The sequence below is a fragment of the Lolium rigidum genome, chromosome 5 (assembly GCF_022539505.1).
Source record: "Lolium rigidum isolate FL_2022 chromosome 5, APGP_CSIRO_Lrig_0.1, whole genome shotgun sequence".
NCBI lineage: Eukaryota > Viridiplantae > Streptophyta > Magnoliopsida > Poales > Poaceae > Lolium > Lolium rigidum.
This window is the reverse complement of record NC_061512.1, coordinates 216469994-216542082: the sequence shown is the minus strand read 5'-3', so window position 1 is coordinate 216542082 and position 72089 is coordinate 216469994. Positions and strand designations below refer to the sequence as shown.

Genomic DNA, 72089 nt, shown 5'->3' with positions numbered 1-72089 from the left:
AAAGCAGAAATAGGAAATAAGAAAAAGAGGAAAAAGGAGAGATACCCAGTGGCGCTGACTGGACGCACGTGTGGTGACGCGTGGCGGTGACGTGGCCGATGACGAGGTGGTTGGCCGGCGCGGTCTGGTGGCGGCGACGGCGGCGGGTTCCCGGCGTCTCCTGGCCTGGCAGAAGCGTTGACGGCGTGCGGCTTGAGGTGGCGCGTCGGGTGGTGGCAGCGGCTTGGCCGAGGTGGCCGTGGCGGGCAGATGGAGGCGGCGCGGTTGGTGGCGCTCTGGCGAGCAATCCTGGCAGCCTGGGGGCGGGGCTGGGAGGGAGGAGATGGGAATGGAGAGTGGAGGTTGGGTCCTTTGTAGGGGCGGCCACGGACGGGAGGGGGAGAGGTTGCTGGGAGTGGGGGAAGTGGTCGGGGTGGTAGCCAGGGGCGGTTCGCGTGTGTGCGGCTGCGCGTTGTGGGGGAGGAGAAGCGGAGGTTGGGGACGAGCGTCCCGCGGGTGGGGCCCGCCAGGGTCGTGCGTTGTACCTTTTCTTTGTACCAATTACAGGACATCCAACTTGTCTATGTCCTAACTCATTGCATCTCTTACATCTGTTCTTGCCTCCTGTTTGAACCTTTTTCTTTCCTTGATAGCCACTTTCTGTACATGCCTTGATCCTCAGTTTTCTAGGTCTCCCTCTCCCTCTTTTGGATATTGGTGGTTTCAACACAAATCCAGGATCAACGGTAGGCCACTGAGACTTGCTTGTTAGTGGTTCCATTTCCCCTTGATACGCTGCTCTGAATCTCGCCACTGAATAGTAGTTATGCACAAAGTCTTCCAATTTGATATTTTGTGAAGCTAGTACAACCAATGCATGTCGACATGGCTTGCCTGTGTGTTGCCATTCTAGACACGTTAACTCATGTGTAAGACACTTCACAACATGTCGAAGGTCATTTTTAGTAGTATCTTTGACCTCTGCACTCCACTCGCTAGATGCACGCGTCTTAAGATGGCTTAATCCTCTAGAACGAACATTTCAACTCTTGTATGATAGCCGGTAGTATTTTACCTTGCAACCTTGCTCCCATTGCTCTCCTCTTCATAAAAAGCACCATAATTTTCTCCCTCAACTTGTCAGCTAGTTGTGCAATAGGTAAATTTTTTATATCCCTAATCCAAGAGTTAAATATCTCAGCAAGATTGTTAGTTATGGAGTCACATTTGATATCTAGATTGAATCCACACCTGAAAAAGCAAGATGAATTAAATGTGTGCTATAAGAGTAAATTAATGAACATTTTATTTACATGAGCTAAAAATTTCACCTCATCCATAGCAAATTATGGTACTCCAGTAGGTATGGTGCTACCTTAACGCTTGCTGCAAATATCTTGCTCATGTGGTGGTCAAATATCTCTCTTTCATATGCTCTAGCTGCTGGCCACATGCGGCTATATACTTTACCACGGAATTTCTTAACCAAATTTTGCATAAGATGCTTAATACATTCTCTTTTCTCGGCATTGGGGAAAACGACCTTCACTGCATTCTCCAAACCCTTGCAAGCATCTGTGCACACAGCTAGTAAAGGGGGGTCACCTATTGCCCTCTTTAGTTGACTCATAAACCATGTCCAATTTTCCGTAGTTTCTGCATCAAAAAATCCGAACGCTATTGGAAACATCCAATTGTGTTCATCCAAAGCTGTAGCCATGGCTAGTTGACCATTCCACTTGCCATTTAAATGTGTTGAATCTATACTTATGTATGGTCTGCAACCACTCAAAAATCCATCAATGCAAGGCTTGAGTGCAACAAAGAATCTATTGAAGTGTACTTCTCCATTGATACTTTTAGTGTCAATCTCAACAACACTTCCTGGAGACGTTATCTCAATCTCAGCCTTGAAGCTATAAAGCGATTGAAAGCTTTCTTCCCAAGTACCATATAGGTTAATCATTGCTCTTTCTCTAGCCTTCCATATTGTCCAATATTTAAGTGTGATACCGAAATCCTCTTCCAACTTCTCATGCAGTTCCGCGGCACTCGTTTCAGGCTTCTTCCTCAATATAGATAGTGCCCCATCAGCGATCCAACTCTGAGATGCCATACTAGATGGTTTCCTGCTGCTAGTAAGACAATAGTGATCAGGCCCTACATTTGTCACCTGCAAATAGAAGTACATGTAAATAATAATAGACAACAAGTACAAGAAATAACAGATGATAAATAAAGAGATCAATTAAAAATGACATTAGTCGGAAACTATATTAGTACCATGATAGCACTCTCATGTTGCACTCTTTTAGCCTTAATCTTCCACTTGCATCCTTCAGCTTTACAAATGCCCTCAAACCTACCCGGTTCAGATCTTAGAGTACCTATGTCAAACTCCCCCGTAATTGCATATTGTTTTAGTGCCACTCTAAATACCTCCATGGAAGGGAAGGTGCTGCCTTCCTCCATAGTTGGGTTATCCAGGTCATAATCGATGTTCTCCTCATCGGATACATGATCCTCAACTGGAATGGCCGCACCTTCAGTGTCAACATCTCCGTAATCCGTGTTGCCTGTAACATCAATATTTGTGCCATGAGCACTTGTGCCATCAGCAGTTTTATCCATTGGTCGCTCATCCTCGTCCCTCATACCAAGAAAGGCGAACAGATGATCCTCAGCCACGGGAACATTAAATCCAGCATCATCATTTTCTTCAATGACAAGACTTGACCAGTCCACGGTCCCAAAGCCTGTTGTCGATCCATTAGCATCATTGTCTCCAATATTGTCATTCGCATCCGACATGTCCTAAGAAACACAAAATATTTCAAAAGAAAGAAAGACTAACTGTTGTTTTATGTGCGGATAGTACATATGATCCATTTAAACGCAGCCCTAAATTAGATCTTCATGTATGTGGAAATATGCATGCACGTGTGAGATGGCATTTATATGAATGCATGCAACTTTCCACGGTTTTGCTGCATCTGATCACAAGCAAGTATATGGCTTCCATGATGCTTCAAACAATACGAATCAGTTCCTCAACTACCACGGATCGAAGAACACTAATCAAGTGCCAGCTTACGTACCCTGTGTACTGACTGACCAACGAATTTTTGGAGGCGCTGTCTGGCCGTACAACAACATTAGAAGGATCCAACATTAGAAATAGCAGAAGTAAGATGCAATCTGGGACATACATGCGTACGGCAGCGATCCGTATGATTGAAGGTCGGACGGCGCGTCGGACAGCGTCGGACAGCTGCAAGGCGTCTCTCTCAATGGTGGACTCCCAGGTGATTCATCAGCCGCCGGAAACGGCCTTGACTGGAGACGCACGTATGTTGATCGAGGAGGGTTTCAATCTTATCGATCAGAGCTTACCCGTGACCTGTCCGTGACAACTGTAATTCGGGTCCTGCTATAATTATATTTTTACTTTCAAGTCCTTGCTGGGTAATTAACCAAGATGCAATCAACTTTAGGTAGATGATCCAAGGCTGATGAACTTTTGGGTAAATAACCAATTCTCCCTAGAGCAACTGGCAGTGAGTGGGCTGCCCGATTTAGAAGTACTGCGTCTACGTTATGTGTTCTTTCTTAAGTCTTCAGTTACTAACCACACTACTAGGGAGTAGTTTCAGCAAAATAAACGAACTGACAATGTGCTTAAAAATATGACAGTACCCAGCGACACTCCGGCCGGTCCCTTCGACAGAGGGGACGTGTCCGTGACTCTCCCGGCGATCCCCGTGACGGAGGGGAGGGGGGCTGCAACGGAGAGGGTGGCGGCGGCTGGCGGCTGCAACGGAGGGACGGGCGACGGTGGCTAGCGGCTGCGACAGAGGGAGGGGAGGCGGCGGCGTCTAGCGGCTGCGATGATGAGAGGGGGTGGCCACGGCGGATGGCGGCTGCGACGGAGGAGAGGAGGCGTCCGCGGCGGCAGGCGGCTGCAATTGAGGAGAGGGGGCTAAGACGGGGGAGGGCGGCGGCGTCAGCGTTGATGGCGTGGCGGTGGGCACTCCTGGGAAGAAAAGGCAAGGCCGAGTGTTATGTGACTTGATGAGATCTTTTTTTAATTATGATTTGATGATTTGACTTTCGGAACGTCCGTTCTAAATTGTTATAGTAGTAGCATAATACCCGTGCTTGCTACGGAGACAACATCATCGACAGCACAGTAATGAGAAACAGGAAGGGACACTTGAATGGTGCGGTCATCCACAATCTCATACACATCATCTATAGCTATGGCACTGCCTTAGAGCAAGTCGGACAAAAGCGAAACTTCTAACTCTCAGTGTAGTAGAGCATCTCCGGCCGCGTCCCCCAAACTGTCTTTCAAACGACGCCAAATCAAACGTTTGGGGGACATGTTTCGTTCGTGCCGCGTTTGGGGGACATCGCTCCCCAGCCGCATCTCCCAAACGCGCCCCCAAAACTTAAAAATTAATTTTAATAGATAGAAGAAAACTCTGTACTAATATTCAAATCGGTGCAACATAAACAAATTACATATAAAAATTTCGAAAAAACATAATCAAATTACATATAATTTTTTTAAAACTACTTCTTCTTCTTTGATGGCCCCGCCTCGTCGTCCTCATCACGGTGGCGCTTCCTGCTCGTCACTTCTTCCAAAGAGGCGGTGTCGGTCGACGCGTCGGAGGAACTTGTGTCCTCCTCGTCGTTGACGGTGGTCACCGGCTGCGCCTTGGCCTTCGTTTCGCGTCCGCCTCCACCTTCGCCCGGGCCACCGCCGCCGTCGCCTCCTCAAACCCTTCCTCCTCCGCCTCCTCAAAGACATCTGAGTTTACATAATAACAATTCACGTTGGTGTTTCCGTTATTCATCAACTCCATGAGGCAATTAGTCCATCCTAGCAATAAGATTATCAACAGCAGCTACCAATCAATAATGTTTCCCCCCAAAAATTTTATAGAGGTAAGCAATCGGGCCAAAAGAAAAATTATAGCAGCAGGCCAAAGGCTAAGGCAATCGAGTAACAACAACAAAGCACGCATGACCGTACCAATCTCCTCTCTCGAGCTCTCACACAGCAGCAGAGGCGCTCAACCTATCTTTCTCATTCTCTCACTGACAGCTTCATAGCAGGATCACAGCCAGCAGCAACAACAACAATTAGTCCTGCTTGCTCCACCTCTCGTGTAGCCACAGCCACCATCCACAACTCCTGAGTGATTTCCGTCCCTTCCATCAAGCTCCCGTCCGACCTGGTGAAGGGCGGCCAGCACGCCGGGTCGGAGAATCATGGTCGGGCACTCAGTCTAGGTGCAGCCACCAGGCACCAGCGAGCCCGATCCAGGCCGCCGCCACGGCCAGAGAGAGGAGACGAGGAAGGTAAAGGGGCAAAAAGCAAAAAACGTTTCGCAGAGTTTTGTTGGGCCTCGGCCCAGCTGTTCGCGGGATGAAGCGCACGGAGCCACGAACAACGACACGCGTACACGTACCAACAACCGATCCGAATTTAATAGTTAAGATTAAGATTATAGAAGTTACACATCGATTTAATCAACAGTTACGAAAAATTATATTAGACGGAACCTAGATTCAATTAGACGGAACCTCGGTTCCGTGCCAATCAACGTAAAAGAGCTCTTTTTACATTAGAAATAGTTTAATGATTTCTATAACAATAACTTTTTAAAATTAGTTTCAGACATAGAGTTATATGCTCCCCCGGTTCAAAATAATCTCCCAAGGATGCGCCATTTAGCGAAGAACTAGAAAATAAAGCTATGACTGCTCATTTCAGATTATATGTACATTGTCTAGATTCAAATCCTTTGTGTAATATAATTGTTTATGTTAATTTGAATGGAGCTAGCTACCTAAATTCAACTACTTAATAGTATCATCCAGTCAGTTTTCTTCCAGTGAACAAGAGCTTCCCTTTCTGCCTCCGGAATCTTTTCACCATTGCTTAGGGCATCTCTAGCGGCGCGACGCAAACGGTCGATGAGCGACCGTTTTCGTCCGCTGTGAACGGAAATGCGTCCGGCACCACCTCTAGCGGGGCGACGCAAAGTGATCGGGCCGTCCGAGGAGACGCAAACCTGGCCCAAATATGCGCCCGGGATGCGTCTCCGCGGACGCTCCGTGGACGCGGAAAGTGTCCGCTCGCGTCTGACGGACGTTTTGTCTGGCCCACCAGGCAGTGACGCAGCGTCGATGCGTCTTCTCCGCCAGTACTGGCGCCGAGGCGTCACTTCGGCAGTCTGCAGCCGCGTAAACGGTGATGCCTCGCGTGGCGCGCGGCAGTCGCCTACCTCTGCGCACGTAGTAATAACGATGCCACGCGTGGCGCGGCCGTCGCCCTGCCTCCGACTTATATAAACAGGGGCGCGAGCATCTCATCTCATCTCCTCCCCACTAAACCCTAGCCGCCGCTTCCGCTCAGCCTCCACCAGATCCACCATGAGCAGCGCCGGACGCGGCCAGGCTGCTTCCGCTCAGCCTCCACCTTCACCTCCCACTCCACCTCCCCCTGCCTCCTCGAGCTCCGAGAAGTTCGACACCGACGACAGCATGGGCGACCTCCTCGACACGGTCAGGGACGCCAAGGCCTTGGCACTCGCGGCGCATGAAGCAGAGGAGGAGCTGGCGGGCCACGCGGCGTTGGACGCCGAGCTGGAGCAGCACAGGCTGGCGGCCGCCGCGGCCGCAGAGGACTCCGACTCCGAGATATCTTGGTCTTCCGATGACCCTGATGCGCCTACGCCGGAGGAGAGGGCGGCGGAGCAGAGGGTTATCGTCGAGTCTTTCGAGACGCTCAAGGACGACGCCGTGAGCGCGAGGCTGGAGCAGTGCCTGCAAGAGGACGCGGCGGCGCACCGAGCCATAGCAGCCGCACGGGAGGCGGCGGAGAAGCAGGCGATGGAGCGACGCAACGACAGTGCCGGCCCGTCCGGAAGCAAGTAGTCTAGTCTTCTAGATCTGCATTGTATAGTTTTTGTGCATTAAAATGTGTTACGATCTCACTACACCATACTAGCATCACACCAGTTCAGTGTTTGATTACATCAAGTGAGAGAGGAATTGGGAAGGGAACAGTTCAAAGGGAGGAGGAGGAAGGAGACGAGGAAGATAGTTCAGTTCATACATTGGTCAATCGACAAATCTCCCGATACACGACTTGGAAACAAATACTCCCAGCGCTCGCCCGGTTGGCGAGGCCTGCGTCGATGGGCCGACGTGGCGTCCTTGGATAGGCTGCTCACGGTGTCCACTCGGGCCCACTCACCCTCGCTGGCTTCCTACCAGCACGTCTCAGCCTCCTTTTCTGCTTGCCTGTCGACGTCAACGCCACATCAGAGTTCAGGTCCATGACATTACCCCCATCTTGTGAACCAGCTTGTCCCCAAGCTGGATGTTCAGGAAATCTTAGCAAGTTTTTGTAAGAACTTTATAACTTCAGAGATGTGGAAATCATCAAAATCTAAATCATTACAATCTAAAGCAATGGGATTATCATCCCCAAGGTTGGAAAAAATTTCAGCAGTTTTATCACAAGCAGTTTCAGCAGTTTTAGCAGTTCCAGGTAATTTTGCGCGCTTTGCACTAGGAGTAGAAGCATTGCCAACACCAATTATTTTACCATTGATAGTAGGAGGTGCAGCAACATGTGAAGAATTAGCATTGCTAGTGGTGGTAATAGTCCAAACTTTAGCTACATTACTCTTTCTAGCTAGTTTTTCATTTTCTTCTCTATCCCACCTAGCACGCAGTTCAGCCATTAATCTTATATTCTCATTAATTCTAACTTGGATGGCATTTGCTGTAGTAACAATTTTATTTTCAATATCCCTATTAGGCATAACTTTCGATTTCAAAAGATCAACATCAGAGGCAAGACTATCAACTCTAGAAACAAGAATATCAATTTTATTGAGCTTTTCCTCAACAGATTTGTTAAAGGCAGTTTGTGTACTAATAAATTCTTTAAGCATGGCTTCAAGTCCAGGGGGTGTATTCCTATTATTGTTGTAAGAATTCCCATAAGAATTAGCATAACCGTTACCATTATTATAAGGATATGGCCTATAGTTATTACTAGAATTGTTCAGATAAGCATTGTTGTTGAAATTATTATTTTTAATGAAGTTTACATCAACATGTTCTTCTTGGGCAACCAATGAAGCTAATGGAACATTATTAGGATCAACATTAGTCCTATCATTCACAAGCATAGACATACTAGCATCAACCTTATCATTCAAGGAGGAGGATTCTTCAACAGAATTTACCTTCTTACCTTGTGGAGCTCTTTCCGTGTGCCATTCAGAGTAATTAACCATCATATTATCAAGAAGCTTTGTTGCTTCACCAAGAGTGATGGACATAAAGGTACCTCCAGCAGCTGAATCCAATAAATTCCGCGAAGAAAAATTTAGTCCTGCATAGAAGGTTTGGATGATCATCCAAGTAGTCGATCCATGGGTTGGGCAATTTTTAACCAAAGATTTCATTCTTTCCCAAGCTTGAGCAACATGTTCATTATCCAATTGTTTAAAATTCATTATGCTACTCCTCAAAGATATAATTTTAGCAGGGGGATAATATCTACCAATAAAAGCATCCTTGCATTTAGTCCATGAATCAATACTATTCTTAGGCAGAGATAGCAACCAATCTTTAGCTCTTCCTCTTAATGAGAAAGGGAACAATTTTAATTTTATAATGTCACCATCTACATCTTTGTATTTTTTCATTTCACATAGTTCAACAAAACTATTGAGATGGGCAGCAGCATCATCAGAACTAACACCAGAAAATTGCTCTCTCATGACAAGATTAAGTAAAATAGGTTTAATTTCAAAGAATTCTGCTGTAGTAGCAGGTGGAGCAATAGGTGTGCATAAGAAATCATTATTATTTGTGCTAGTGAAGTCACACAACTTAGTATTTTCAGGGTTGGCCATTTTAGCAATAGTAAATAAAGCAAACTAGATAAAGTAAATGCAAGTATACTATTTTTTTTTGTGTTTTTGATATAGAGTGCAAGACAGTAAATAAAGTAAAACTAGCAACTAATTTTTTTGTGTTTTGATATAAGTGCAGCAAACAAAGTAGTAAATAAAATAAAGCAAGACAAAAACAAAGTAAAGAGATTGAGAAGTGGAGACTCCCCTTGCAGCGTGTCTTGATCTCCCCGGCAACGGCGCCAGAAAAAGAGCTTGATGGCGTGTATTTCACACGTTCGTTGGGCAACCCCAAGAGGAAGGTATGATGCGCACAGCAGCAAGTTTTCCCTCAGAAAGAAACCAAGGTTTATCGAACCAGGAGGATCCAAGAAGCACGTTGAAGGTTGATGGCGGCGGGATGTAGTGCGGCGCAACACCGGGGATTCCGGCGCCAACGTGGAACCTGCACAACACAACCAAAGTACTTTGCCCCAACGAAACAGGTGAGGTTGTCAATCTCACCGGCTTGCTGTAACAAAGGATTAACCGTATTGTGTGGAAGATGATTGTTTGCAGAGAAAATAGTAAAAACAAGTATTGCAGCAGATTTGTATTTCAGTATTAAAGAATGGACCGGGGTCCACAGTTCACTAGAGGTGTCTCTCCCATAAGATAAAAGCATGTTGGGTGAACAAATTACAGTCGGGCAATTGACAAATAGAGAGGGCATAACAATGCACATACATGACATGATAAGTATAGTGAGATTTAATTGGGCATTACGACAAAGTACATAGACCGCCATCCAACCGCATCTATGCCTAAAAAGTCCACCTTCAGAGTTATCGTCCGAACCCCCTCCGAGTATTAAGTTGCAAAGCAACGGACAATTGCATTAAGTATGGTGCGTAATGTAATCAACAACTACATCCTCGGACATAGCGCCAATGTTTTATCCCTAGTGGCAACATCACAACACAACCTTAGAACTTTACGTCACATGTCCCGGTATCAATGCAGGCATGAACCCACTATCGAGCATAAATACTCCCTCTTGGAGTTAAAAGCAAAAACTTGGCCGGAGCCTCTACTAGTAACGGAGAGCATGCAAGATCATAAACAACACATATGTAATAACTCGATAATTAACATGACATGGTATTCTCTATCCATCGGATCTCGACAAACACAACATAGAGTATTACAGATAGATGATCTTGATCATGTTAGGCAGCTCACAAGATCCAACAATGAAGCACAATGAGGAGAAGACAACCATCTAGCTACTGCTATGGACCCATAGTCCAGGGGTGAACTACTCACTCATCACTCCGGAGGCGACCATGGCGGTGTAGATTCCTCCGGGAGATGAATCCCCTCTCCGGCAGGGTGCCGGAGGAGATCTCCAGAATCCCCCGAGATGGGATCGGCGGCGGCGGCGTCTCAGTGAGGTTTTCCGTATCGTGGTTTTTCGCATCAGGGGTTTCGCGACGGAGGCTTTAAGTAGGCGGAAGGGCGAGTCGGGGCCCGACGAGGGCCCACACCACGGGCGGCGCGGGCCCCCCTTGGCCGCGCCGCCATGTGGTTTGGCCACCTCGTGGCCCCACTTCGTATGCTCTTCGGTCTTCCGGAAGGTTCGTGGCGAAATAGGCCCCCGGGTCTTTGTTTCGTCCAATTCCGAGAATATTTCGTTACTAGGATTTCGAAACCAAAAACAGCAGAAAACGAGAGCGGCACTTCGGCATCTTGTTAATAGGTTAGTTCCAGAAAATGCACGAATATGACATAAAGTGTGCATAAAACATGTAGGTATCATCAATAATATGGCATAGAACATAAGAAATTATCGATACGTCGGAGACGTATCAGTATCCAGATCGTCGGGACGTTGTATCATAACTACTGCTTTAATCTCCCTAATCAAGCCTTCAATAAAGCGAGTAACAAAGAAAGTGGGATCAATGTCGCTTTATAAGCTAGCATATGATGCTTGAGTGTGTTAAATTTTTCGATGTACTCCACAACAATATCAGTTTGCCTCAATTTAAACATCTGTCTATACAACATTTGGTATTGTCCTCTATCAAATTGTTTGCTTAGTTTCTCATTCAATTGATCCCAAGTCATGTTTTCTAATTGGTGCTCAATACTATTCAACCACATCGCTGCTTCACTAGTAAAATGCATAGTGGCATACTCAACCCGATGACTGTCATCCACCGAAAACAGACGAAAGTATTTCTCAGCTGCGCGTTGCCACAGTCTAGGGTTCTCCCCTTCAAACTTAGGAAATTCAGTTGGAGGAGGTGATGGTTTTGGTTGAGACACTATCTCAGGAGATTGATTCTTCGAAACAGGAATAAGAGCTAAGGATTTGTCGGTGTTTTCGGTACCTGTGACCGGGGTGGACAGTGAAACAAGCGATTGCTCCACTGTCTCGCCCCCGGTGAGGAGTTCTTCGCCGTGGCCGGTTTGCCCGGAGCCCTGCTCCCGTGATGTTGCGCGCGCGTTGTGCGGCGCAAGAGGAACCGGCAACGCTGCGGCTCCCGGCGGTGTGCCGAGGGCGCTGAGGCCGACCCCCACCACCACCCGATCCACTTGCTTGCGAATCGCGTCGAGGGACGCCGTCAGATCCACGACCTGCGCGTCCACTCCTTCTCACCATGAATTGGTTTGCTGGAGGGAACTCGAGTTGGCGTCGAACTTGCCGTCTACCGCCGCCAACCCTGCCTTGACCTCTCCAAGCTCCCCCTTGAATTCCGCTCGCATGGCGGCGAGCTGCCGCAGAACTTCATCCATCCGGTCGTCGAGGGCGTTGATCCGGCCCGAAGTAGCCCACCGAGTTTGGTGTGGGCGATCCAGAGCTTGATCCCGTCAGGCAACCCAAATCGAGCCACCCAAGCAGAGGCGTTCCTTACGGAAACTTTGTGCCGATCCCCAATAGGAATCAGCGCCTTCCGATCGGGATTTACAACTCAGATCGAGGATATTTTACACGCGGAACAGGAGCGCCGGCGAATCTGATACCATATGTTACGATCTCACTACACCATACTAGCATCACACCAGTTCAGTGTTTGATTACATCAAGTGAGAGAGGAATTGGGAAGGGAACAGTTCAAAGGGAGGAGGAGGAAGGAGACGAGGAAGATAGTTCAGTTCATACATTGGTCAATCGACAAATCTCCTGATACACGACTTGGAAACAAATACTCCCAGCGCTCTGCCCAGTTGGCGAGGCCTGCGTCGATGGGCCGACGTGGCGTCCTTGGATAGGCTGCTCACGGTGTCCACTCGGGCCCACTCACCCTCGCTGGCTTCCTACCAGCACGTCTCAGCCTCCTTTTCTGCTTGCCTGTCGACGTCAACGCCACATCAGAGTTCAGGTCCATGACAAAATGTATTACTTTTTATTTTTTTAAATGCGTTGCAAATCTAAAAATGGGTCGCCCCGGTGGACGCACACCCATATTCAAACGGACACTCGGACAAAATATATCCGCGGGGCGATGCAAATGGACGCTCGCGACCACTTTTGGGCGTCCGAAATGCGTCACCCCGTTGGAGATGCCCTTACCCAAGGAGTCACGGTGTACATATATTTGTAGATAGAACCATCTGTCTACACGCCTATTGATTTATATTTGATGATACTGTTTGTTCCCGTGCTATTAAGGTATCTTAGGTACGATACTTTGCAGCCATCGTACTCTGTCTAGATCAAAATTTACAATATATTTTGACATTTCTATATTCCGAATTTAACATTTTCTTGAACAAAATCAGGGCAGCAACGCGTGCCTTCATGATCTAGTGTATATCTAAACCAGCTCTATGAAATCTACGGCATCTAATTTGGAACAGAGTGAGTACGTAGGATAATTCAATGGTCTCCAGTCTGTTACCCATTCAGTGCAATAAGTAGCGACCAAACTATCCGATGCAATAGGCTACCAGTGCCTACCTACCTACAACAAGTTTTGGCGATTACTCCGTAAAATCATATCACAATAACTGGCAACCAAGCCTGTACCAACAAGTCAACAAATTTGTCAATTCATATCGGCAGCCAGCCGTCCGTCCGGCGTCACTCGCCCTCGTCTCCAAGAATTGCAGTCTTGAACATCGCTAGCTTCCCAAAAAATGCAGTCTTAAACATCACCAGCCAGCCAGCCTCGACCGCGCGCATAGAGAAACAGCACTCGGACACGCACGTACGTACTGCAGTACTGGTAACGTAGGCATGGACGTGGAAGCGCCACTCACACCGCCGCTGGCGCCGCGCGGCAAGGGGATGCACTGGCTCCTCGTGGCGATCAACTGCGGGATGCTCGCGCTGGGGAACACCGCCGGGCCGCTCCTCACCCGCCTCTACTACAGCAAGGGCGGTCACCGGCAGTGGCTCTCCGCGTGGCTCGAGACCGCCGGCTGGCCGCTGCTGCTGATTCCCGTGCTGGCGTCCTACGTCGCCCGACGGGCGCGCGACCCCAGCGCGCCGCTGCTCCTCACCCGCCCGCGGATACTGCTCGCCGCCGCGGGGCTCGGGCTCGCCACCGGCGCCGACAACTTCCTCTACGCCTACGGCCTCTCCTTCCTGCCGGTCTCCACCTCCGCCATCCTCAGCTCCACGCAGCTCGCCTTCACCGTCTTCTTCGCGTTCCTCATCGTGCGGCAGCGGCTGACGGCCTTCTCCGTCAACGCCGTGGCGCTGGCCACGATCGGTTCCCTGGTGCTGGCCCTGCACGCATCCTCGGATCGCCCAGCCGGGGTGAGCAGGGAGCAGTACTGGCTGGGCTTCTTCCTCAGTCTCGGCGCCGCGGCGCTCTACGGGCTCGTGCTGCCGCTCGTCGAGCTCACCTACAAGCGCGCCGCGGGCGGCGGCCGCGTGGTCACGTACGCGCTGGTGGTCGAGATGCAGCTGGTCATGGCCCTCTTCGCCACCGCGTTCTGCACCGTCGGCATGGTCGTCAACAACGATTTCCAGGTGCCCCACGCTTGTCCCTCTCCCTGCACTTGTCCTACCCTCTCTCTTGTCAATTTCCAGGTTCTACCGTTCTACGTCTCAATCGTGTCCATTTAGAGCATGTCTAACAGACCCTTATAACCCGCCCACCCCGTAAAATTCCGGCGGAATACGGGACAGGAGCGATTTGGGCCGTCTAGCAGGCCCCGTATTTGGGCCGGCCCGTTTCGGCGGAATACGGGGCCCAGGAAATCAGCCCTGCCGCCCCCTACTTATACCGGGCGCAGGTGCGAGTGAGGGGTTAACCCCTCACTCGCAACCCTAGCTCCGCCGTGCGCCGCCGCCTCCGTAGTTAGCTCCGGCGAGCAATCCCGCCCACCCCAGCTCCGCATTTCGACCGCTGTTCGGCTTGTACGCTCGCGGCCGCAGTACCGCCTCGCCGGCGAGCGGATCGAAGCGATCCCGCTCGCCGGACACCGTGGAGGAGGCGTGGCGGCGCCAATGCAAGCGCTCCGCCCAGGGGAGTCGCCGTGCGGCGTGCGCGGTACGCCGACGCGCTTTACGTGCCGGATTCGCTCCGGGAGTTCACCGCGGGTGGGCGGTGGTGCCGACAAGACCCGCCGCTCAAGCCGATGAGCGGCGTCGCCTTCGAGAAGTGGCGCGCCGGCCGGGAGCGTGACCGCGCGTCGAAGGCGGCATGGGCGGCGCGCATCGGCAGCACCGGCGGCGGAGGAAGCGGAGGAGATCCGCGAGCCGGCGAGGAGGAAGCGGAGACGGCGAGAGGAGGAGGCGGCCTTCCTGCAGGCGGTGGCCGCATCCGAGAAGGATGCCGCCGAGAAGGCTCGGGCGGAGGCAGAGGAGGAGGCGGCGGCCATCGCCGCCGTCCGGGAATTCCAGGCGCGGGAGGCGCAGGAGGAGGCGGCCTCCATCGCGTTCATCCCATTCGTCATCCTTGACGAATAGATGTAGGATAGATATAGGTATGATCGCAATGTATGTATGATCCGTAGTATGATCAATGAAGATGAACTTCCCGGGGTTTTAATTTTTGAAAATACGGGGCGAAATACAGGGTCTACTAGACGGAATGGCTCTTCCGTTAGTAATTTTTCGATACAGACCGAAATACAAGCATTATACGAGGCATAGAAATACGGGACCTGTTAGACATGCTCTTACAGGTTCCAACAAAGGATTGCACTAATCCTACTCTCTCTGCTAGGCCGGTCGAGTGGTAGATGACTTGTACGTCTCGTGTTTAGTTCCAAGTTCCGACAAAGGATTGCACTGACCTATAGATATGGGTAGCAGCATAGCGTTGAGCTTCTCCGGACGATCAAATCCCCGATCCCCGATCCGCTACCGTACGATGCGAACGGTTGGACCGCGTGATCTAGCTCAGCTATTAACTCACTCGTCCTTCCCTAAATACACTACGCCGCTACTTTTTTTTCGATAAAGGATGCTTTATTATTTTTGGGAAGCAATTACATCCAGTCTCTGCATAATCAGGATGCACACATCCATTTAAGTATCTGGATTCAAAGTAAATACAAACTAGGCGAAATACATATCGAAGCGATGAATCATATAACACCTAAGATGAGAGTGGCGCTACAATCCGTAGACTATGCTGCCACCCATGTAGGGAAAAAATATCATACTACACCACTACTGCCGTGCAGCTAATCTTTACCGTGAGCCATCGCACGCAAAGAAATCTTTGCCGCGTACGGCAAAGAACAAAGGCACGGCAAAAATAGGCATGAGTGCACGGCAAATAATTAAGGCAGCACGGTAAAGAGGTCTTTGCCTAGTGTTTTTAACAAACGCACGGTAAAGCAAGCTTTTGCCTAGTGTTTTTAACAAACGCACAGCAAAGCAAGCCTTTACCTAGTGTAAGCGCATGACAAAAATGTAAAAACTGGATTTTTTCTCAGCTCAAAACGCGTGGCGTGGTATAGTTATCAACAAATGAACACTTAGCCTAGTGGTAAGGTTGCATGTTTTCCCTACTCTACGTCCTAGGTTCAAATCCCAGATCGGACTATTTGGGGCTTTTTTTAGATAAAACATGTTTGGCACACGGTAAAGAAGCGACCTTTGTTGTGTGGCGTCGCAACCGAAGTCTTATTTTCCCATAGTGCGCACCCTCATCTTCGGCAGTGTGTGATAAAACATGTTTGGCACACGGTAAAGAAGCGACCTTTGTTGTGTGGCGTCGCAATCGAAGTCTTATTTTCCCATAGTGCGCACCCTCATCTTCGGCAGTGTGTGCGCTCTGCCTGATCTCCATCTCCATATCCGGCGACCTGCCACCTCCAGCAGCCGCCGCGTCGAATCCTGGCCATCTCTGGCAGCCGGGGCGGTCCGGTGGAAGTGCCGCCCATGGTAGCTCCGGCGTCGCCCGCTCGCAGCATCGACGGCAGTGGTGCCTCGAAGCAACCACGACAGAAGCAAGCATCAATAGCGGCTACGACAAGCAACTCATAGCAACCACGTCAGCGGCGGCTCGCAGCAAACGGTGCTGGTGGCAAAGTAGCAGCCGCGGTGGTGGCAAGCAGCAACATCGGTGGCGGCTCGCAGCAAACGGCGCCGGCGGCAACGCAGTAGCCGCGGTAGCAGAAAGAAACAACGTCGACGGTGGGTCGCAGCAACGGCCTCGGCGGCTCGCAGCAACCGCGACAACGGCAAGCAGCAACGTCAACGGCGGCTCGCAGCAACCGGGGCGGCAAGTAGCAACGGCGTCGGCGGCAAGCAGCAACCGCGACAGCGGCAAGCAGCAACGACGCGGGCAGCTCGTAGCCACCGGGGCGGCGGCTAGCAGCAAACATCGACGGCTGCAAAGCAGCAGTCGCGGTGGCAGCAAGTAACAGTGGTGCCGACGGCAAAGCAGCCGCCGCGGTGGTGGCAAACAGAAAGGGGAATCGGACGCAGTGGGCTCGAACGCGGGTCGCGGGCAGCTCAACCCCACACCGCCAGCCATCCGATCGACGCCCAGATCCCGGTTTTCCTATAGATATATACGAGTACTAGAGATATCTCTTATAGTTATTTCATCCAGTAGTTAACACGCTTATAACAAAACAAAACTTCAAAATTTCAGGGCCAGGCGTGTTTGGCCTTTGGAGACGGTAGCAATATCGGAGCTCCCGGGGCAAAGCTTCGTTGGCCGGAAAATATTGGCCTCATTGTAACATAGCACACACGAGTCACTGAAATAATTAGATATTTAGCAAGTAGCATGCACAACCACAGTGGTACACACCACATGGTAAACGCAAATTATCCTGGTGATACAACCATAGTGCAAACTTCTAATCATCGTTCGTTCCTCGTCGATGTGCCTTGCGCTCAAGATGCCACCTTGTTCTTCCTCTTCGCGGCAGAGCAATTGATGCGTCGTGTGGCAAACTGGCAATACAATCACCAACATGATGTGCCATGAGGGACGATCAAAATGAGAAGGGGAGAGTGAGCAGTTAGAGAATTTATGACATGTGTTTCCAAAGGGACGCATCACCTCTATTTCTTTCCACACGCGTGCAACCAAGATGACGCTTTGAGCTTCGTTAGTCCTAGCTTCACGGAAACTTGTGATTCGACAGTTCCCTCAGGGACTGGCTCGGAGGTGTTTTAGAATCCGTGCTGGCCACAATGTCAAGGGATCTTAGGTAATTTAACGAGCCGATTTAGTCTCCCCGAGCATGGCTAGAGGTTAGACTAGTCACAATGGAAAATATCATATACTAGTATCATGCACATGATACTATCCCACAATGCAGAGTATCATAAGATAGTATTATGGTATCATCATATTTAATGTTTTGTAGAATTTTAATGTAAATTGATGTACATAATGTGTTTGCCACTAAGTTTTCTAGTTTTACGTGCCATGATACGGTATCATATTATGATACCACTCTCATCTCTCACCTCATTAATTGATGCGCCACATCAGATTTTTGCCAACATGGCATACATGATAGTACTTATGATACTCCCATTGTGGCTAGTCTTATGTGGGCTACCAAACATGTCCTAGGAGCGCGTAGGAGTAGATTTTTATGCGGGTTATGAGTGACAATATTTTTGCTAGATCACTTATGGAATGATTGAAACGTTAAGAATGAGGCACTGACTAGTTTACGCCTATACTTGTTCAATATCGGCAATGACCCATAGAACAAAGACTTGCTCCCTAAGAGAAAATCTATAAGATCTTGGGTAAGTGCCCAAACCAGTTTAACTCTGGCGTTTATACGGTTTGGGCTGAATTCACACCTCGAAAAGATCCCGCTAAATGGTCAGTCAGGAAAAAGTTATCCAGGGTACTCGATACCGGCCAATAACGTGCTACATACCCGGGGTGGATGGATGAATCCATGTGTCATCATCCCAATTTCCCCACCTTGAACCACCTCCTCCGTTGCCCATTTAGACCGCCCTTCCTAGCCTCTGCCAAACGATTCCCGCTCACCCCTCCCCCAGGATCTCCACAATGTGGCCGATCAATAACTCAGGATCAGCTTGTGGAGGGTCTTCGACATCGCCAATAGGTCACAGACCCCTCTCCATCGTCGAGTTCCGTGAGCGGAAAGAGCACCTTCGTGCATGCCAAAGGACGCACAAGCCTAGTTGATGAGGCTCAGCACGTGGATCTTTGGTCACCGCACTCCCAGAGAGGAGGAGCGCTCCCGGGCGGCGATATAGACAGAGTACATGGTGGAGCTGTTGTCGTCCTCTTCCGACGAATAGGAGGAGGTGGAGGCCGACGACAACTCCAAGGAGGAGGAGGTCATTCCCACGCCCAAGTCTACGCCCGAGATAGAAGAAACTCCACCAAGTCCTTCGTCAGTTCGGTTCGCACGGCCGTCCGCGAGGAGCGGCACCGTCGGCAGGTCAAGGCGTACGATGTGTACCAGCTCGAGGTGGGTCTCTTCGCCTCCTAGCAACATGAAGCGAATCGTGCAGCATGGTGCGCCGATGTTGTGTTGCACGGACTCTTCCTCCAACAAGGACGAGTGAGGTGTCGATGCCTCCACGTCCTGATGCATAGTGAAGTACCATCTGCCACTGACGCATGTGCGTCCTCTTAGGGTTAGGTTTAGATTTAGGTAACATAATCTATGTTTAGATCATAGATAATTAGTGAATCGTTTTTAAATTATGTTTATGATGAATTAACGTTGTGAAAAATTTCGTGTAAAGAAATTTTAGCAAACTCTTACTAGGCGCACGCATGCCGTATCACAGAGGCTAGCTATAGCCTATAGGTAGCGTCGCTGCGTTTCAGGATCCAGTGCAGTGCATTGAGCTAGCTAGGTGGCGTACACCATATACAACTACTTAATTATTTGGCAAATCAAATACAATATCATTTAATTATGCAAGTTATTTGTTAAAAAATAACGTATTTCATAGTATCAAATAAATTTAAAGATATCCGCAAAAAAATTTAAACATAGTTTACATATTTAAATAAAATGAGACAAGAGGGCTATTGTCCTACGTGGTTCCAAGTGTGCTGAACCAAAATGTTTTGAAGTTGTAAGTGAGTTGCCCTTTTTAATTGATTTCATGATGCACATGGAGTAACTCTTGGACGTTGCTTATGGATGTTTGCTGTTGCGTTCGTGTCTGCAGGCGATTGTGACAGAAGCGCGGGCATTCGAGCTAGGGGAGGCGCGGTACTACACGGTGTTGGTGTGGAGCGCCATCCTGTGGCAATTCTTCTTCCTCGGCAACGTGGGTGTCATCTTCTGCGTCCACACGCTCTTCACCGGGATCCTCATGGCGGCATGCATCCCAGTGACGGAGGTGTTGGGCGTCCTCTTCCTCCATGAGAAGTTCAGCAGCGAGAAGGGTGTGGCACTCGTGTTGTCCCTCTGGGGCCTCGCCTCCTACTCCTACGGTGAGTACACTGAGGCCCACGCCAACAAGAAGAAAGTGGCCTTGTCCGAAGCCCAAATTTCCTAGCCTCCGGGGCATCTTCCTGTGGGGCATATTCGGTGATCGGAAGATAACGGTGGCTTTGGACATATGTCAGGCCACTATGTTGTTCTTTTCCCGACATTTGACCTGAACCTTACATATGTGAATTAAAGTCCATTAGCTTATGATATTGTCTATTTTCTACTAGTGTTTGAACTCCACAACCCTGGTATTTAGTAGATGTTGTGTAACTGTGCGTGTATGGTGATGGTGTGGTGTGTATGTGTATCTCCTTTTAACTGTTATTTCCTTAAAAGTACTTATAGAAAAGGAAATATTATTCATTGCTCCTCACTATTAGCTCAAATGTCATCTCAATAGAGGAAAAGTTCCCCCAAACCCCCAAAGATGTTAGTGTTTTAAGATGCAATGTGTGAATTTTAATTATTCATTGCTCAAGGAAATATACCAGATTCAAAAAACTAGAACACAAACAACAAAAAATATTAAGCATGACAACGGGTAGGCTATACGTAGGGTAGATCAATACCATATTCATACCTGTATAGTCAGCGGTACAAACCTCTACCCATACATGTACCCACTGGTATAAAATTTTACCCATACCTAACCTGATGGAGTGGGTACCCGACGGGTAGCTCAAATATCACACAAGTTATTCACAATTGTACATTTATCGATATAAAGTTGGTGAAAACAAGAATTATCTCAACTCAATAACCAGGTAGTTGAGTACACAACAATTATGTAAATATAGAAATCACAATTTCATATTCTAACTCATAAAACATCAAAAAATAGATGTGTCACATAAAAATTGAAAAAAAAGGCAAGGTATGAGTATATGCACATGTATAAGGGTATACTTGTGCCCTACCCATGACCAAAGATATGGGTAATACCTATGGTATAAAGGTGTGCCCATATTCTATCCATGCAGGTTCGCACCTTAAGTAGGATTACCATCATTAGAATGATGATAGAATTTACCCATAGTAGAATTTTACCTAAAACCTTTGAAGTCGTTGTTGCAACTCCACTGGAAGACCAAACCTCTCAAAGTTAAAACTAACCATATTGCATGGTTCTGAACAACCGCGTGAGCTAGGAACTCTGTGTGGGAGAATATATGATCGTTGGACCCTAGCGAGGGAAGGCTCTTGCAACTCTTCGTTGCCATACGACCAATGAAGAAAATCAAAACCAGAAAAAAAAAATTTGAACTCACGCCGCTTTATATTAATTTGAACACACAAGTTTTGATTACAATCACTCTTTAACATGTCTACCACACACAGAGGAACATTCCCCAACACTACACACTCACTTGACACATTATGCCCTTCTTTTGCCAGACCATCTGCAACAGAGTTCGCCTTCCTATTTATTTTGGACACATGACAATTTTGGAACGAAGTCATGATGATTTTGATGTCTTGTACAGTACCTGCAATCAAAGATTTGCTGCTCTCATTTCTCTTCACTTCATTTACTAGAAACGAGTTATCACTCTCCACTTGAATCGGTCCAGCATAAAGCGACAAAGCAACTCTTAGACCATAGAGCAGTCCCAGCGCCTCGGCGGTTACTACATTTGGACAGTGAGGAATTGGTCCCCAAGCAGACATGATCACTCCTCCTGAATCATCTCGAAGGATTGCTCCCCAAGCTCCTAACCCATCTGCCTCCAGGAAGGAAGCATCTGTGTTCAGTTTTGTCCACCCATGGTTTGGTTTCTTCCAGATATCAACACGAATACTCATCGCATTTTCATTCGACTGTAAGCACTCATCTACAACCTGTTTGCCTTTTCCATTTTCATTTTCACCCAAGTTTTTTATTCCCTGAAAAAGCTTCAAAATAAGACATTAAGTAGAGTGCCGATTGTTCTATTCCGCATTTACCATCCCAAAAAATAATGTTGTTTCTCATATGCCAAGCCCTCCACCAAATAAAAAAACATCTTGTCTCTTTGTGTTTTGTCAAGTTGGTTCAGTAAAATAAGAGCCCAATCTTTACCTGTATTCCTGAGTTTTCCATCTTCAGGAAGCACCCAATTCTCACTTAATCTATGTCTTAAAGCCTTTGCCTTTGAACATTCTACCATCGCTTGATGGCTTGTTTCATCACCCATCCCACATATAGAGCATGTGGGTATCATATCCATATTTTTGTTACATCTTGTAGCTTGAACACCAAGGGAGTTGGTGGCAAGTTTCCAGCCAAACACTCAGATTTTTGGTGGAATATTTGTCTTCCAAATCACATCCCACATCTCTCTTTCCTGCAGGTCTGCTACTCCCACCTGCTTTTATTCCTCTCTCTTTGAGATCAAGGCCAAGTCTATATGCACTCTTTATCGAGAACATACCTGATTGGTCATAAGACCAAGCGAGCCAATCTTCACCTGCACAAGCAGATATCTTTATTTGTAGCACTGTTTCTGCATCTGGGGGGTAGAACACTTTCCTCACCATGTCCTCCTTCCACATCTTAGTCGATGGCTCTATCAAATCAGATACCCATTTTATCCTCAACTTACTTGCATTGCCCATAGGTTTCATGTTTCCTCTCGGCAGCCAATTGTCTCCCCATACTCGGATTCTTGATCGAGAGTTAACTCTCCAGATCATGCCTTGTTTGAGGAGCTCTAGGCCAAAGGTAATGCCTTGCCAACACGGGGAAGCATTTTTTGGAAAGACTGTATCTAGTAGCTCTCCTGCGGGGTAATACTTTGCTTTTAAGAGCCTCGCATAGAGGCTCTTCGGGTGCTCTAGAAGTCTCCAAGCTTGCTTAGCTAAAAGCGCTTGATTGAAAATTCTTAGGTCCCTAAAACCAATTCGCCCTTGAATTTTCGGTTTTATCATTTTCTCCCATCCTAACCAATGAACTTTCCTCCTTTTAAACTCATCTCCCCAACCAGAAATCTCTAATGATTTGTGATAAATCATCACAAAAGCTAGCAGAGAATTTAAAAACACTCATAGCATACGTAGATATAGCTTGAGCAACAGACTTTATCAATGCTTCTTTTGCTGCTCCTGACATGTATTTTTTAGACCAATCTGAGCATTTCTTTTGAAGACGCTCCTTCGTTGGTTGGAATTTATCATCTTTCATCCGTCCCTCTGGAATCGGCAGTCCAATGTACTTTTCATCAAAGGACGTGCTCTCCACTTTCAGAATTTGTGTGCCACTGCTTCACCATCATCCATAGTACAATTTTGTTCTAACATTAAAGAACATTTGGCCGGGCCAAGTAATTGCCCAGTACTTGTCTCGTAGTATCTCAGAACATCATTTATTTTGTTGGCTTGATCAATATTTGCCTTAAAAAATAGTAGGCTGTCGTCCGCAAAAAGTAAGTGAGATATTCCTGGGCTTTTTCTGCATATCTGCAATTCCTGCACATTGCCAACGCTGATTTGGTTATGTAGAAGTGTGGACATCCTTCAGCCACAAAAAGAAAAAGATACGGTGACAATGGGTCACCCTGTCTGAGGCCACGTGTTGGAATGAATCTATCAAGAAGCTTCCCATTGAACCTCACTGAGAATCTTACTGTACTCACACAAACCATGATCCATTTTACCCATTGATCTGCAAAGCCGATTTTCCTCATAGCTGCCTCAAGATAATTCCAGTCGATGCGGTCATAAGCCTTCATTAGATCCAATTTATAGGCACAAAATTTGCCTGCATTTTTCGAGCCACTCTGAAGGGCCTGAATACACTCAAACACAATGGTTGCATTGTCTGTAATCATACGCCAGGGAATGAACGCACTTTGGGTTTCAGAGATAAGGTCCTGGAGTAAAGGTCTTAATTTGTTCGCTAAACACTTGGAGACAACCTTGTAGATGCAATTACATAGGCTAATAGGTCCGTAATCCTTGAGAGAAGCTGGAGTTTTGGTCTTCGGAATTAAAACTATTGCAATATCATTAATCCCATCAGGCATGACTCCTTCTTCAAAGAATTTCCTTACCGCTGCAATTATATCTTCTTTTATAGTTCCCCAATTTCTCTGGTAGAAGCAAGCTGGAAAACCATTGGGTCCAGGCGCTTTTGTTGGGCCGATCTGGAATAGAGCGAAGCTGATTTCATCATCTGTAAAGGGTGCACAAAGATCCACATTTATTCTTGGAGTCACCTTCTCTTGAAGCAAATCAGTGATTACACTTGGTTGCAATGTGTCATCAGCCTTATAGAGACCTTTAAAATATTCAGTAGCCAGACAATGCATTTGATTTTCATCGGTTATCTCATTCCCATTGGCATCAGCAAGTTTCTGAATTTTATTATTTTTTAAAACAAAAGAAATACTGACCATACTAAACTTGACCTCACTCTTAACGGTATCATGAGCTGTCAAAGCGCAAGACGACAACCCAATGGATACCACATAGTTTCCCATGTCAACCGCCGTGAGCCATGAAGACCATAAAAGGATGAAGGTATGTAAAACAGAATTTTATTCTATGCGATGTCACATGCTCTGTCAAGATAATTTTTATTTTACAGAAGAAGTGTTTTTTCGTTGAGATGCTCAAAGAAGCTAAGATAGCGGTGGCTAGATTTTCTCTTGTGAAGCTGGGCTGATGTAGTGGTTAAATAAGGGCATCTCCAACGGGACCACGCAAACAGAAGCTGAGCAACCGAGGTTTACATCAACGTGGTCGTAAAATGCGTTTGGACTCTGTTCTAGTGCGGCGACGCATAGTGACCGGGCTATCTGCAGCGACGCAAAGCTGGTTCAAATATGCGTCTTGGATGCGTCTCTATGGACGTTGCGCGGATGCGCAAAGTGTCCGCTCACGTCTGGCGGACGTTTCGTCAGACCCGACTGGCAGTGACCCAGTACTGGCGCCGAGGCGTCACTTCGGCAGTCTGCGGCCGCGTTAATGACGATGCCTAGCATGGCGCGCGGCCGTCACCTACCTCTACACTCGTGCATGTTCGTCCGAATCCTCCTCGGACGAAGAAGGTGCTGGTCCTTCCCAGAGGCAAGTCTGCTAGTTGGGCAAGGAGAGGCAGGTCTACTAGTTCGGCAAAGTTTCCCTGACAACAACTCCGCTGACCAGGCAATAAAGAGGTATGCATTGGGCATATCTCGGGAGCACAGAGTGAAGCAGTATGATCAAAGTCAGCTAAAAGTGATATGTGCCAAATTGAATGAGGGGTGCATGGGAGAGTGATCGCTCGAAAGAGCTCTGGGGTATTGATACGTTGCAAACGTATCTATAATTTTTGATGCTCCATGCTTGTTTTACACCAATTTCTATATGTTTTATTTACACTTCGTGACACTTTTATGCATTTTCTGGAACTAGCCTATTAATAAGATGTCACAGTGTCAGTTCCTGTTTTCCACAGTTTTTGTATTTCAGAAAAGTTGTACAGAAAATATTCTCGGAATTAGACGAAACAAAAGCCAAACCTCCTATTTTTTCCGACAAGAAGACGGAGTCCAAACCAGAGACGAAGGAGGGCACCGAGGTGACCAGACCACCCCTAGGCGCGGGCCAACCTCTGGCTGCGCCTAGGCATGGTGTGGGTCCCTCGGGCTCCCACCGACCGTGCCCTTCCGCCTATAAATTGCCTCCCGACGTGAAAACCCTAAATCAACTAGCCTTTTTCCATGAAAAGTTCGGTAGCTCCCCCGCCATCGAAGACAAGTTTCAGGGGACATAAGTCTATGTTCCGGTACCCCGCCAGGACGGGGAATTTCCCCTGAAGCCATCTCCATCGACTCCACCGCTATCTTCATCGCTGTTGCTGACTCCCATGATGAGGAGGGAGTAGTTCTCCCCCGAGGCTGAGGGATTTACCGGTAGCTATGTGGTCTATCTCTCTCCCCCATGGTATGATCCTTATGTGATCATGAGCTCTGTAATCTAGTTGAATAAGAGATGTTATTCTTCATCTATTATGCTACTCAAGTGGTTTTATTATGTGATCTCCGGAGATACCTTGTCCCACAGTGTGAAGGTGATAGTGTGCATACCGTGTGTGTCTCTTAGGCTTAATTTTACAGAAATACTTATGACTTGTGGTGTTTGTTAGTACTATCTTTGGAATCTCAAAGTGACAGCGTGGGGTATCCTTAGATTTGGAATGCGACTTTAAGGAGTGCTTTTATAGCCCTCCGCGGTGAATTAGTGTTCGTTATCCAAACGGAGAGTGGTTCAGGGTAGCATAGTGAATTGATGATATTTATGTATTCAATTATGATATCATTGTTGAGAGTGCCCACTAGTTAAATTATGATCTCTTGGCCTTGTTTTCAAGCATTGAAACACCATTTACAACTAGTTCTGCTACATTTTTGCTTGCTGCCATTGTTATTTCAAATTGCGATTACCACTCATAATCATCCATATTACTTGTATTTCACTATCTTTTCACCGAACTAGTGCACATATACACCTGACAAGTGTATTGGATGTGTTGGGGACACAAGAGACTTATTGTATCGTAATTTCAGGGTTGTTTGAGAGGGATATCTTTGACGTCTACCTCCCTGATTTCGATAAACCTTGGGTGATTCACTTAAGGAAAACTTGCTGCTGTTCTACAAAGCTCTGCACTTGGAGGCCCAACACTGTCTACAAGAATAGAAGTGTGTGTAAACATTAAGCTCTTTTCTGGCACCGTTGCCGGGGAGGTAAGGTAAAATGTACTCACATCCTCTGGCTACTAAGATATCTTCTAGTACTGTTGGTGTGTGAGTGCTCGAAGTTATTTCCTTTAGATTCTGCAATTATATCTTTTTGTTTCTTGTTTTTATTTTCACTAGTTAGGCTTAATGAAAAACAACAACAAAATTAGAGAGCTTTGTAGTATTTATCTTGAGTTAGAACATGAGGTGTTTGAAGATAAAATTAAAAAATCTATGGAACTTTTATTTGCATTCTAGCAATGTTATTAGTATGAATTCTTTGAACACCATTATTGCTAATGTTACGGAAAAGTCTAAGCTTGGGGAAGCTAGTTTTTATGATCTATTTAGTTCCCCAACTTTAGAGGAGAAAATTTGTCTGATGATATTTTATCTCCCACATCCTAGCCAACGATGTGGCTCAAGTTTTCTACGTGAATGACATGTCTAGCAAACCGAGAAAAAAAAATCAGCAAACGAATACATCAACCGATGAGCCAAATCGTCACATAGTTCTTTCGAAAAAAAGAAACATCGTGGGAGTGGACGACAAGACATACATCAACCGAGGAGCCAAAGCACCACCGTTTTTTTTGTTTTGGTTTTATGGTTCTTTTTTTCTTTCTCTTTTGTATGTTTTTCTGTTTTCTTTTTATTTTTTGATTTCTTTTTGTTCAAAATTGGAAAATTTTAAATTTTAAAATAGTACAAATCTAAAAAATGTTCCAATGTAAAAATGTTCAAATTTTAAAAGTGCTCAAATTTTAAAAATATTCAAATTTTAAAAAAATTGTATTTGAGAACTGTTTATATTCATAAAATGTTATATTCAAAAAATTTACAAATTTTCAAAAAAAGAAAATTTGAAAATTGAAAAAATGTTCAAATTTTGAAAATATTTAGAAAAAATCGATATTTTAAAAATTCAGATGTTTTAAAAAAATACAAATATATAAATTCTCTCATTTATAAAAATTGAATTTAAAAATATTTCAGCTTTTGAAAAATGTAAAAAAGAAAAAACAGAAAAGCAAAAGAGAAAACAAGAAAAGAAAAAGAAAAACAATAAAAAAGGTGGGAGGAACGACTGGGCCAGCCCAAACATCTGACTGGGGGTTTGCGGCGTCTGGTCTGTGCCGACCAGATCGGCACATAGCACCCCTAAGACCTAGTAGACCTCTCCTCTAAAGGGCATTTGAACTTCCAGTCGTTCAGCCCACGGCCCGTGAACATAAAAGTCCATACAATCTGCTCTTCACGAAACAAGTGTCTAAATTAAGTAACTTGGAAGGTAGGCTAGCATAAAAATCCATACAATCGGGCTCTTCACGAAACAACAGCATGGTGCGTGCGATTTAGGAGACTGAACTTTTCATATATGCAACTCTTCGTATATGCAGTAGAACTGCAATGATTCATGACCAAATATCAGATTCCTACGTTAGGGTGAATCCTCTCGCTGTTTGCCTCTGCTGTACTGTTTTATAAAAACCAACCTCCGTGCATTCAACAAATCTTCAGAGAAGAGAGAAATATAATTAGGTTTTTTATTTTCTGAGAGCTACCTTTCATAATAAGCAGAGTAATTTTTGAACAGCACAAATTTTATAGCATTGCTAAATTAAATCTATCTCTTGTTGAAATATTGGGCCCACTTTTAGTGGCCCAAATTAGATTTCAGTTTTTCCTATAAATCTCAAAGCCCACATAGTGGCAGCCTTGTGAGTTTGAGCCCAAGTTGGTGGCAGCTCACTAGGGAGTGGCAAGAGGTGGGAAGTTTAGTCCCACATGGAAAGTTGGGAGGAAGTTAGACCACCTTATAAGGTGGGTTGTTCCACCACTAGTAAGTGAGTGAGAATAGGAGTGCTACACGCGCGCTCCTCCTCCTCCTCGCTCGCTCGTCTCGACTCGACACGACACGTCACGACGCGCGCCGCGCTCGTGGTGAGTGGATTGAGCCTCGAGCCGAGACTTTCCTTGCTGCCTACCGTCGTCTACAACGCCATCTACTTCGACCCGTCCTCCCCGTCGTCAACAACGTTACTGCTGCGACATCGTCTGCTACACCTCCACCGCCACCTCCACCAGATCGGTACGTGCGACATATCTCGATCCGTTTAGCGATGGATGTTGTACTCGTTTGCTCGCTACCTGTTCATGTTGATCACTCGCATCTAGTATGTTCGAGTTTCACATGTTAGTAGTTACTCGTCGTCATGCTTAATATTCTGGAATTAATCATGGAAATTGTGCCTAATTATCCAACAATCCAAAAACCTAATTGTAGGCAATTTCCTGAGTTAACAATGGCTGGTTTTTCCGATGCACTGAGGCCGGATAAGTTTACCGGTGTGCACTTTAAGAGATGGCAGTATAAGGCCATGCTCCGGCTTACTCATCCGAAAGTGTTCGATGTTACCGATGGTTTACCCGAAGGAACTATATCTGATCAAGATCGAACAAGTTCAAGGAAAACAATACTCTCTTTGTCGGATGCGTTCTGAGCATTCTTGCTGATCGTCTGTGTGATGTGTACATGCACATAACAGATGGTAAAGAGCTCTGGGAGGCACTGAATGCTAAGTTCGGTGCAACCGATGCAGGCAGTGAACTGTACATCATGGAGAACTTCCATGACATCAGGATGGTTAACAACCGTTCTGTAGTCGAACAAGCTCATGAGATACGAGTGCATTGCGAAAGAGCTTGAGCTCCTTAAGTGTGCCTTACCCGACAAGTTTGTGGCTGGATGCATCATCGCTAAGTTGCCCCCTTCATGGAGGAACTTTGCCACAACTCTCAAACACAAGAGACAGGAGATATCGCTTGAAAATCTGATAGCATCTCTTGATGTTGAGGAGAAAGCTCGGGCTAAGGATAATACCGAGAAAGGAGAGGGTCAGTCTAGCGCCAACATGGTGCAGTAAGAAACCCTACAAGCAAGAACAAAGGGAATAACAAGCCCTCCTTCAATAAGCCTATGAAGACTACAACCTTCAAGAAGAAGAAGATGATAAACAAAGCAGATCTGAGCTGCTTTACATGTGGAGAGACTGGCCACTTTTCTAAGGACTGTCCAGAGAGGGCAGACCGTAAGAAAAAGGGGAGGCAAGTCAACACGGTGACCGCTAGCAATGCTGATGGGTACGGTAATCTCTTTACTGTTCTTTCGGTATTTCAATCTCCATGTTGGTGGATTGATACAGGTGCTAATGTTCATGTGTGTGCTGACATATCCATGTTCACTTCTTACCAGGTCGCCCGGGATTCTTCCGTCTTGATGGGGAATGGGTCACATGCTTCGTTCGTGGTGTTGGCACGGTAGATCCGAAGTTCACTTCGGGGAAGATCGTGCAGCTCGAGGAACGTGCAGCATGTCCCTACTATGAACAAGAATCTCGTTAGCGGCTCCCTTCTATGCAGAGATGGGTTTAAGGTTGTTTTAGAGTCGAATAAAGTAGTTGTTTCCAAGTTTGGACAATTTATTGGTAAAGGCTATGAGTGCGGAGGCTTGTTCCGCTTTTCGCTTCTGATTTCAGTAATAAGTCTGTGAACCATATTTGTGGCAATGTTAGTGATGATACCAGTGTTTGGCATTCTCGTTTATGTCACATTAATTTTGGTTTAATGTCTCGGCTATCCAATTTAAGTTTAATTCCGAATTTCACCATTGCCAAAGGTTCTAAGTGCCATAGTTGTGTGCAATCAAAGCAACCTCGGAAGCCTCACAAGGCGGCCGAGGAGAGAAACCTGGCACCTCTAGAACTCATACATTCCGATCTATGCGAGATGAATGGTGTGTTGACAAAAGGTGGAAAGAGATATTTCATGACATTGATTGATGATGCGACTAGATTCTCGCTATGTTTATTTGTTGCGAACTAAAGATGAAGCTTTAGACTACTTTAAAATTTATAAAGCCGAAGTTGAAAATCAACTAGAGAGAAAGATCAAGCGTCTTAGGTCGGATCGTGGTGGCGAATATTTTCCTAAAATCTTTGATGAATTCTGTGAGGAACATGGCATTATTCATGAGAGGACGCCTCCCTATTCACCCCAATCAAACGGGGTTGCCGAGAGGAAAACCGCACGCTGACCGACTTGGTGAATTCCATGTTAGCCACCGCTGGTTTATCAAAGGCATGGTGGGGGAGGCTTTGCTGACTACATGTCATGTCCTGAATAGAGTTCCTAACAAGAATAAAGATAAAACCCCTTACGAGGAGTGGATCGGGAGAAAACCATCACTTTCGTATTTGCGCACATGGGGATGTTTGGCGAAAGTCAATATTCCAATTACTAAGAAGCGCAAACTTGGACCAAAGACAGTGGATTGTATCTTTCTAGGTTATGCTCCGCGGAGTGTAGGATATAGATTTTTAGTAGTTCAATCCGAGGTACCTGATATGCATGTTGATACTATTCTGGAATCTCGTGATGCAACATTTTTTGAGAATATGTTTCCTATGAAAGATATGCATAGCATTGCTAGAATTTCTACTGAGATAATTCCCGAGTCTAGTACATCTAATGAGTATTTTGAACAATCACATGAGAATGTTACTGAGAAGGATGACAATGAAGCTCCTAAACGGAGCAAGAGACGAAGGATTGAAAAATCCTTTGGTGATGATTTCATTGTGTACCTTGTGGATGATACTCCCACGTCCATTGCGAGAGGCATATGCATCTCCAGATGCAGATGATCGGAAAGAAGCTGTCCATAATGAGATGGACTCGATTCTTTCTAATGGAACTTGGGAGTTGTCAGAACGACCCCATGGATGCAAGCCAGTAGGCTGCAAATGGGTGTTCAAGAAGAAGCTAAGACCTGATGGTACTATTGAAAAGTACAAGGCACGGCTTGTAGCGAAAGGCTACACACGGAGAGAAGGCGAAGATTACTTCGACACCTATTCACACTGTCGCTAGACTTACCACCATTCGAGTACTACTATCCATGGCTGCCTCCTATGGTCTTATCGTTCATCAAATGGACGTAAAGACAGCTTTCCTTAATGGAGAGTTGGAAGAGGAAATCTATATGGATCAGCTCGATGGGTTTGTAGTAAAAGGTGAAGAAAGAAAGGTGTGCAAGTTGCTGAAATCTTTATATGGCCTAAAACAAGCACCTAAGCAATGGCATGAGAAGTTTGACAGAACTTTAACTTCGTAGGCTTTGTTGTCAATGAGGCCGACAAGTGCGTTTACTATCGCCATGGTGGGGGCGAAGGTGTTATACTATGTTTGTATGTGGATGATATTCTGATCTTTGGTACAAACATGAAAGTAATACACGAGGTCAAGTCTTTCTTGTCAAAGAGCTTTGATATGAAAGATCCGGGAGAAGCTGATGTGATTCTGAACATCAAGCTGATTAAGAACGAGAGTGGGATTACTCTAACGCAATCCCATTATGTTGAGAAGATCTTGAGCCGGTTCGGCTATATTGATAGCAAGCCTTCTTCAACACCTTATGATCCCGAGTGTGACACTACGCAAGAACCGGAGGATTGCCATAGATCAATTGAGATATTCTCGGATCGTTGGCTCACTCATGTACTTAGCGAGCGCGACTAGACCCGACATCTCTTTTGTTCGTTAGCAAGTTGAGTAGGTTCATGTCAAACCCGGGTATCGATCATTGGCATGCACTTGATAGGGTCATGCGCTACCTATGTGGTACAATGAGTTATGGGATTCACTATTCGGGGCACCCGACCGTGCTTGAAGGATATAGTGATTCGAATTGGATCTCGAGATGTAGCTGATCCGTACGCCACAAGTGGGTATGTATTTACCTTTGGAGGTGGCGCAAGTGTCATGGAGATCTTGTAAGCAAACCATATTGACGAGGTCAACTATGGAAGCAGAACTTACTGCTTTAGACACAACTACTCGTTGAATCGGAATGGTTGCGTGAGCTCTTGATGGACTTGCCTGTGGTTGAAAAACTCGTTCCGGCAATCCTTTTGAATTGTGACAATCAAACCGTAATTGTCAAAGTGAACAATTCTAAGGATAACGCGAAGTCATCAAGACACGTCAAGAGACGTTTGAAGTCCGTCGAGAAATTGCGAAACTCCGGAGTAATAACTGTTACATATATTCAAACAGGACAAAAACCTGGCAGATCCCTTTACAAAGGGACTATCACGTAATGTGATAGAAAGTGCATCGAGGGAGATGGGTTTGAGACCCGTTGATGTTACGCCATAGTGGTAACCCAACCTTTGTGATCGGAGATCCCGTGAATTAGGACACTGGGAAGAACAAACTAGTGGTTTAATTGAGGAGAGTATTATGTAACCCTCTCTATGTGAAGATGCACAACTCTCGCTTGTCTGTAAGGCAGAGTTGGCAACAAGCCTTAATGTGTTTATGTTGGCTATTTTAGCAAAGATGCTCGTCCTACAGAGCATTCTTGAAATAACACACCTATATGAGTCCGATTGTTAAACGTCGCAATCTATGAGATTTGGGTGATCTCTAGTAAACTCATGAAGAGACCATGAAGTATGACGCATATGCTTCACCCGCGGGGTAGGCTACCGGCAGCCATGTACTGGTCATGACTTTGAGTGAAACCCTGTTCACGCAAAACTTGCAATTCAAGGCTTAGTCCATTGTTCAAGTGTGAGTGGATGTAGCTTAAGGTTCTAGGCGGAAGTTCAACTTAACGGTCTCCGCTGAAACACCGGTATATAAACAAGCAGCGAGTATTGGTAAATCTCTAAATGGGGATTTGAGATCCGGTGGGGGATTGTTGAAATATTGGGCCCACTTTTAGTGGCCCAAATTAGATTTCAGTTTTTCCTATAAATCTCAAAGCCCACATAGTGGCAGCCTTGTGAGTTTGAGCCCAAGTTGGTGGCAGCTCACTAGGGAGTGGCAAGAGGTGGGAAGTTTAGTCCCACATGGAAAGTTGGGAGGAAGTTAGACCACCTTATAAGGTGGGTTGTTCCACCACTAGTAAGTGAGTGAGAATAGGAGTGCTACACGCGCGCTCCTCCTCCTCCTCGCTCGCTCGTCTCGTCTCGACTCGACTCGACACGACACGTCACGACGCGCGCCGCGCTCGTGGTGAGTGGATTGAGCCTCGAGCCGAGACTTTCCTTACTTTTTGCGACTCGGGAAAACGAACAGTAGTCCTAGACGGACGCGTCGCAGTTAGTCGGTTCGGGTCGCTCCCGGATCGTGGGCTATCTGTAACCGACTCGAAACGTTCGTGCGACGTGGGCGTGGCCCACGTTGCCTAGGGTTTCCCGAGCCTATATAATCTTTTGCCCGGCTACCGCAGAATAATATCCAATACACGAGTTAGGGTTTCCACCTCTCTCTGCTTGCGCCGCCATCGTAGCCTACTCCATCCCGCGAGCCGACGTGCATCGGCGAACGGGAGAGCAGGTCTCCGGAACCGCTCGTCCTTGCGATCCTGTACGGGAGAGGGCGAATTAGGTTTTTGGGAAGCGCTCTGCGTGATCGCTCAAGCTCTTCATCACGGGTCGTCTTCCGTCCAAGTCGGGCGGTGCTGCCTACCGTCGTCTACAACGCCATCTACTTCGACCCGTCGTCCCCGTCGTCAACAACGTTGTCATCAACAACGTTACTGCTGCGACATCGTCTGCTACACCTCCACCGCCACCTCCACCAGATCGGTACGTGCGACATATCTCGATCTGTTTAGCGATGGATGTTGTACTGTTTGCTCTGCTACTGTTCATGTTGATCACTGCATCTAGTATGTTCGAGTTTCACATGTTAGTAGTTACTGTCGTCATGCTTAATATTCTGGAATTAATCATGGAAATTGTGCCTAATTATCCAACATCTCTCACGAGCAATCGATCAAACATGTGATTGCACATTCCTAGTGTTGGTCAGAAATAATGTGCCATTGTGCAATGCATGTCATCATTGCATGATCCGGGCATCTTTACAATCAAATCTATGTATCTTGACCTAATGAATGGACATAACATATGCTTACGGAAAAATTTGTGGAAGTTGAAAATTCCATTAAAAATAAAAATATTCATGTGGTTTCTTAATAATAAAGTTTTGCTTACTAAAGATAATCTGGCCAAAAGAAATTGGAATGTGTGTCAAAAATGTTGTTTCTGTAATGAACTAGAAACTATACATCATTTATTTTTAGCATGTCCATTTGTCAAAATTGTTTGGCGTATGGTATACTTAACTTTCAATTTACCCCCACCTGCCAATATTACTAATATGTTTGGAAACTGGCTTAAATGGGGTAAAGAAATTAGATAAGGCCAGAATTAGGATCGGCATATCTGCTATATGTTGGTCTATTTGGACGAGTCAGAATGACATAATTTTTGATAAACAAAAGGGAACTAATTTTTTGCAGGTTATCCAACGTGCGGCGCACTGGATTCAACAATGGGCTTTACTTCTCCCGGAGGATCAGCGGGAGACTATGGTTACTGGATGCAACCGTTTGCTAACGGTTACTCAGGACTTCTTTTTCCTGGCTACTGGGTCGCGACACACTAGTAGGCTACAAAATGGATAATAATATGTTGTTCTCCATTTTTCGTTGGTTGGTGCATGCAGGGCCGTCCACGAGGGCGTGCGAGCTGGGCGACCGCACGGGGCCCTCACAAAATTAGGGGCCCTAAGATCCTGTATGCGTAGTATGAATCGCCATGGATGAAGGAATGGGAGGAAGGAGATGAACTTGTGATGTGGGCCTATTGTCGAAGGGGTAAGTTGGCCAGCTCTCAACTCTCAGCAAACCGATGGCCGGACCTGTACTGGGCCTTGTGCAAAATAATTATCCACTCAGCCCAGTGAAATAAAAAAGAGTGTTCCCTCGTCACTCTAGCCTGCTTGGAGCAGGTTTTGCTTCCTGGACGAGAATGGCGCATGTGGTGGCGATGATGGATATGAGGTGTACCTAGCTAGAGTGCCATAGAGGTGAATGTTTTTGCGTACCTTGCACACGTTGGATGGAAAAACAGTAGACAAATAGCATCCAGCCATCCTAATTCAAGTTCTCTCTGAACAACATAATTTTTATCAAAATATATAGATAAACCAAAAGTACATTGCTATATAAAGCCTGATCGATCAGCTTTTGTTTTACTCTATCGACAAATAATCCTAATTTTAGTGTTCTATTATATAGTTCGCACTGGGGTCCCAAATTTCTGGAGACGGCCCTGGGTGCATGTATCGACCCTCTCTGATTCGTGATGTAAGAATTTGAATTGATGTACTTTGAAGATACTTTAATAAAGAAAGCTGTGTGCATCATATTGATGCAGAGGCTGGGCTTTGCCCATTTCGAAAAAAATGTCATCACTGCACCAATCGGGATTACCATTGTCCACTTGCCGCATAAAAAATGAAGTTCATGGTAGTACAAAAACATAAACATGGTGGTTATCAGTTTGTCATGATCACGGAATGAAAAGCATGCAAGGGCGACATGGGTTATGATGTTGCGACCGCGATCGATTAACCTACGTTTCTGATGTAGCCCCGTCCATGGACGACACTACACCAAGGTCAAATAGTCCCCCACGTGGACCGATGATACGAGCCCGAGTGAAAGCTATAAATGACAAGGTGAACCTAATCCTCTCTACACTCGACCTTGGTACCCCCTTGGATGGAATGCTACCTTATGCCGATGTGCTTTGTGTTATTAGGTACAAGACTCGTCAAGTAGCCGGAGAGGAGGAACTCCCATGGTGCAAGGAACTAGAAGAGAGGAAGAGAGAAGAAGAAGAAAGAGGAAAGAGGAAAGAAGAAGAAAGGAAGAGAAAAGGAGAAGAAGAAAGGAAGATAAGAGAAGAAGAAGAAAGGAAGAGGAGGCCAGCGCCAGCACTGGCCGCGCGCGTGGAGGGGAGACCGGTAGTACTGGCCCCTCCTGGCCGGTACTACCGGCCAGTGCTCAGTGGCACCATTTCGACCGCGCGGGGGAAGGCCAGACCGGTACATCTGCCTGGAGGATCCGGCCGAGGTACCGCTGAGGGGTCCAAGGCCCCTGGATGCAAACTTCATCTTACCGGTACCTCTGGCCGGTACCTCCGGCCGTGGTACCGCTCAGAGGCCCCGACCCCCAGTAATGCTGCGTCCAAATTGCTGCCTCTCCCCGGTACCTCGAGCGGTACCTCAGCTCGCCCTTGAGCCTCTCTGAATCTGAGCCGTTGATCCTCGGATATGTGGCTGTAACTTAAGTAGCTATTTACCCAAACTACCCTTGACTTGAATCTGGCTATATGTGCCCCCGTATCCTCATTTGCTAGGGTTAGACATATACTTAGATTATCTTTGGAGCTTTGCTAACAAACCTATAGGATGATCTCCTATGTTTCCTCAAGGCCACCTCTTGTTGAAGATTGGATAATTTGTGTTTGAGATTCTAGTATGCTCCACTCTCTCTCTCTCTCTCTCTCTCTCTCTCTCTCACAAGTGTTCATCTCCATCACCGATCTCTCACACCGGGATTCTACCTCGTGGTCTCTCCCCGTGTGATTTTATCGGCGTGGTTTATCGAGGCACGAGAGTGAAATTCGTTTGTATCGGGTTGGTGTGCGTGTGTTCGTTCTTCGTGTTCATCCCGTTCTTCGTTTCCCCCCTTTTCCTCCTCTTTGATTTCGGGTCAATTTGTGAGATTGGGACACATCCTAGGTCTTAGACCTCATCAGCTTCGTTAGTCTATTGGCACCATTAGAGCATGTACAATGCAGACACTTAGCCCACTCAAGGGCATCTACTTGGAGAGTCATAGCTGTATATGGTGAAGCACAAACAAGTATGCGCCATCAGACTTGGGACGCCTTGAAAAATATATGTGAAAGTAGCAATTCGCCTTGGCTTTGCCTAGGGGACTTTAATGAAGTTTTGCGTGCTGATAAACATGAAGGACTGGGACACATAACTCTGTCACACATGCAAGGCTTGCTAATGCCTTAGACATTTGCAACATAAATGATATGGGATACATTGGTAGCTTCTGGACTTGGGAGAAGAAAGTGGTGGGAGGCTCTTATACTCGTGCTAGGCTTGACCGGGCCTTTGGTTCAGCCGAGTGGTGCGCCCAATTCCCGCTGGCGAATGTTAGTCATATTGATGCTGCTACGTCCGATCACCGTGGCATACTCCTAAGGCAGACAGACGAATCTGAGAAGGGGAAATGTCAATTCCGATATGAAGCTATGTGGGACAGGCACCCTGAACTAAAACCAACTATCACATCTAGTTGGCCGACAGAAGAAACGTCTTCGGTAGGCAAGGTGAGAGGGAAATTGGATCTTCTTGACAATGACCTCGGCTCGTGGGGACTCCACACATTTGGCAGTGTGAGAAAGGAGATTAAAAAGCTGAAATCTGAGCTTGAGCATCTAAGGAATCTACCAGGACGTGTTGGTCCAAGTCATGTGGAGATAAAAGTGAATGACACTCTGGTCGAGCTATACTACGGGGAGGAAGTCATGTCGAGGCAGAGGTCACGTGTCCAGTGGCTTAGTGAGGGCGACAAAAACTCAAGGTTTTTCCATGTGCCAGCATTAGGAGAAAGAAAAATCTAGTAAAGTCGCTGACTAATCCAGACGGGCAAGTTACGGAAGATGTAAAAGAAATGCAAACTATGGCTGGTGAATTTTATAAGCATATGTATACATCCGAGGGGGTTCAGGGGATGAACCAAGTCCTTCAACATGTGCCTCGAAAGGTGACACCAGCGATGAATGAGATCTTGACGGCCCCTTATGATCCAGATAAAAGAGCACTATTCCAAATGTTTCCTCTCAAAGCACCTGGTCCAGATGGTTATCCGGAAACATTGGGATATATGTGGGTATGATGTCACTAAAGTTGTGTTAAGCATTGTTCAAGGCAAGGAGACACGACAACGGAGAGTATTAATGATACCATACTCGTGTTTATTCCCAAGGTAAAAAATCCAACATTGCTATCACAGTTTCGACCTATCAGTTTATGTAACGTTTTCTATAAGATTGCTTCTAAGGTTCTGGCAAATTGTCTGAAGCAAATCCTCCCTCACATTATTTTTGAAGAGGAATCAGCGTTTGTCTCGGGCAGACTTATAACTGACAACATAATGTCATCTTACGAGTGCCTTCATTTTATGAAGAGGAGCAAATCGAAAAATAACGCCTTTTGTTCTCTCAAGGTTGACATGATGAAAGCATACGATCGGGTAGAGTGGGAGTATTTGGAAGCAATGATGATTAAGTTGTGGTTTGCCCAACAGTGGATTTCTGTTATAATGGGGATGGTCAGATCGGTATCGTTCTCGGTGTTGTTCAATGGAAACAAGTTGGAGGAGTTTAAACCGACAAGAGGTATAAGACAAGGTGATGCAATCTCACCCTATCTTTTCTTATTAGCAGCACAGGGCCTTCCGTGCCTTTTAAAAAGTAATGCTCATTCATCGCATCTCGAAGGAATTAATGTGCCTCCACTGGCACCTCCGGTGAACCACTTGTTGTTTGCGGATGATAGCGTGTTGTTCTTTAAGGGAAGTAGAGAGGGAGCAGATGATTTATCTAACATATTGGAGGTTTACTGCCAGGCATTAGGACAGAGAATAAATAGGGAGAAATCCTCTATCTTCTTCACTAAAGGGTGCCCCAGGCAACAAGGGACCTAGTTAAAAACATCATAGAGGTTGTTAATGAATCGCTAAATGAAAGATACCTAGGTATCCCACTGATGTTGGTAGCTCTGTTAATGGATCTTTTAAATTTCTGTGGGAGTGTGTGTGGAACAAAATAAAGGGGTAGATCGAGAAGATTTTGTCGGCGGGTGCCAAGGAGGTTTTGGTGAAGTCCATTGCTCATGGCATACCTATGTTTTCAATGGGCTGTTTTCGACTACCCTGTGGTTATGTAATCATATAAACTCTTTGATCCAACAATTGTGGTGGGGAAGCAAGCAAGGAAAGCGTAAAGTTCATTAGGTCTCCTGTGAGGTATTGACTAGGCCAAACCATCTTGGGAGACTAGGCTTCCATGACATTGAATCGTTCAACCTGAGCCTTCTCGCTCGGCAGTCATGGAGAATTTCCAGGAGACAAACTCTTTCAGTGCGCAGATCCTCAAAGCTATCTATTTCCCGATCTCGTCAATTGTAGAGGCTGAGCTTGGCTCACACCCTTCGAAAATCTGGAGATCAATTATTGAAGGAAGGGATGTTAGGGACTGATTCGGCGCACTGGTGATGGGAGAACCACAAAAATCTGGGAGCATAATTGGCTTCCGAGGGATACTAACATGAGACCTATTGTTTTAATGAAATAAAACCCACCGCAGCTGGCCAACAAGTTGATTGATGAAACAACTGCAACTTGGAAGGTGAAAGATCGAGATGTCGCCTAGAGGGGGGGGGGGTGAATAGGCGATTACAAACTCTTGCGGATTTGTCTTGTAAGAATGCGGAATTAAACTATCGTTTAATTTACAAGCACAAACCCTAAATATGCTAAGCTCAACTAAGTGTAACAATAGTAACTAGAGCTAAGCAATATAGGCACAAGATATATGTAGCATAAGTGATAGCAAGATATATGTACTTCAAGCACGATGGCTATCACAAGGAAAGAGAGCTCGGGTATAGAAATAACCGAGGCACGCGAAGACGAGGATGTATTCCCGTGTTCCCTTGCTTTGCAACAAGGTACGTCACGTTTGGAGGAGTGGAGGTCCCACGAAGGATTCCCCGCGCCACGAAGGCTCACCCTATTCTCCGAACCACACCCACGAAGGATAATGGCCCTTTCCTTATGGTTAGCTTTTCCTCCGCTCCGGAGATGGCAAGCTCCACAACCACTTCACACGCTCCACGAAGGAGAAGCCCGGGCCTCTTCACAATCTTCTTGAAGAGATCACCGGAGCACCAATCACCAAGCCAACTAGGAGGTCACCCTCCAAGAGTAACAAGCTCACGGTCTCTCACTCGAACAAATCGTGGTGGAGAGCTCAACACTATGCAATGATGCAAAGCAAGAACACCGGAGGTGTTCAAGTCCTTCACACTCAAATCCCACCAAAGCAACGAATGCTAGGATGAGATTGGAGAGGAAGAACAAGGGGGAAAGTTAACCAAAGACTCCAAGATCTAGATCCCGAGAGATTCCCTCACTTAGAGAAGAAACGGTTTGGTGGAAGTGTAGATCTAGATCTCCTCTCTCAAATCCTCAAATATGAGCAAGAATGGTTGGAGGAATCAAGGGGGAGAGCAAGTTCTTCAAATAGCAACAATGGAGGTGAGAGAATAGGAAGAACTAGTTGCTCAAGGTGGAAGAAGGGCTATTTATAGTCTAGAGAGAAAAATAACCGTTGGGGAAAAAACCAGGTGAAAATCGGCTCAAAAACGAGTTAAAAAAGTCGCCCAGCCGGTCACGAGGCCGGCCGACCGGAGCCCGGGCCGGAGAGGCCGGTGGCTCGTCCGGTCGGACCGGCCCACCGACCGGGCGGGGCAGAGGCGCGCACGGGCGGCGAAAACCTTCAAGCCGCTCGGGAAGCGTCCCGGCCGCGTGGGCCTCGCAGCCGGGGAGGCGGCCCGAGCACGGAACCCCGTTGGGCCGGGGCAGCACCGGGCTGGCGGGTCCTGGACACGGCCCGAGGCCGGTCAAGGCCGCGCGGGAGAGAGGCTCAGGCCGCGTGGGCCTTCGGCGGCTGAGGCGGCCCAGTCCGGATCCGGTCGGACCGGAGGCAGCGCCGGGCAGGCCGGTCACGGACCGGGCCTGCGACCGGACTTGGGCCGAAAGGCCCCGGGAGGCGGCCCGGATGGCACCAGCGCCGGATCCGGTCGCGGACCGGGTGGCCCGGTGGCTGGGCCGGTCGGCCGGCCGGCTCCCTCCCCTTTTTCTCTTTTTCTTTTTATTCTTTTCTCATCTTTCCTTTTTCTTTAATAACTATTGCTCCCGAACTCCGATTGACATGAAACCAATTTTGTTGGAAAGATAACGACGAATAGAACCCCAACAAAAACTGGAAATATGGAGACTCCTCACATAACATTTTTAGATGATTTTAGAGAGGGAGTCTCCCACCGTCAAGAAACGGTGAAGACGTCCAAACTCGAAAACGCAATAGAAGATGCATGCGGATTCCGTTTTCGATGAACTTGGGCTTGTTGTAAAGCTAGCAACAAGCTCAAGAACCTCACACAGAGAAACACCAAGAAGCAATAGGGATATGCAAAGTATGCAAAGGATTGAGCTCCCTAAGACGATGTGATCAAGTTACTCAACCGAAAGCCCCTCTTAATAGTGCGGCTATCTATCCTATAATCCGGTCTCCCAACATCCACCTTGAGACCGGTAAAAGGAAAACCTAGCAAGGCCATACCTTTGCCTTGCGCATCCCGCTTGATCTTGATGATAGCTCTTCAAGCTCCATACAAGCCGGTATGCCTCAACTTGATCATCGTTGCTTCATGAAGACTCTCAAATGCTCCCCCATACACCATGATGGGAAAGCTCCATAGATGTACATCTTCACATGTCCATTATCACCAATGGACGGAAAGCTTCAAGCATGTGATCCACTTGAGATGCTCATCTTGAACTTGCCCAAATCAACCTTGTATCTTCTCATACTCACTTAAGATAGAGCATGGCTAATATTGAGTTCCACATAAGAACTCCATCTTCATTTCTTCTTCTTGATCATATCACATATGTATCTTCAAACCGATGATCTTGATGCCAATACACAAGGTATACCTTTATCTTCATGGCATCCATACTTGAATCCAACACATGGAGAACAAGTAGTACCTATGGAATATTCCTTCATATAAACTCAATGAAAACATTAGTCCATAGGGGTTGTCATTAATTACCAAAACCACACATAGGGGCAATGTACCCTTACAATCTCCCCCATTTTGGTAATTGATGACAACCACAATAAGAGGGTTTATATAATGAATATTAGAAACAAGTAGGCAACTTATCCGAGAATAAGTTGTATACAAGAGGTTGTATTTGATATGGTCAAGTAACACAAAGTTACTAGCCCATATCAAAACCGGCTCTACTCACACAACTACAACAAATGCAATGGATGTGAGTAGAACCAATATATAGAGAAAACTCCCCCACAATGTATGCACGTGTGATGAACATGAATTCATTGCATACATTGTCAAGATTAACCTTTGGGATAGTTTCCACTATATATATACAACCATGCAAGACATATAAATATGGAATGCATGAGAGGCAAAACACTTAAGCACAAACCAAACTTAAGTATAAAACCATTCCCTTAAACCCTCTAAACTTCTCCCCCATTGGCATCGATTTTCAAAATGGGTGAAAAATTTAGAAGGCCAATATAATGTGAGTTCCTCCCCAAGGTGTGCACTTCTCATAATTTGAGTGGAATCAAATGCACATATCCAATGATGAATACTAGAAGGAATCAAACTATATTGAGGATCAAAGATTGCATAAAGATAACATGGTGAAGTGAGATTCAACAAATAAGGCAAGCAATCAAGGATCCAATTGGACAAACAAGGATATCATGATAAGAAAGATATGGTGCTCTAAATAAAATAAGAAAGCTCCCCAAGGTTCGTGCACAATTTATAATGTTTGCATTTGAATATAATATGCATAAACATGGAATCCTCACTCCCTCTATATCATTTAGAACACAACCAAGATAGAGATAATATGCTTATCAAGAATAACTTGAGTCCAACAAATACGAGATATGAGTTCATGAAGAAAAACAAGTAAACCAAGCACTCATAAATCTTCTTTACCAACACCACTAAAAATAAAAGGGTAAAAGATGGTTGGCAAAGAACAAGGATATCAAGGTGATGGATTAACGCTCTCATGTATATAAATTTCTAAAGTGGACATAGTGATCCATAAAGAAACATGCACACACAAGAGGTTAACAAAATAAATAAGATACGATATCCAAGATGAAGTCATAAAATATACCAAAGGATATTTGCTTAAAAAGCATATATAGCCTATGACTCCAATATTCACTAGTGGTATATGAATGAGATTCAACTAAGAAAATCTCAAAAACATCACAACCAACAATAAGGGAAGGAAAGCTAGTTGGAATGTTTTGAGAAAGGCAACCAGTATCATAAATATGGATTTATTTCGCAATTTCATCAATATTGCACAAAAGAGCTCTTTGAGGAATTGATATGCAATAAATTGCTAGAGGGCATATTTGAGATAGGTGAATCATAAACATGATATATATATATATATTCCTATCATATGCATCTTCTCAAATTACTCAAATGTACAATAAGAAGTTTTCTTTAAAAGGATTTTTCAAGAATCACAATATTTTCGAAATAAATGATTTCATGCCAAGATGCAACCTACAAGAGGTTGGATGCTATATGAGTATGCATGAATAAGATACTTGTTACCGAGATAGCAATGGCATGATGTAGTAGATAAGAGTTCATCGATCATCCTAGCTTGACTCCAATTTTCATATGGTGACACCACCTTCTTTATAGATGAGACAAGCATTCATTGCATCTCCAATGTACCTAAAAGAACATTCAAGTACATCTTGGTCCCCAAACTTATTGGGTCCAAAATGGTTAGACTAACCACAATACATAGGATACACTCCATATCAATATGTGCATATTTATAGATGAAATTTGAATTTCATGCACATCTTAGCCGTTTAGGATTTGATGGAGTATACCCTATATAATGGATCGAAGAAAGAAAGCATGCTATAAATATAAATAAGTTACATATATAAGCACGCACAAAGACTTTTAAAGATCCAAGAAAGATATACTTTGGACAAAACACCAAATGAATTGAATAAGGCATAAACGTGTGACCAAACAAATTTGTTGTCCAAATTATATCAAAGACGCAAATCACAAAAGATTTGTTCAACAAAGTTCAACAAATGAACTAAGAAGAAACCATTGAGCATAAAGGATGAAATAAAGCAAACATGCTCAAAGATTTATCTCATTCAACAAATAAAGCATAGAAGAAGGAATGAGATAGCAAAACTCCCAAAAAGAGGAAGGTTCGAATAAATAAACCAAACCCTCTACACTTTTCACAATGGCACAATGTACCGTAAGGAATAGATTTGTCTTCCAAAACAAACACTTGATATGAATCAAGAGAATTTATCAAAAGATTTTTCAAAGGGACAAAGAAGACATGTGGGAGCAACAAAGATTTCTTGGAAATAAAATAAGTAAATAAGAAGCAATCCAAGGTGAAGATGATCCATGAATTCAACCACATACAAGGTTATCAATTGTCAAAGACAATGAGTATATTGGAAATAATTTCCGGTGGTGAATTTACAATGATAGTAAGGATCAACTACACAATAAAAGGCATAGGATAAGTATATAGAATTAAGCACTATGCACGGATGAAGATTCTTGATAGCTTCAATTAGTCAAACAATCACGCACGGCAATGATTAGAATAACTTGAAGCAAACGGTGTCCCAAATAATATATAGAGATATGTATTTGAGGAAAACCGTACGAAGAATTTCTTATTCAAACAAGAACCCACAAGATGAGTAATAAAATATTTTTATTAGGAATGGAGCTTGTTTGAGAAAACATGCCACCTAGGAACAAGATAGTTAAGAGCATCAACTCTAAGTGGCATAACCTCATATGTTCACATTTTCTAGGCTTGTGATATGTACAAAACATATTACTCCCCCATGATGTGATAAAACATTTCTTCTAAACAAGAGGCAACTAAAATTCAACTAGAGATGATTAATGGATATTTAGAATTTGAATTCCTCATGAGTATGACACACCACATAGTGACTAGATAATCTTGCAATATCAATACTAAGTGGTGGTACCCATATACCCACATTTTATAGAAGGAGAGATGCACAAAGCATATCACTCCCCCAAAATGGGATGTTCCATTAATCACTCAAAGAGAGCCAAATAAGATATCATCAAGATGCATTAGGCTCAAAACAATACACAAGTATATGATGAGTCAAACAAGCATACTTGAATACACAAGATAGGCAAGTAAGATACAACATATACAAAAACATATTTGATACAAAACCAAACATGCAAAGGGGCAAGTAACTTACAATAAATATGATGAGTTGAAGTAAGTTACCGCAAAGAGGAACATTGGATATAAGATATAGATGATAATCCATACGACTTGGCTTGGTCAAAATATAATATATGAAGATCCCTTAATTCTTCATGAAGTAGCCAAGTCTCCAATGACCTCCACATGCACCTATTGATTACATTTGAGCTTGTTGGTCCCCAACCAAGTTGGGTCCTAAGAGGTTAGTCACAATAGGCTTGGCAACCCAAATGGTCCTTTTCTTGAGACCACTTTGAGTTCCAACAAACTTGGCAAACACATGCCATTCTTATCCTTCCCTAGAGAATAATCATCATCAACAATTATAGGGTTAGATAAGGTACCACCTAAGCAAGAAGAAGCAAAGTGCCCCTTCTCACGGCATAAGTAGCAAGTGTTCCCCTTTCTCTTCTTTATTGATTTCTTCTCTTGGGGAACAATATCTTGATTCTTCTTGGGAGGTGGCCTATCTTCAACTTGAGGTCGAGCATGAGCTTGACCTTGACCTTGTGGCCGTTTCCCTTGTTGTTTATCACTCAAGTGCTTCTTCTTCTTCAATGGGCATGATCTAACATGATGCCCTTCAACCTTGCACTTGAAGCAAACCAACTTGGCCGGGTCCTTGACTTTGTCTTGGCCCTTCTTCTTGTTGTTCTTGCTCTTGGACTTGTTCTTGTTATTGGAGTTGAATCCAAGTCCACTCTTGTCATTGGGGGATTGTTGCACACTTAGCATCTTGTCAAGTGTGGATTTCCCTTCATGACGCTTTTCCAAGTCTTTCTTCAAAGAAAGGACTTGGGCCTCGAGCTCTTTTATTTCCTCTACATGGTTAGTAGAAATACAAGTACTAGAGGAAGTAGAAGCTTCATTGATAGAGCAACAAGGCAAGGCAAGTAATCCAACACAAGGTGTATCACTAGTTTGACTAGATGGATTACAAGGACTAGCACATGGCAATATAGCATTAGTAATAGAGATTGTGCTAATGTCCACATGAGGCTCACAAGATGTTACCTTAGTGATACTAGCCTCATGAGCTAACTTTAGCCCACCTTAGGAAATTAGAAGGTCATCATGAGAGCCCGAGAGCTTTTTATGACTTTCTTCCAATTCCCTATAATTGCTAGTTAGCAACTCAAGTTGAGCCCTTAACTCAACATTCTCCTTTAAGATAGATGCTTCACAAGAAGTAGAGTTAGTAGCACAAGCATCAACAACCTTTTTCTCATTTTCATGCATATAGGATTCAATTTTTTGTGTAAGCATAAAATTAGTATGCTTCTCATCTTTTAGCTCATGCTTGAGGAGAGTGAATCTCATTTCCCCATTTTCAACATGGGACTCCAACTCCACTATGGTTTCCATATATTTACTCAAGGTATCCATAGAGTGTTCGAGATTAGCACGAGCTTCTTTATTACCATGAAGAGAAGCATATACCATTGCCATATTATGCACCAAGATATTATATTCTTCATCATTATCATCATCATCACTCTCATCATTAGAGGAAGTGTTAGGAGTCAAAGTAGGAGATACCTTTGATCCATTTGCCATAAGGCACATATGCATACCGGAGGATGAAGATGAAGAAATTCTTGAATCCTCATTTGAAAACATGTCTTGATCCATAGAGTGTTCGGTTTCCTCTACATTGTTAGTCAAACAACTAGAGGAGATAGAAGCATTTTGATTATGGGAGCAAGACAAGGCAAGCATATCATCATGGGATTTATGTGAGCAATTTACACATGATATGCGAGGACTATCAACACAAGCATGTAGATCATTTTCAATGCTAGATGTGTTTAAGTCCAAAGAGGAAGCATTGCAATGGGATAGAGATGAAGAATCATCACTATTGAGCACAATATCAACATTGCAATTTTCCTCACCACTCACCATATCATTACCTCGTGTCTTGCTACACGTTGGTGAAGTGGAAGAAGATGAGAACTCGTCACGGCCGGAGGTGGAAGCAACTTGGAGCTCTTCATGATGTGAAGGGGAAGAGAGCTCCTCGGAGTCACCACCGACCAATTGAGAAGTGGATCCACCAAACATTTCCTTAAGCTTGATCCACATCTCATGAGACGATTTTCGCTTTATATATATCAAGAACCTACAAAAATCGGGTCTCAAGGAGAATAAAAGCTCATTAGATACTTGAGCTTCAAGATGTAAGTTTTTCTCATCCTCTAAAGATAGATTTTGAGGATCCATCGGAGGAGAAAACCCTACATCTAGAAATTGCTCAATGTTTGGACACAAGGTCCGAAGATTGCAAAGCAAGCAATTTCGCCACAAATGATAATTTGTGCCAACAAAGATAATTGTGTCATTGTGTACTATACTAGCCGACATCTTTACTCTCAAGGCGGTGAAGCCTTAAACAAGGAGAGACCTTGCTCTGATACCAATTGAAAGATCGAGATGTCGCCTAGAGGGGGGGGTGAATAGGCGATTACAAACTCTTGCGGATTTGTCTTGTAAGAATGCGGAATTAAACTATCGTTTAATTTACAAGCACAAACCCTAAATATGCTAAGCTCAACTAAGTGTAACAATAGTAACTAGAGCTAAGCAATATAGGCACAAGATATATGTAGCATAAGTGATAGCAAGATATATGTACTTCAAGCACGATGGCTATCACAAGGAAAGAGAGCTCGGGTATAGAAATAACCGAGGCACGCGGAGACGAGGATGTATTCCCGTGTTCCCTTGCTTTGCAACAAGGTACGTCACGTTTGGAGGAGTGGAGGTCCCACGAAGGATTCCCCGCGCCACGAAGGCTCACCCTATTCTCCGAACCACACCCACGAAGGATAATGGCCCTTTCCTTATGGTTAGCTTTTCCTCCGCTCCGGAGATGGCAAGCTCCACAACCACTTCACACGCTCCACGAAGGAGAAGCCCGGGCCTCTTCACAATCTTCTTGAAGAGATCACCGGAGCACCAATCACCAAGCCAACTAGGAGGTCACCCTCCAAGAGTAACAAGCTCACGGTCTCTCACTCAAACAAATCGTGGTGGAGAGCTCAACACTATGTAATGATGGAAAGCAAGAACACCGGAGGTGTTCAAGTCCTTCACACTCAAATCCCACCAAAGCAACGAATGCTAGGATGAGATTGGAGAGGAAGAACAAGGGGGAAAGTTAACCAAAGACTCCAAGATCTAGATCCCGAGAGATTCCCTCACTTAGAGAAGAAACGGTTTGGTGGAAGTGTAGATCTAGATCTCCTCTCTCAAATCCTCAAATATGAGCAAGAATGGTTGGAGGAATCAAGGGAGAGAGCAAGTTCTTCAAATAGCAACAATGGAGGTGAGAGAATAGGAAGAACTAGTTGCTCAAGGTGGAAGAAGGTCTATTTATAGTCTAGAGAGAAAAATAACCGTTGGGGAAAAAACCAGGTGAAAATCGGCTCAAAAACGAGTTAAAAAAGTCGCCCAGCCGGTCAGCAGGCCGGCCGACCGGAGCCTGGACCGGAGAGGCTGGTGGCCTGTCCGGTCGGACCGGCCCACCGACCGGGCGGGGCAGAGGCGCGCACAGGCGGCGAAAACCTTCAAGCCGCTCGGGGAAGCGTCCCGGCCGCGTGGGCCTCGCAGCGGGGAGGCGGCCCAGCACGGAACCCTGTTGGGCCGGGGGCAGCACCGGGCTGGCAGGTCCTGGACACGGCCCGAGGCCGGTCACAGGCCGCGCGGGGGAGAGGCCACGCCTGCGTGGGCCTTCGGCGGCTGAGGCGGCCCAGTCCAGATCCGGTCGGACCGGAGGCAGCGCCGGGCAGGCCGGTCACGGACCGGGCCTGCGACCGGACTTGGGCCGAAAGGCCCCGGGAGGCGGCCCGGATGGCACCAGCGCCGGATCCGGTCGCGGACCGGGTGGCCCGGTGGCCGGGCCGGTCGGCCGGCCGGCTCCCTCCCCTTTTTCTCTTTTTCTTTTTATTCTTTTCTCATCTTTCCTTTTTCTTTAATAACTATTGCTCCCGAACTCCGATTGACATGAAACCAATTTTGTTGGAAAGATAACGACGAATAGAACCCCAACAAAAACTGGAAATATGGAGACTCCTCACATAACATTTTTAGATGATTTTAGAGAGGGAGTCTCCCACCGTCAAGAAACGGTGAAGACGTCCAAACTCGAAAACGCAATAGAAGATGCATGCGGATTCCGTTTTCGATGAACTTGGGCTTGTTGTAAAGCTAGCAACAAGCTCAAGAACCTCACACGAGAGAAACACCAAGAAGCAATAGGGATATGCAAAGTATGCAAAGGATTGAGCTCCCTAAGACGATGTGATCAAGTTACTCAACCGAAAGCCCCTCTTAATAGTGCGGCTATCTATCCTATAATCCGGTCTCCCAACATCCACCTTGAGACCGGTAAAAGGAAAACCTAGCAAGGCCATACCTTTGCCTTGCGCATCCCGCTTGATCTTGATGATAGCTCTTCAAGCTCCATACAAGCCGGTATGCCTCAACTTGATCATCGTTGCTTCATGAAGACTCTCAAATGCTCCCCCATACACCATGATGGGAAAGCTCCATAGATGTACATCTTCACATGTCCATTATCACCAATGGACGGAAAGCTTCAAGCATGTGATCCACTTGAGATGCTCATCTTGAACTTGCCCAAATCAACCTTGTATCTTCTCATACTCACTTAAGATAGAGCATGGCTAATATTGAGTTCCACATAAGAACTCCATCTTCATTTCTTCTTCTTGATCATATCACATATGTATCTTCAAACCGATGATCTTGATGCCAATACACAAGGTATACCTTTATCTTCATGGCATCCATACTTGAATCCAACACATGGAGAACAAGTAGTACCTATGGAATATTCCTTCATATAAACTCAATGAAAACATTAGTCCATAGGGGTTGTCATTAATTACCAAAACCACACATAGGGGCAATGTACCCTTACGGAAGGAGAAAATCATTCGTGAGTTTTTCTTGCTGATGGATACTTCGGTTATCATGGACATTCCACTGTGCACACGAAGGCATGAGGATTTTTGGGCTTGGAATTTTGACCGCAAGGGAATTTTCAGTGTGAGACCGACCTATAGAATGATGGTTGCTACCAAGATCAACCGAGAGAATTATTTTGATGGCAACCCTGGGTCTTCCAACTTAGAGGCAGATTCTAAAGCCTGGTGCTCCCTTATGGAAAACACAAGTACCTGCGAAGATCCAGGTTTTTCTATGGCAACTAGCTCCACGGTCATTACCCACACCAGATCTGTCGGAACACCGAAATATGGCACACTCTAGCTCGTGTTCATTATGTGGTGGAGCTAATTCCTGGAGACACTCCCTTATTGAATGCAATATGGCGGTGAGTGTTTGGACGCTTTATGATGAGGAAATGGTGGAACACATGAATGCTATCGGTGAGCCAAATGATAAGAACTAGCTGTTCAAACTCATCGAGACGTTATCACATGCGCAATTCACAAGGCTAATGGTATCTCTTTAGGCGATTTGGACGGCGAGACGGAAAGCAATCCATGAGGAAATCTTTCAAAACCCTTTGTCAACTCATGGTTTCATTAACTCATACCTTGAGGAGCTGAAAGCTTTGGCCAAACCGCAGAGTGTGACTCCTGTCTGCAGCTCGAGTGCAAGGCAGGCTAGGTGGATTCCTCCGCCTCATCCAGTACCAAAGATCAATGTCGATGCTGCTGTTTCCAAAACCGAAGATCGGGGAGTTATTGCCGCTTTCTGCCGCGACAACAATGGAATGTATCTGGGTGCCTCAGCCGCGGTATTCTCGGGTATTACTGATCCAACAATCCTGAAAGCTTTGGCGGCTCGTGAGGCCTTGGCGTTGGCTGAAGACCTGTCCCTGAACCAGTTGTACATTGTCTCCGATTGCAAGTCTGCTATCTCCGACATCAAGGACGGATCTATGGGAAAGGATGACTCAAACATCTCCGAGATTAGGACTCGCACTACAAGTTTTCATGGATGCGTTTTCTCTCATAAAAATCGAGCTTCAAATTTCGAAGCACACAGTCTTGCTAGGCATATGATTTCTTCTGGAATAGGATGCCATATGTGGCTAGATATTTCTTATTCTGTTTCTATTCCTGTAAACATTATGGTTGATTAATAAAGCATAGCAGTTTGTCCTAAAAAAAACTAATGGGGAGCTATATAGTCAGTTTTCTGGTTGGATAACTTGCGCTAATGTAAGTTTAATGGAATACAATGTTCCATCTCAAAAGAAAAGAACTGGGAATCCCATTGGTCCGGATTTGAGCTGAGATGAGATATTAGCCTCATCGCTGTTCAAGATGCAATAATCCTATATATGCTGTGTCAAGCTTCAATATCAGCTGATTACTTATTTACGAGGAGGGGTTGTTTTTGGATATCCCCTATCATATTTCTGGTCCAAGATTCTATAATCCAGTGCGTCTGAGTTTCTGCTTGTCTTGATCACCCTTCATTTACTAACAGTAGCCGACAGTGATTCGAAATTAATGTTGACATGGTATTGAGAACAACATGAATAAACTTCATAAATGACCTAACAATTTTTTTCAACAATAACTTCTTGCAACTACAAGTGTCTTAATCAGATAATAATTTTATAGAACAAATACATCACTGGACCATCTACACTACACAACAGTACACTAGCAATTTTTATCTAACAACTAAATCACTAGATCACTAGCAACTGCACTAATTCAACAACAACATTTTTAACTAACAATTTTCATCTACGCAACACAGTAAAAAGGGAAAGATGTTAGCGTGGCACTCACCAAGGCGTCCGGCTGCGGTGAAGCATGAGAACGGAGGCAGAGGCGCGGCGTGGATCGACAACAGTGCGGACGGATAAACCACTTTGCTGATAAACTCATGAGTGACAATGAACCGGCTATTAGAGACATGTTATACCTCAAAGGACAGCCCTACAGACACACTTCCGTAGAGAACCAACCTGAGATTGGGTGTTTAGGAGGATGGTTGTATCCCTAGCCCATTGGAGTTTAAATCCTAGGTTTGATATCTGTGTGTCTCATAAAAGTGGAATATTCTTTCAGTGGAAGACGACGTTCCCGTCGACAGCGAGGCGTCTGTGGTGACTTCGTTAATTTCAAGATCCAATCTGTCAGCTAGTCTTCCAGAGATACTCATAGGGGTGTGCGTGTGTGCGTTTATAGAGGTGAGTGTATGAGCATGTATGTGAACATCTTCGTTTGTACTGAGTTTTTGAAAAAAATACAGACACACTTCCGTAAGCCTTTCCCGGTATGCCAAGCTACGTTCCAAGTTCAATGTGCCATTTAGATTCTCAGAGAAAAAATTGGTAACACCTCTTACAATTTGTTGTTACTAAACGGCTGTCTTCTCCATCCCAGCTTTCACGTCAGTCACTTGAAACATCATCATGGACCAGTAGTTGTTCCTGAACCATCTCTACCATTGATTGACACCGAATCATTTCGCGGTAATCGGAGCTGGAGTGTAATTGAAGTGGATCATCCCTGATTTCCCTTGAGTTCTTGCGTTTTTGTGTGAATTCTAGTTTAGAGCATCTCTAACAGATCCCATCCGACCTCCATCCGTATAATAACCTCCGATTTCCGGTTCGGAGACGAAAAAAGGGACCGTTCAGATCCATCGGACCCCCATTTCCAAAAAAAGTTCCAGGTCGCCCCTATTCGCGTCGCGCAAACTCCAAATACCCAGTTCCGTGAGGCCGTTCGAGAGCGAACCCCATCCCGATTTTCACGTTGGCGCCAAGGAAACTTCATCCCGTGCAACCTCCGGATACTACCAAAATTCACCGGAGTCGCCGGCGTCGAGCTAAAATTCGCCGGAATTTGGAGTGGGTGAAATGCGGGGGCAGCGGGCGGAGCGGCTGCTGGGCGCGGGCGAGCAGCCGGCGGCCGCGGGGCGTGGTCGACCGAGCAGCCGGCGGGCACGGGCTGCCGTCGCAGGCAGCCGGCGCGGGCGGGCGCGAGGGCAGGTGGCCGAGCGTGGGGCGGCCGTGTCCAAGGCGGACGTGCACGGGGCCTGTGTGGCCGTGGCCGGGGCCGGGCGTGGGTGGCCGGAGCGGGCACGGGCGGGCGGGGTCGTGACCGGGCGGGGGGGCACAATGGCCGAAAAGGCTCCACAATAATGCTCATGTTTAAGTAACCTTTAGTGTAAGATAGATCAACGCTACTAAACCAAGTACTAGCATAGCATGCACACTTGTCACCTTCATGCATATGTAGGAGGAATAGATCACATCAATATTATCATAGCAATAGTTAACTCCATAATCTACAAGAGATCATGATCATAGCATAAACCAAGTACTAACACGGTGCACGCACTTGTCACCTTTGCACACATGCGGGAGGAATAAACTACTTTAATAACAAATCACTAGAGTAGCACATGGATAAATTGTGATACAACATGCTGCAATCTTAAAGAGATATAAATAAGCACCTCACTATACCATTCAATGAGTAAGTATTACGTGAAATCTAGCCTAAGAGACCCACACGGTGCACACACTTTGTCACCTTTACACACGTGGGACGAGGAGTCTCCGGAGATCACATAAGTAAAACTCACTTGACTAGCATAATGACATCTAGATTACAAGCATCATCATATGAATCTCAATCATGTAAGGCAGCTCATGAGAGTATTGTATTGAAGCACATAGGAGAGAGATGAACCACATAGCTACCGGTACAGCCCCGAGCCTCGATGGAGAACTACTCCCTCCTCATGGGAGCGGCAGCGGTGATGAAGATGGCGGTGGAGATGGCAGCGGTGTCGATGGAGAAGCCTTCAGGGGCACTTCCCCGCTCCGGCGGGGTGCCGGAGCAGAGATCCTGTCCCCCGGATCTTGGCTTCGCGATGGCGGCGGCTGCGGCAGGTTTCTGTGGGTTTCGTCAATTGGTATCGGGTTTTCTGATCCGGGGGCTTCTTATAGGCGAAGAGGCGGCGCCGAGGGGTCGAAGGGCTGGCCAAACCCTAGGGGGCGCGGGCCACCCTAGGCCGCGCCGGGTATGGTGTGGTGGGCCTGTGCCCCCCTACTGGTCCCTCTCGTGTGTTCGGATGCTTCCGGGGATTCTAAGATCTTTGGCGTTGATTTCGTCCGATTCAGAGAATATTTCGTTACTAGGATTTCTGAAACCAAAAACAGCAGAAAACGAGAGCGGCACTTCGGCATCTTGTTAATAGGTTAGTTCCAGAAAATGCACGAATATGACATAAAGTGTGCATAAAACATGTAGATAACATCAATAATGTGGCATGGAACACAAGAAATTATCGATACGTTGGAGACGTATCATTAGTCCCACAATATGCTCACCCTTTAGGAGTTGTTTAAGATTCCTCATGTTAACATGACCAAGGCGGCGATGCCACAACCAACCTTCGTCATGCTTGGCCGCCATTAGACATGTGGAGAAGGAGGGGCTCTCTTTCGAGAGGTCAACCACGTAAAGGTTGTTCTCCACATATCCAACAAGGACCAATTTGAGATTGTCACTCCTAAAGACTTGCACATAATATGTAGTGAAATATGAATTGTAACCGGCATCGGCAAGATGGTATATAGAAAGTAAGTTATAGCCAAGGTGTTCAACAAGCATAACCGTCTCAAGGCACAAGTCCTTAGAGATTGCTACCTTGCCATACCCAAGTACCTTTCCCTTTGAGTTGTCACCAAAGGTAATGCTTGACTTCTTGTTGATATCTTCAATGAATTGATCAAGCACACCTTTTCCTCCGGTCATATGATTGGTGCATCCACTATCAAACACCCATTTTGGACCACCGGAGGAATACCCCTACAAAATCAAGTAGAGGATTTAGGAACCCATCGATTAATGGGTTCCTTTGCAATGGCAACTATATCTTTTGGTACCCAAATTGAGTACCCTCTATAAGCATAGCCATTAGGAGGGCCAACATAGTTAGCATAAACATCACCATAATAATCAACAAATAATGCATAGTGATCGTTTGGCCCCGTGCGGTCACCACTAGTGGCTTTGCCCCTTGAGGCTTTGCCATTATTAGCGACCTTCTTGTTCTTATCTTGAGCGGGTTTCTCCTTGTTGTAGTTCTTCTTCTTGTGAGACTTGGGAACGTATCCAAGTCCAAACTTTTGATGGTTTGACCTTTGCTTACTCAAGAGGTCATCCAATCCCATCTTGTTCTTGGCGGTGGTGAACTTTGCAAGTTCCTTTGTTAACCTAACATTTTCTTCAAGAATAGATGCATGCTCACAAGAGGATTCATTAGGATGATAGTCGAGACCATATTTAGTCACCAAGGATTCAAGATATGCATTGGTCTCAACATGCAAAGAGAGTTCCTCTTGTAAACGAACATGTTCCTCAACAAGCTTAGCATGCTCACTAGTAAAAGATGTAGGGGAACTAGCATGCTTTTCAACAACAATGGGATCCTTCATTGATTCAAGTGCTTTCATGTAAGTTTCTTGGAGTAGTTCATGGTTCTCTCCAAGTTTCTTGAGCTCATCCTTTACAAGCTTGTTAGCTCTTTCAAGGTGGTCAAGATCCCTAGTGAGAGAAGCATGAGCAACTTCAAGTTCCTCCTTTGAGGTATGGAGCACTTGAGTCAAAGATTGAGCCCTATCAATAGTTTCTAGGTCCTTAACTTTATCAAGTTCATAGGTTTCAATTTGTTGCTTAAGGCCTTGAGATATACACCTTTCGGTTTTTAGCTCTTGTCTTAGGAGATTGAATCTCCGTTCCTTTTCATCCAATTGATATTCTAATTCCTCAATGGACTCATCCTTTTCTTTGAGAGAGTCCATCAAGAAATCAAACTTGACAAGAGCTTCACCACGAAGGGTGCATCTAACATTGTAAAGTTCCTTAAGCACAATTAGTTCATCTTGATTTTCATTTTCATCATCAAGAACACTAGATAGGGAAGGTGGAGGTTCCATTACCTTGGTTTCCCTTGCCATAAGACAAGAGCCAACGATTGTAGAGGAGGAAGAGTCATCGAGTCATCATCTTGGGTGATTCTTGCCATGAAGGAGGAACCAACATCATTCTCCGTGGAGTAGTCCTTGGAGTAGTCATATGTGAAGAGTGACCCGGGCTTGGAGTAAGCCAAACCGGCCACCCCGGCCTCCTTCTCCTCATCTTCTTCTTCATCATCGGACAAGTACTCGGCTCCAACAAAAGCTCTTCCCTTGTTCTTCTTGAATCGATCGTTGATTGGGTTTGGCTTCAATCTTGGCTTGACCCCTTTGATGAATCTTGGCTTGTCTACCCTTTTCTCATAAGGGCACTCATTTGCAAAGTGGCTATCTTCATCACAATTGTAGCAAGTTCTCTTCTTCTTCTTGTCATTGAGGAGCGTAGGCAACTTTCCCTTGTACTTCTTGGCAAAGAAGGCAAAGTCAGTGACGATGTCACTAGTTGAAGTCATCTCCTCATCTTCTTCAATTTCATATTCTTCTTCTCTTTCATGGTTGGCTCTAGCTTTGAGAGCAAGGTTATGTGACGCTTCATGGTTGTGTGAGGCTTCATCAACACGGTTCATAGCCTTGAGCCTCTTTCCGGCTTTGGCCATGCGTTCACTGGTGGCCACATAGGAGACTAGATCATCGGAGTTGAGATTGGCACTCTTGGTCATGATTTGCAAGTTGAGTCCAAGGTTGGTGTCTTCTTGTTTGACGGCAATCATAGCAATGACCTTGGATTTTATGAAGGCTTCGTTCATCTCGAATCCGTCATTGTACTTCTCAGCACCAAGTCCCTTGACCCTTACTTTCAGAGCACCAAGCCTAGCATAGGCATCGAATACGGTTTCTCCATCTCGAATCATGAACTGGTAGGCCTCTTGCTTTGCGGTCTCATAGAGAGCTGATTGGATCAAATCGGTTCCCTCTTGGAGTACTACGATCCGATCCCACAACTCTTTAGCGGAGACAATGTCATCGACTTGATCAAGAAGCTTGCGGTTGATGCCACTTCTAATCTTGTCACGTGCGGATGCATTGAGTTGACGGTTGTAGAACTCGGTGGAGGTCAACCGAGTAGGATCTTGTGGCTCCCGATGTCCATGAACAATGAGCTCCCATAGCTCCACACTGCAGCTGCGAATATGAGATTCCATAGCAGATTTCCAATGTGGAAAGTGAGTTCCATCGTAATGGGGAACGGTCCCACTATGGTTTATATGAGGCAGGGTGAAGTGTTTCTGGGATAGTTATGGTTAACATCATGGTAGGTTTCCTTAGAGACCGAAGCCCCACTAGAAGTTCCACCGGCAGTTAAGTTCTTAAGCATGGCAGTCATTTCTGTCATTTGATTTTGTAGCTCATCCTCCTTTTTCTTCTTCTCGGCATCATATGCCAAGAGTCTAGATTTCATCTCTTTAACCGAAAGGTTAGAGTCGTCATCTAGACCCTCGAAGAGTTTATCCATCTCACTCTTAAGGCGGTGAAGCCCTTAATAAGAGTCCAGGCTCTGATACCAATTGAAAGTATAGAGATGGTAAACCTAGAGGGGGGTGAATAGGTTTCTACAGATTTTAATTCTTTCTTTGCAATATTAGGCTTTGCGGAATATAAAGGTGAGCCTAATGCAAACTAGGTGAAGCAACCTGTATGAGGATACAACTAACTCAAGCACGAAGGCTCTCACAGGCAGTTAAATCACAAGTAAGGAGTTCGGTTAGAGATAACCGATAGCACGCGGAGACGAAGATGTATTCCCGTGTTCCCTTGCTTTGCAACAAGGTACGTCACGTTTGGAGGAGTGGAGGTCCCACGAAGGATTCCCCGCGCCACGAAGGCTCACCCTATTCTCCGGAGCCTATCCCACGAAGGAATAGCTCACTCACTTGTGGTTGACTTTGAGGTAGCCTCCAAACCTTCACAATCTTGCCGGAGCAAATCCACGGCCCGGATGCTTCCGGACTCCTCTTGCCTACCTAGGGTTTCCAAGGAACCCTAGGAAGCAAGCTTCTCAATGAATACAAGGGGGAATGAGATTTGGCTTGGTAGAACGGTAGATCGGGTCCTCCTCTAATGATTCCCCGGAGGGATTTGAGTTTGGGTGGAGGAGGAGGGAGATCTGAGGCTTTTGGTGTTTCTAACAATGGAGTAAGAGAGAGAGAGCTCAAGAACAGCTTGTAGTGTAGTGCCTCACCCTTCCAAGGTAGAAGAAGGGGTATTTATAGTGTTCTTCAAAATCTGGCTGTTGCCACTTGCCACCTCAGCATTCTTCCCGACAAACCCGGTCAGACCGGACCACAGACCGGACAGCCCGGTCGTGAGGCCGGTCAGACCGGACTGGTGACCGGAGCACCTTTGCGTCGTCCTGGCGCTTCTCCTGTTGGTGCCCGGTTGCTGCCCGGTTTCCGACCGGTCGACCGGACGGAGCACCGGACCCGCCGGTCAGGAGCCCGGTCGACCGGGCCACAGACCGGACCTGCTGGTTCCTCCTTTGGAGCCCGGTTTCCGACCGGTCGACCGGATTTCTCCTGTAACCCCTTTTTGATTGTTGTTGAAAATGGGGGGGTCTCCTTTAGCCTTCTTGTTCCTTTGATACACCATTTACGCCTCATTGCCTAATACCTGAGATTATCCTTATAAACATATTAGGCCAAATACTTTAGCACGGTGTCATCGTTACCAAAATAATGGATAAGGGTGAAATACCCTTACACGACCCACCACGCCGACGAGTTGCCAGTCCGGCGTACATGCTTGCCAAGCAATCAAGGATCATCATGTGCTCGTCGTCTTGGGCGGCTGCTGCCATCTCTTCTTGCATAAGCTCGACGAACATCTGCTCCTCCTCTTCGTCCGAGTCCATGGCCGGCGAGGCAAATGGACGAACACCTGACGGGCGTGGTCGAGGCAACCCGAGCCGCGAGCGACGACGAGCAAGCAGGCCGGAAAACAGGCCGGTGGAAGAGCAGCCAGATAGGCCGTCGTCCAAACACGGCGTAATATAGGCAGGTGGGGAAGGAGGGGCGGCGCAATCTGGGCAACAAGCCGGCGGGGTGGTGCCAGCGGCGAGAGAGATACGAGGGGTGGGGGAGATTTTGAGCGACGTGGCGGTGGGGTTCGTGCGCCGAGTCACCGACAGATCGGGCCCTTCCCCGCTTTTCACTCGTCCGGAGTCCCCGAGAGCTCCCCGGGGGGCCGGGGGTGGCGTGGGATCGCCGGATGAATTTAGGCCCAAATCCGAACGAAAACGAGGAACCGGGGGCGCGACTGGGCCGAATTTCGCCGTCCGGATGGAAAAAACGCTCGCCAGGGGCCTCCTCGGGGGGACGAGTGGAGATGCTCTTACTTCACTTGTACCATACTTTTCTTGTATACCTTTTTTCTAGTGTTATTTCGCCGTATAAGATTGTTTACCTAGTTACGTTTTAGATAATCCAGTTTATATCGGCAAGTTTCCCAAAGCAAGCGAACCGTTTAAAATTTGTATGTCGAGAGTGTGGACTCACAGCATGGAGAGTTAATAGCATAAAACCATCATTTTGATGGTGAAATTTACCGAACACCACCACTTTACGTTTGCGGGACAAAAAATCACCAGATTTTGCGAGATTTTTTTTTACAGAACACGCTAAACGTGAACTGAACACGAATTAACAGGGAATCCGACAGATGGGGGCCATCTTACAGGAGCTAACTTACTGATGTGGACTATACCCCACTTGTCAGCTGAATTTTAAAAAATAAAAATAGCCTTTATCCCCAATCTCTCCGCGTTGACCACTACTACCAGTAGCAGCCCCTGCTCGACTTGTGTGCGGCCGCTGTCGAGCGTCGCTGCCGCTGCGAAGCCACTGCACGCACCCTACCTCCCCGCGTCCCCAACTCTCCACTCGCACGCTAGCGGCCCCGCAGAGAGCCGCCGCTGCAGAGCTACTCGTCCCGCTCCTCAGCTGCCCAGCCACATGGCCGCCGCACTCCGGCAACGCAAGCCTCTCCCCATCTTCTTGGCCCTCCCCAACGCACATATCCCCTGCCCGTGTGACCGCCGTTGACGCCAAAAGCCTGCAGCAAGCGCTCGCTTGCTGGCGAAGACCGCGAGGAGCGCAGGACAACGCCGCCAGCTACCAAGATGCGGGAGTCCGACGACCTCCCCTAGACTCACCGCGGCTGAGCGCGGCCCTCGCGCCCCTTCCCCCCTTCAAGCCACCTCCACCCCGTCGCTGGCCACCCGCCTCCCCACATATGTTCTTTTTCCTCCTCCACGACAAGTTTCCGGCGGTGACAGATCCCGGCGAGGCGGTGGCGGGCAGGCTCGGCCTGGCGGGACGGAGGGTGGGCGCAGCGAGGCCGCAGCAGGCAGGTTCGGCCAGGCGCAGCGGCTGCGGGCGGGCACGGCGCCGTCGCGGTGAAGTCTGGGCACAACGAGGCGAGGCGCGGCGGCGAGCTGCTGTAGGCGGCCGAAGCTTGCGCGGCCTGCACGACCCGCCGAGGGAGCACGGAACGGCGGCATGGCTGGGCTGGAGGGGGAGGCGGGGTAGGCCTGCAGCGGGACACGGGGTGGCCAGCGCCGGAGGCTGGGGGCGACGGCGCCATAGCCTGCCGCGCTGCGGCTGTGGTCACGGGAGAGCTTTCCCATTTTATGATTTTTGGGTTTTTTTTCTATTTTTTAAACTGGACTGACAAATGGGCCCTCTGTCCACGCGCTAACAATGGCCCCCACCTGACAGATTCCCTGTCAATTCGCGTTCAATTCGTGTTTAGCCTGTTCCGCAAAAAATCTCATAGAATGTGGTGGTTTTTTGTTCCGCGAACTAAAGTGGTGGTGTTCGGTAAATTTCACCTTTAATGTGGTGGTTTTATGCTATTGACTCCAGCATGGATCCAGATGCCAAGGCAAAATGGGCTAATTAAGGCATGGATCCGATTGATCGATCATTACCCTAGTACACTCTAATTATCCAGATCCACGACAAACAGGGTACTACGATGACATTCTTTGACATGTTTCAGTTTCCCTCTGGTGACCCTCTCCACTACTCCAGTAGGCACCGGCTAGCCGCTAATTTAGCTTGCAACACTTAAACGGTCCTTGAACCCTTTATCCAAGCGAACGAACAACGATGATCCATGCATATATATGTGGTTAAATCCATGGATGGATGGATGGATGGATGGATGGATGGATGGATGGATAGGTAAAATTAGTTGTGAGGGCCGCCGTGGTGGTGCTCCGGCGGCGTCCTGGCGCGGGAGACCCAAAGGGAGCTGAGGGCGCGGAGGCGGTGGAAGTAGTCGGCCATGGCGAGCAGGGAGCGCGCCATCTGCCGCGTCGTCAGCACCTGGTGCAGCCGGTGCAGCGTCTGCTGCCTCAGGTTCTCCGCCTGCACACATATCCACATCCATGCAACGACCATTAGTTCATTAGCGTCTATCGTATACACACCAGATCAATGGGCGGCATAAACAATCTATGCATGCACCTACTATGCCCAACATGGAAACTGAAGTTCAGTGAACAAATCAACCCTCCATCGACCATAAACAAAGTCCTAGATCATGTTTGTTAGCCTTTCATGATCGTGTTTCTATAGTTGGCCACGCGTTTCGATCTTCTCAGGCTTTCAGCTGTCCATTTTTGGGATGGCGACAGTCAGGTGCTTTTTAAAAAAAGTTCAGAACCTAATCCACGTACATGCATCTAGACTGTCAGTACTAGCCGCCTGTGCCTTTCCAGCTTGACTTGTAGCTAATTCTGTTTAGTTAATCAAATGCTGTGTCGATCTCGGTTATTAGGTGAACTAATATATCCATTGCACTATATCAAGTGTCAACTAACCAATCCATAGTTCTCTCTATTAGCTGAAGCTCTAACCGAACCACTACAGTGACAGCAACAGTGACAGAAAATGCAATTTAATTAATTCAGAGATCTGGTAGACAAAAAATGTATTGACCTGGCTGAGAATGAATCGTAGTACTGAGTAGGACGTACTGACCTGTCGCACGAAGCCCTCGAGCGTGGAGAGCTTGTGGATGGCGAGCCCCATCTGTCCCATGTAGTTGGCGACGTTGGGGGTGCAGCCGAGCGCGTCGGCGATGACGGTGTCGGAGAGGGACTGGTAGAGCGCGTCGAGGCCCTGGCTGAGCGCCTCCTCCGTCTCCAACGCCGACTGCTGCAGCCCGTACACCCCCACGATCTGCTGCTCCGTCAGCGGCTCCACGTGCCCAAGCAGCATCTGCATTCAGTCATTAGGTTAACAGAGGCTCGAGATTAGTGAAATAGCGGAGCGTTGCCACAAGCAGGAGGAGGACAAGAACTGGACGCCGGTCGTCCCGCCAGGCCGCCATTAATGTTGCCCCGGCCAGGGCGTGTCGCACGCACGCACGCGGCCGGCCATCGATCGCGATCTGCTGCATGCGCCGCGGAGACGACGGAGATCGAGGGCTAGCTACAGCTCTTCAATGCGCGCGGCGGGAGCGAATCGCCGGCCAGCCCCGGATTCATGGGAGGTTCCCCCTACCGCTAGAGCTAGCTACGCGTTGCTGGAAACGAGAGGATTCCTGCAGGCTCGCGTCACCCCGGCGCCGAAATGCGCATGATGATCTAGCCCAATTTACCATACCGACTCCCTCTTGCGCGACTTGAATGCCGCGATCGAGACATGCATGGGCGTCAGTCCCGGCCGGTTGTAGTATGTAGTTAGCCATTTCCTAGGTGAGCTACCCATACGAACAAGTTTGAGATATGTGGATGAGCATTTGATTTTGGTGTATCTATGTCGCAATCTTGTGAAAGGGGTCAAACATTTTTTCTCTTCCTGAAAGAGGAATTTCAGAGTAGTTCATCTCCTCACTAACTGTCCTTGTGTGCAATCCATGAACAAAAATGCACTAAAATTTGCTAAAGTTGCACATTCTCTGACCGTATTTTAACACCGTGATGTGCAATTTAGGTGACTGAGATTTACAATGTTTGAGACAATTTGGAAATTATTAGCACAACCATACCCGTTAGGGCGGACGTAGGTATAGCTTGGCCCCCACTCAAATTTTTAATTTCAGTGAAATTTCTTCATACTTCAGTGGAAAAGATTCAAAAAAAACAGTGTATTTGTATCACAATTGCCCCCACTCATCCGAATCGCCCCCACGCTGGGTCCACCCCTGGTACCCGTAAAAGATCTATCACGCACAAACATTTACTACCCCAGTTCTAGCAAAGCGTGAAATCATACTCCCTCTCTCACAGTTTATTAGGCGTGCGCGTACCTCTAGATCGCAAATTTGATCAAGTTAGCATTAGTTATATGTTATAAAAATTATATCATTAGAAAGTTTAGATGTTCTATTTTCTAATGATATACTTTTTACATTATATAATTTAAATTATATAGGTCAAATTAGCAACCTAGGGATACAGAGAAGAATAGTAAACTGAGACGGAGGGAGTACTTCTCTATATTTGGCCACTAATCAAGATTTATTTGATAGAAATTATGAGAGCTACATTTATGAATAAAAGGTTCACAAATATTTTTTTATATTAATTGGCCAATATTGTCTTCTTGGAGACTGCGAAATCTGAACTTTCAAAATTAACGGCCAAAGTTGCTGATGGGAGTAATTTTGAATAGAGAGATAGTCATAACTAAAAAAAATTGCTCCTACAAATTTGTGGTAATCATCTTTTATTTTAGTTTTGTCTACAGGTTATTCATTTTAGTGGTTTTCCATGGAAGCCAATAATCACGGCATAATGTTAGGCGAAAAGAGCCATATAGCTTGTCATGTTTATCCATTTGATTGATGTTGTCGTGGCCACTTGCGACCGAGACCGATGGTGTGGTGATTGTCACCGACATCTATGGCGGCTAGGGCTAATCAAATCTGAAGAAAAGCAAATCTAAACGTCGTACCTTGATGACCTCGGAGGGTCGGAATCCGCCGAGCCAGAGGAAGCAGCGCTCGGCGGGGCTCCTCCAGACGCCGGAGATGAGGTGGAAGACGTCGCCCTTGATGACGGTGTCCTTGATGGTGAGCACCTCGTCGTGGTGCGCCAGGCAGCTCTCCACGTACATCTGCAGCTCTCCCTCAGGCAGCTGCTGCTGCAGCGCCGCCCGCAGCTCGTACATCAGCCGGGAGTGCTCCTCCTGCCACCGCCCGTACTCCACGTCGAACATCGCCGCCTCTGCATGGATGCCAATTCATTTATTGTATACATTGATACATCGACATAGTACATCAGAGAATTCAGTTATGCATCTGTAGTTCTGTACATGTATGCAAGTGAATTACCTGAGCTGAGGCCGTCGATGCCGCCGAGCCCTTTTCCTGTGAGGCCTTGCTCGGCCAGGAGGTTGCTGCCTGGGTAGAACACTCCCTGCACATACATCATATCCACATGAATGTGCAATGCATACCGACTGGAAAGAAAAAAGGGGAGATCCTATTTGCGATAGGCCTGAATTTCATCACAGATTCAGTTAGTTGCTGGTGCAAATACCTGAGCTCTTGCACTGTGGAGTTCTTGCTCGATCTGGGCCAGCCTGATCCTGCTGGACTCAAGTTGCTGGATATAGGCCTGTTGAATTGCATCCAAGAGAGAGAAAACAGTCAGTTAATTGACACTGTGGAGTGCTGGCATTATATTGTCGATCATTGATACAAGAGTTCCCTTTCTGTCGTTGTTTTATGTGTTTGTTTCTTTCCATTCTGGTGTTAACTGTTGCTTCACTCACCTTCTTCCTCAGCCTGCTTTTCCTTGCCGCCTCCCTGTTCTGGGCTAGCCTTCTCAGCGTCTGCATTTTGTCGATCACCAAAGAGTCAGCAACATATCGAGCACTGCAGATATTTAGTTTTGCAAAAGACACGACGATTCATTAACATCATAAATCTATTACTTTTGGATCGCGTTCACCGGTGGATAAGCTCCGCTTGTGTTCCTTCTGCAACCACCAAAGGGGAACAATGCACAGCGTTAGCTATTAAATTAACAAAATCTAGCTATGAGGCAGGCAGGTTTGTTAATTAGGTGGTTCAGTAGTTAACTACTCTCACTGACTCACTGACCTTGGTGACCGGCTTGACATCCTTGCCGACTCCTGCAGAATGCTCAGCAGCGAAGCCGGGTTGTTGGTGCTGCAGGTGGTGGAGGTGATGGTGATCCTGCTGCTGCTGCCTCCTGCTCCCAGCTGCCAGCTCCTCCATGGCCGCCGCAGCCGCGTGCTGCTGCTGTTGGTGGTGATGGTGATCCGGTGACGACCTCGGCATCTTGGATCCCACGGGCGCTGGCGACAGGACTAGGCTAATCTCCCCCTACCAATCACACATCACGACTATGTCAATCCAACAGCAACCAAACAGCAGCGACAAATCGAACCAATCAAGGGTGAGATGTGCGTAGGTGTACCTTGGGTGACGGCTCAACGTGCATCGGCTGGGAAGGGAAGATGTTGAGGGTCTCTGCATCCATGAACGACCAAGGCAGACAGAAGGGGTGAGCAAGTGAGCAATGGCCTGATGAGCTGATGGAGCCGAGAGGGCTCGCGTACATATACACCGCTGCTGAAGCTCTATGAGGGGAGATGCAGCTCTCGTTCTCATGCAGACAGGAACAAAATAATCATGGCCGGACGCGTACAGTGGCTGGCTGGGAGCTAGCGCTAGCTTCCAGTACGAGCTGAGGCCTGGCACTGGCAAGACACGAGAAAGCTGGGGCTGGGGTACGGGGAGATACGGGGCACAGCTTAGGCATGCATGCTCCTGCCTGTGCTGTGCTCGAACTGGAGTAGATAGGATCGGGTCAAACAGACTCTATATGCAGCAGAGATGGACGCATGCAGCTCAGGCAGGCAAGGTGCCAAGCCAGCCATTGCAGGCGTGGCTGTACTCGGCTGCTGCTGGCTGTACTGGTGGTGGTGTCCGGCCGGAGGAGGGAGATCATCCCCTCTGCGTGCATGTACTCTCCTGCCGCGGCCACATGCAGCGCGATCGATCGCCAGGGAAATCATTGAGCAGTTTGTTACATGTCACAGTCCGACCGCCCAGATCGAGCACAAAGGTAGAGAGAGGAGAAGAGGAGTGAGAGAGAGTGTGTGTTTTGCTGGGTGCCATATGCATCCATGGCGGCCGGACGGCGACTTTGAGCAAGGCATATGCGGTGGTGTCGATTCCATGGTCCTCTCCAAGGCAGGGTACTGCAGATTTGCAGCAGAGATCCTGGCCGGTCAAAACGTAGTACCTGCAGCCTGAGAATCTGCTAGCGGAAAAAGATGCGCCTTTCTGCATGCACCAGATCAGAGCTAGGATACATCTCTGTCTCTACTCCCATCTACATCTACACTCCTCTTCCTACAAGTGCCAAAGACACATCTATTTCTGAGCTTACCTACACTTCCATTAATAACCAATCTTACTCCGCATATGACTGACGAACTGGAAAGCATATAAGACCAAGCAACTTTAACTCACACTTTATGGAGTACACTGGTAACTTGCATTTGACTAATTGACTCGGAAGAACTGGAAACGGCAAATATACTGGAATCAATTGCACAAGATTACTTTGACCAGCTATTTTGTAAGTTTCCTGGGCACTTACGCCGTTGTTCGTGCTGCTGCGAGGAGGCATGGCCGCCATGGCCATGGTCGAGGTACATGAACAGCGCCTGGTCCAGCTCCCCCAGCTGGTCATACGCCCCCGACGCCTCCTTGCCGCTCCTGCATCCATGGTGGTGCCGCACAAATTAATCGATCGACATATGCATGGCGAGATCGATGATCGATCATGAGGAGCTGTGTGTTGAACGGAGGCATGCACGGGGTTCGAGGGGCAACACATCATCATGAAATCATGCTGCGCTAGTGTATGACTATGAGCCTATGTATGTGTGATGCTATTATTAACTCGTCTGGTCCAATCCCTCTTCTCTGCTCTGCAGGAGTGGGAACAGGAGGATATTGTGGAATCTTCTCTAGCCTTTGTGGACTAGTGGCAGGCATTTATTTTTGGCAGCCCAGGAAATATGGCAAGTCCCGAAATTTCATGTGTGCAAGATATGCTCACTGAAAAAAATGTAATCATGCATGGACCGCTATACACACTACTCCTGCCCCATCTGGTGGGATATATGTCTATCAGTTACTCCTAATTTTTAATTTTGATGAGTACCACATATAATACTATCATGTCCTAATTAATTATTAGTGTTCTTGTTGTCCTTCAGTAAACAATTAGTGTGCCCCTAATATTTTAAAGGGGAGACTAGTGAGTTGTTAATTTCCACAACAATTCAACTATCTGAACCAAACAATGAATACAAAACAATTCAACTATCTGGCCCCAATTATCAGAGCACAACAATTCAACTTCCTGAAGGCCCCAATTATCAGAAGAGAATACTTCAATTATGTGCCTAGCTCGATCTATAAAGAAGTAGACAATTTTAAGCCTCCAAAACAAAATCCGCTCATCATCTGGAATTTCTCCTCTTGGAGTAAAACATAAAGAAATAAAGAAGCAAGAAATTGTGAAGTACTTCGATTTGTCATTCCACAACCATGCCTAATCTAAGAATCACTTGACTTTCCAATAGCTTCCACCAGCAAGCAAAGGAGAAATCATCAACATGTATGTAAAGTTCAGTACAAGAAGGCCCCCTAGCCTTTTTCTATTAGCTAAGATCATGTTGATTTCTCAAGAAAGGGAAGAAGATAAGAAAAGCAAGAAGGATCATGGCCGGAGCATGAATCACAGAGATCAAGCAAAGAAACAAAAACCAAACAAAACAAGGCAAGCAATCCAGTCGAACTTGTCTCAGGACTCGGATCATTCGAGCGATCAAGAAATTCAGAGTGGATAGGTGCAAACAATTAAACAGGAATCAAAATTCAATTCAGTTCAGTTGAGAACCGCACATGAAGCTCGCAGCTGCCGCGTGCATGGAGGAAGAGGAAGACGAGGAAGGAGGGGCAGCATGATGATGTTGTTGTTGTTGGTGGTGATGGGGGCTCATCCCGAAGGAGATGTTCATCTCGTGATGCTGCTGCCTGATGATCTCCTGCTGATCATGCTGTCCCTGGCTGCCTGCACTCATCATCTCCAGAGAGACACGCAGACACCGACCGACGACACACCACACAGGGGCTATATCTTCCTCTCTCTCTGTGTGTCTCCGCCTACGTATGTATATCTAGGGAGACCTAAATACAGTTTGACTCTAGGAGGGCCGGGCTAGCTGCCAAGGCACCACCTCTATCTTTCTAGCTATCTTCTCCACACCAGCAAACTACCCAGGCCGGCCGGCCGCACGAACCTCGACTGATCTATCTCTCTATCCAGGAGACCCTAGCTCGTGATGGCGCCTTGGAACCTAGCTCGCTAACAAACTACTACCAGTTCTCCTCCTCTCCTCCCTTCGCCTCTAATGACGTTCTTGTCTATATGTATCTTCCTTTGCTGCGTGTAGGTCTATGGGTTCCAGAAGGGCTGAGAGGCCATTAATGGCGAAACAGACTTTCTGTTTGGCTCCATGCCCTCTAGCAACTAATGGCGCGCTTACAAACAGCCGACTTTTTCTCCACCTCTTCCTCTCCGTTTCTTTGCTTGCTTTAACCCCTCTCTCTATTCTCTGTGTAAGGGGGCAGGTGAAGCACAACTGCACAATACGTTGCCACTTTTGATTTTTCTTTTGTGTCTCTACCTGTTTTTGCACCGAAATCCTTTCGTTCCCTCCATTTTTGTATCTCTCTCTCCAAATGACATGGTAGCAAAACTTTGCTGCTTTCTCTGATGATAAATAGATTGTCTAAAACCTCTACTTGGAGGTTCAAACGCTGATTCACTCGTTCCTATCCAAGCTTTAACCTCGCTGACCTAACATGCCAGATATCATATATCTTTGGGATAAGAACGTCGTCGAGCTTACCAATATTCATGCCGGCACTTTCAGTTTAGGCTGCCTTTGAGTTTAGCTCGCTGTCTGCGTGTTTGTGGGCTGCCGGCAAATCCTTGATTAGCTATTCTTTCGGTTTTGTTGCTTTGGGCTAAGCCGTATGCCACAACATGGTTATATAAACGTGTGAAACCTAAGGGCTTTATTAATTTAAAGTCGGGCAGTGAGGGCCTTTTATCTAAAAACATATTCATACCGGTACGTACCTTCATCGACAAAATATCCTTCTAGCTAACCTCTATTCACGGGCTCGCCGACTGCAATTGCAAGGATGATTTCTTCGCACAGCTAATCACTCGAAATCCACTCGCGCGATAACAATCACTACACGAAATTGATGCTTTGTCGTGTAGCTGTAAGTGCACGGCAAAGCCTTTGCCGTGCAACCTTACACGGCAAACATCGAACGGCAACAATCATGACATGTGACAAAAATTTAACCTTAATGGATAGTACTAGGGAATTTTAACAAAAATTTACATGGCACGTGACAAAGCAACACCAACATCAATAGGAGCTGAAGAAATTTAGAGCTGCCCTGCAAAATAGAAGATTCACTTGGTCACATGAGCGTCAAAACCCAAGGATGATCAAGCATGATGGTGTTTTTCGCAATGAGGAATGGAATTTGCTAATTGAGTACAACTAGGAACACTAAAGGGATTTGGATGATTCTTCAAAAGGAAATAGGTTAATTAAAAGTTTGTTAAAAGTTTCAGGTTTTAGTTCAAATGGTTGGGTGGAAAATGTCACTAGAGACCCTTAAAAGTGTGAAGATGTGTGGCATGTGTTAAATTGCATCTTTATAGGATCTTAGCAAAGGAGAGGAAAAGAACCCATTGCAAAAGTTCCCAAAGTTTTCCTCCCAAAATCCACAATTTTTTCTCCAATATCAAGTTTTATTATTTCCTCAAACTTCCGAACACCTTGTCCCAGTACCTCGGACCTAGTGAGATTGAGAGATTGGCAGGATAACCGTTTTAGATGTGTCTCAGTTCATGTTGGTACTACAGAGTTGGTATGTTGTCGAAACCATTGACTCTTCAGTTTGGATTCACTAGTACAAAATTCATTGTCGCTATCAGACGCTTAAATCCCTTCTCTGAAAGGCTAGTTTCCCTTCACCCTGATCTCGTCGGAAATGATGACGATTCTCTGACGGGCGATGTTCCGTCAGCTGTAAAATATGTCATCGACGGGTATTATTAGCCAGCCGTTAGATGAGAACCATCAATGGGTGCTTTCTGGGACATGGCACATACTCTATTCTGACATTCATCAAGCAAGTGTCGTGTGATGTACGCGTTAGAGGTAGCTAGGATGAGTCGGACACTCGGGTTGTGTCAGGGTTTCTTTTTGTCCGCAGTACGATCTCGAGTTACAGCAGTGAAATAAGCGCTCGTCAATGCCTTGTATAACCCGGATTTCCTGAGCTGCTACTGAAAGTGCATGGAGCCCCATGTGTGGTTTTGGCTATTAATGGTAATCCCTATGTACTAATATTTGCATTGAATTGTAATTATAGGATTTGTTCATGGGCAATGCTCGAACCATATGTTGGATTGAAGGTTGCAAGAAAGATAAAATCAAGAAGATCAAGTAACATGTCTCGGAGAAGAAGATTGAATGAGATCTCATGTGTATCTTCAAGACATCAATAAGATGAAGAAATAAGAAATTTTGCACAAGTTCAAGATAAGTTGTCTCGAAGAGATCATATGTCTGAAGCTTGCTAACCATATGGTGATCATGGATATGTGAATATGTGCCAAAGAAGAATATCTCCCATAGTGGAGTATGGGGGAGCAATCAACAATACTTCATCAAGCAAGGACAATCAAGAAAAGACAATCCACCTTATTTCGGTCAAGGTCATCATCATATAGCCCAAGTTGAATACATAAGGCTAAGGATTTTTCTTGATAGGATTTGTTTATTACCGGTCTCGAGTATAGTTGGGAGACCGCGTACTATCAACAGGGCTTTCAAATGAGTAACTAGATCGTATCGCTCGGAGAGAGCTCAAACCTTTGCCTACTTGCATCATATTTTTTGGGGTATTATTTGGATCTTATACATATGATGTTTTAGTGTGGGGGGTCGCAGCAGAAAACAAGAAATTTCTAACTAGCGTACTACGAGATATCACGATGAGCTATTGAATGGTCCAGAGATAAAGTTTCATATAAGAAAAGTTGGTTTTAGGGCTTCTGAAAAGTTTCAAAAAAAGGTAGAGTACTAAGATTATTTAGGATTGTTTCGAGAGGTCCCATGGTGGGTCCCACCTACCCCATAATGTACACATGGACCAGATATGGCCCATACGGCCAAGGATTGGGTCAATCCCTGATTGCCTTCAAAAATGGAAAGATATTGAATGATATGCAGGTCCCTGATTGCCCTAAAATATAGAAAGAGAGTGGAATGATTAAGGGGGGGGGAGGTCTCCCCCCCTTGGCTGTCGCATAAGAGACTTAGAGTGCAAGGCTTCCCCTCGTGGTCGCCTATCCCCCTATATAAAGA

The 72089-nt window shown here is 46.2% G+C and overlaps 2 protein-coding genes across 2 annotated transcripts; one reads left to right on the top strand and one right to left on the bottom strand.

The window, feature by feature from the left end:
• Positions 1–13155: 13155 nt before the first annotated feature.
• On the top strand, positions 13156–19917 carry LOC124651605 (purine permease 3-like). The gene is made up of 2 exons (XM_047190657.1): positions 13156–13896; positions 19522–19917. The coding sequence occupies exons 1-2, from the start codon at positions 13156–13158 to the stop codon at positions 19852–19854; spliced, it is 1074 nt and encodes a 357-aa protein (XP_047046613.1). The 3' UTR covers positions 19855–19917.
• A 33525-nt stretch (positions 19918–53442) lies between these two features.
• Positions 53443–68711, bottom strand: LOC124657078 (bZIP transcription factor TGA10-like). Its single transcript, XM_047195693.1, has 13 exons — positions 68530–68711; positions 67214–67332; positions 66023–66075; positions 65683–65928; positions 65514–65558; positions 65352–65411; positions 65117–65194; positions 64909–64993; positions 64530–64801; positions 62610–62849; positions 61862–61994; positions 60693–60792; positions 53443–53770 (listed from the first exon to the last, which is right to left on the bottom strand). Exons 1-13 carry the CDS (start codon positions 68709–68711, stop codon positions 53443–53445), a joined length of 1941 nt encoding a protein of 646 aa, XP_047051649.1.
• Between the last annotated feature and the right edge of the window lie 3378 nt (positions 68712–72089).

Excerpts from the sequence above, each read along its gene's own strand:
- LOC124651605 (XM_047190657.1), top strand. The coding sequence starts at position 13,156 with ATGGACGTGGAAGCGCCACTCACACCGCCGCTGGCGCCGCGCGGCAAG. Across the intron at positions 13,897-19,521 it reads TCGTCAACAACGATTTCCAG|GCGATTGTGACAGAAGCGCG; the intron begins GTGCCCCACGCT and ends TCGTGTCTGCAG.
- LOC124657078 (XM_047195693.1), bottom strand. The coding sequence starts at position 68,711 with ATGATGAGTGCAGGCAGCCAGGGACAGCATGATCAGCAGGAGATCATC. Across the intron at positions 65,929-66,022 it reads ACGTTGAGCCGTCACCCAAG|GGGGAGATTAGCCTAGTCCT; the intron begins GTACACCTACGC and ends TGTGATTGGTAG. Across the intron at positions 64,994-65,116 it reads TCCACAGTGCAAGAGCTCAG|GGAGTGTTCTACCCAGGCAG; the intron begins GTATTTGCACCA and ends ATGTATGTGCAG.